The sequence below is a fragment of the Miniopterus natalensis genome, chromosome 7 (assembly GCF_054644295.1).
Source record: "Miniopterus natalensis isolate mMinNat1 chromosome 7, mMinNat1.hap1, whole genome shotgun sequence".
In the NCBI taxonomy this organism is placed as follows: Eukaryota; Metazoa; Chordata; class Mammalia; order Chiroptera; family Miniopteridae; genus Miniopterus; species Miniopterus natalensis.
The window spans coordinates 43,827,364-43,899,452 of NC_142087.1; positions in this window are offsets into that span (position 1 = coordinate 43,827,364).

Below are 72,089 nucleotides of genomic sequence, written 5' to 3' on the forward strand. Positions count from 1 at the left end.
ATTAACCTCTTATTGGATATTTTATTCCATTCCTTAGATTGCCTTTTCACTCTATTGATTGTTTCCTTTGCTGTACAAGATATTTTTAGTTTGATGTAATTCCAGTTGTTTATTTTTGCTTTTGTTTTCTATGCTTTTGGTGTTATATTCAAGAAATTGCCAAGACCATGCTCAGTGAAATAAATCAGTCAAAGAAAGACAAATACATATGATTTCACTTATATGTGGAATCTAAAAAACAATATAAATGAACAAGCAAAACAGAAACAGACTCATAGATACAGAGAAAAGATTGATGGTTGCCAGAGAGGAGGAGGGTGGGGAAATTGGGTGAAAAGGGTAAAGGGATTGAGAAGTACAGATTGGCAGTTATAAAATAGTCATGGGGTTGTAAAGTACAGCATAGGAAATATAGTCAACAATATTGTAATAACTATGTACGGTGCCAGTTGGGTACTAGAAATATCAGGGAGTACACTTTGTAAAGTATATAATTGTCTAACCACTATGATATACACCTAAAACTAATACAAAATAATATGGGATGTAAATTGAAATTTTAAAAAAGTGAAAAATTAAAAAAAGAAAAAGTGTTGCCAAGACAAATGCCATGAAGCTTTTCTTCTACTATGTTTTCTTCTAGAAGTCTCAGGTCTTATGTTTAAGTCTTTAATCCATTTTGAGCTGATTTTTTTGTATGGTGTAAGATAAGGATCCAATTTCATTGTTTTGCATGTGAATATCCAGTTTTTGCAGCACCATTTGTTGAAGAGATTGCCCTTTCCTTATTGTGTATCATTGGCACTGTTGTTAAGATCAGTTGAGCATATATGCATGGATATTTCTGGGCTCTCTATTCTGTTCCATTGGTCTGTTTGTCTGACTTTATGCTAGTACCATACCTCTTTGATTACTGTAGCTTTGTAATATGTTTTGAAATCAGGACATGTAATGCTTCCAGCTTTTTTCTTCTTTCTCAGGATTGATTTGACTATCTGTGGTCTTTTGTGGTTTCATATAACTTGTAGAATTGTTTTCTCTATTTCTGTAAAAATTATCAGAATTTTAACAGGGACTGTATTAAACCTGTAGATTGTTTTGAGTGATCTGAGCATTTTAACAATATTAAGCCTTCCAATCCATGAATGTGGGATGTATTTCCATTTGTTCATGTCTTTAACTTCATTAATGCTTTGTAGTTTTCACTATATACCATCATCTTTTTTTCTTGACATCACAATAGCCTTATCAGTAGTTCACCATATCTACTTATTCTCTCTGATTTCTTTCCCATCCTCCATTAAAGTAAACTTATTATATGAGCACCTGCTTAAGGTTTTTCAATGGTTTCCTATCATTTCTAGGTAAAAACACTCAAATCCTGAAAGGTACTACCAGATCATGTATAGTTAAGCCTTCCTTTCCAAGATCAACTTGCAACACACACTTTTGCATTCTCTGTACACCAGCTCCTAAACTTTCCCCTAGAAACTTGTACTGCTTTCCTACTCAAACTTTGCACATAATTCTTCCCTTTACCTGGAGGAAAGTTTCCTCTCTTTCTTGCAATCTGTTCTTTCAGATGTCAGTTGTCACTTTCTCATCTGATAATACTATGTACCTCTACTTTATAGCTCATATCACAGTTAAATTTTACACGAATTATGTAATATTTGATTAGAGTGTGTATCTTCCACTCAACTGCAAATGCTATGAGAGCAGATATCAAGTCTGTTTCTCTTTCCTATAGAATCATTAGTACCTAGCAGAGGGCCTGCCACCAACTAGAGTACTAAATATTTGTATTGTGAGTGTATGGCAACTAAAATACATAATATGCCTAAGAATAAACTTAAAGAAATGTGTCTATATGGGGAGAATTATAAAACTTTACTTTGAAAAATAAAAGAAGTACTTAGATATAAAGGTAACAAAATATATACAAGATCTATATGAGAAAAACTACAAAACTATGATGAAAGAAATAAAAAAGGAACTAAATAAATGGGGATATAGTCCATGTTCATGGACAACTCTTGATATGTTTTCTCTTACCAGCACCATTATATTTCAGGAGTAACTAATCTTCTCTTGAGTCATTTTACTATCTGTAAAATGGGAACCATGTGAAGAAGATATTTTGTAAATATTATAGAAATTAATACAATAACAATGAAAACAGAATCCCTTGTGTTTTCTTCTTTTTTTGGTATCCTTACAGAAACAAATACCCATCAAGTTAAAATCAGATGGCCTTAGATGGTCATTTGTTTTGTTATTTGTCTCATGTTTGTGTTAAAAATGAACTTTAATGAATATTCCAGAACTTTGTTGTTTCACCAAAACACAGAATCAGAATGTATTGCTGTGTCACGTTTTAAGATGATTCTGTATCTTCCTTATTGGAAGTTTACCTAAATTCCTAAATAGTGTTATAATAGCAATTGTCATGGCAAATCTGTGTCCTTATGACTAAAGCATATATAGAAGTCTGTAATTCTTTAAAATCATAAACTAATTTTAAGTACTTATATAAAAATAATTTGTAAGCTCATATGCCTTGGTACTGGAATGACCTGTGTTTAAATTTTGGTTCTGAAATACTGATGTGGGACCTTAAGGAAGAAGTAACTTTTAACTTTCTGAGGCTCAGTTAATTCAGCCAAAAAAATAGTGATAAAAATCTTTACTTACTGACTGTGAAGAATAAATGTGATACTGTTCGTGAAAATAGAAAGCTTCAATATGTATCTTTATTACATACTATGTATATTTGTGTGTGTGCATATATATATGTATATATGGTTAAAGAAATACATACATTTAATTTAATACCAATAAAAGCAGATTGAGATTTATGAAATTGCAGGAGGGACTTGAAAAACTCAATCTTTTCTTCTTTCTTAAATATGTTCTTATTGATTTCAGAGAGTGGAAGGGAGAAGGAGAGAGAGATACAAACATTGATGATGAGAGAGAGTCATTGATCGGCTGCCTTTTGCAAGCCTCCTACTGGGGATCGAGCCTGTAACCCAGGCATGTGCCCTGATTGGGAATCGAACGGTGACCTCCTGGTTCACAGGTCGATGCTCAACCACTGAGCAATAGCAGCTGGGCAAGAAAGTCAATCTTTAAAAACAAGGTGCAGCCCAGCCTGGCGTGGCTCAGCTGTTGAGCATCGACCTAGGATCCAGGCGATCAGGGTTCGATTCCTGGTCAGGGCATATGCCCGGGTTGTGGGCTTGATCCCCAATCGGGCGTGTGCAGGAGGTGGCTGATCAATGACTCTCTCATCATTGATGTTTCTCTCTCTCTCTTCTCCTCTCCTTTCTTCTCTCTGAAATCAATAAAGACATATTTTTTAAATAAATAAATAAATAAAAAATAAAAACAAGATGCAATAAGAAATCTAGATGCAATAAAAAATAATTTTTAAAAAGGTTAAAGTTAATCTTTAAAAACAATATACAATTTGAAGACTAAGTACTCAATAATGCTGAATATTAAAAATAATTATAAAGTATAACAATAGTATAGAGCAGAGTTTAAAACATATACACATACATATATATTTACTATATAATAAAGTTAGCATCATAAATCACTGGGAAAGGCATAGTTCATTCAATAAATTGTGTTGGGCTATTTGGCTATCCATTTGGCAGGAAATAGATTTAATCTCTCTCAAATCATATACCAAAATAAGTTCCAGATGAGTTAGCATTGAAATGTAAAAAAGTGAACCATAAAAATTCTAGAAGAAAATATAAACGAATGAGAAAGACATCAAAGGCAGAAAGCATACATTTTAAAAACGAAAATGCAAAAACAAATGCATTTCAAAGCGTCTATAAACAAAAATGAAAGGCCAACAAAAAAAAAACAAGAATAACTGCAACTTTCATAGTTGGAGAAGGGTCAATATTTTTAATATACAAAGAAATTTTATAAATATTATACTAGACAAATTTTCAATAGTAAATTGTGCAGAAGACATGAACAGTTTTATCACAAAAGAAAGATTACAAGTGGCAATGAAAATGTCCATTTCACGGGTAGATATAAAAATGCAAATTAAAATAAAATGAAAAGATAGCTTCTTCCCAAATGTGAGGAGGGGGAATTGGGGTTCATGGCAATTCAGCTGGGACCCGGGGGACATAAAAGCCAGTGGGTTGTAGATCTAGGCATAGGGAACTGCAGAGCAAAGGCAAACCATGCCAGACTTGACTGGGATATAAGACGTAGCACAGCAAGACGAGGTATTTGGTGGTAGAAGACACTAGAAAGTAATGGAGGATGTTTTCAATGGTGGATTTTATTACTTCCTTGAGATGACAGTTTTTCAGGGCTTGGCAAAGGGAAAACAAAAACCAAAACACCAACATACAATAGAAAAAATTATAACAGTAAAAAAAGTCAAATATGGAAATCCCATCATGAGAGGGGTTTTTGTTTTTGTAGAGTTGTTACTAAAACATGAAATGTCTCAATGGCTGGAAGGAATGATTTTGAAACCAAAAGGCAGTGGGTGGGCTAGACAAACCCCAGGTTGTGTTGGTTCTAACCCTAGAGCATCCGATGCCAGGATCCACTTGCAAAGAATTTTTAGGCCACATCACTCAATGGATCAATTTCTTTTATGGTCGTGTTTGGAAGCTATCACAGAGCTCAAAAGAATAAATGCCATTCATAAAAGAATGAAAGCCCTTTAAAGTTCTTTAAAAGTTCCTTTTCAACATATTATTTCAGAGGGCAACTTAAGTTTGCAGTAATCTATAAGGTAACCAGCAACTTCTAAAACTTCTGAGGGTGAGAAGTATGGGGAGGAGAGAGAGATAATGCGAATGAAGAAAATAAATGAAAACAACTGCAGAAATGTTAGCCCTGGGAAATTTCTCTTCCAGAAGGGCATCGCAGGACTCTGCTAGACATTTCTGGGTGGGTGTGCCCTCATGCTAGACATCCCAGGGTCTGAGGGGCAGTCAGTTCTCAGGCTAGGTTTCTGTGTGTGGCCACGGACAGGAGTGGCCCATCAATTTCCCAATCAATTGGACCCAATCAGTTTCCTTTCCAGCAGTAGTTTTTTGCTGCTTTTTCCCAAAAATGCTTTACAATAACTTAGCTCAATTAACCTCCTAGGTATTCATATCACTGAAGAAGTATCTCATCCAACTGTCTTACAAACTGGTCCTAAACTTAGAAATGAATCTTAGCTAACAGTTTACTAGGAATGTGCTAGTGACAATAAGATACTCACTCTGACCTCCATCCCAAAGGTTTATAATGAAATCCTAACAAGCCTCTGCCTCTCCAGACCCAGCAGAGCAATACTGGATGATTGCTGAAAGAACAATTTCAAAGGCACAGTCTTGCAGAAGCGTTCCTTTCACTGCTGTAGCATCTGCATATCCACCTTGAAGACTAGACAAACCTTGCTCTCTGTGGCTTTTTATTACTTGACAAGAAGGTTGGGATCCTTACTGATTTCCCAAATTAAAAAAAGACAAAACTCCAATACAGGGGTGCTTCTTCCCCTGGCCAGTTCTCAAGCTCTTAGACACTGCTTGATGAATTGGTAGAACATTTTTGCAATCTGGTATTGATTTACTATCTTCATCTTAAACTCTGCCAAATTATTATTTTATTGGGGAGGAAAATGTGGATACCACAAAGTGACACATATTCCTAAGAAACCTTGGCAGGCAGCCCTTTCCTACCAGGAGACTGCAGTGGCCCCCATCTGTCTCTCCCAGAGGGACAACATGTACCATGTTCCCTTGCAGGGATACATCTGGATCAAAGAAATGATTGTTCTTTTTCTGTGTTCTTTGAAAATAAAATTCGATACTCAGTTTTCCCAGTGACCTCGGCCCGAGTGTCTGTAGGGTTTCCCTGCCACCTACTCTACAATAGTGAATGGCAAGGGTCCCCCCAACATAGTGCATGATAACTGGCTGGGTGATTTATGGCAACAAGGCGAGGATGAACACTGAGGGACAGAGGGTGAAGCGGTGAGTGATTTGCAAAGCAGACAGGTTTACAGTAACTTCTATCAAGTTATTTGTTGCTGTTGACAAAATGAATGGTGGCCTTCAGATACTTGACGGGAGAGAGAACCAAGGCTGGTGATTATGCAAGAACTTCTTTTGAGACTCCCATTGGAGACACAAACTCCCCTGCAGGTGCGGGGGTCCTGCTGGCACGCGTGAGGGGCAGCATCTCAGGCAGTGAAGGACTGGCACCGCTAGCAGGCTCTGAAGGTACCGGCAAGTACCTCAGGAGGTTTCAGGGCAGAAGCCACTCTTTTGGTTGGCAAACAAAAGGGCTCTGAGAGTGAAAGACTTCAAAAGAAAAAGTCATCTTAAGATGGGAGGTAATAGGGATGCTGTGGAAAGGATTTTGAATTTGGATTAGGGATCTTGCTTGCATATCCCACTCTGCCCTGTGTGGGGGTTCTCTGGCTGTGCCTCATCTGCATTCTGAGCCCCAGTTTCAGCTTGAGGAAGACTGAATGCTATGGCCTCCTTCAGGAATGGTGATGGTATGATGTCGCCCGAACTGACCGGGAGCTCTTAGTGCAGGATGTGGCATTGATGGAGGTTCTGGTTGCCTGTAGAGTTTGCAAAGACCTTGTCTTCAATTGTGGGAATTAAAGCATTAGTCCTGTGCCTACCAAGTTAGTGGCCTAGTCATCTTTTTTCAGTATCTTAATGTATGCCAAACCCTCTCAGGGCCTTTGCTCCTACTAGTGTCCCCACCTGGAATGCTATTTCCCCAGAGTCTGAGGCTAATTAACCAATCCTCAGCTTAAATGTCAGTTTCTTAATTTAGATTTGGTGCCCTATCAAATGTTCCCAGAGCACCCAGCACTCTGCTTCACAGTGCTTATCACAATCTTAATTCCATCCTTATTTGTGTAATTATGTTGCTTTCTCCTTCCCAGAAGACTAAACTGGCCTAGAGCTCCATGAGGATGGGCAGCCATCTTCTGTCTTATTCAATATAATTTGCTTCCAAAGCCAACACCTGGGACAAGTGTGAAACAGACCTTTGTTATAGATTGAACCTGTGGGAGCCATAATCACTTGTCTTGAGTACCTGCATATTTCAGGCCAAGTGAAGTCTTAGATTTATCCAGTCTCTTCCAAAAGAAACAGCCACTGGTAAGCTCTCTGGATTAATCACATCATTTGATGTTTTAGTTTGCATAGCATTTCCACTCCATCGCTGTGCTCGGCACAAAAGCTCCTTATAATGCTTCCCAGAAGGCCAACATGTTTCAAACATAGAGGATTAAGTCTGATGGATTGTAAGCTACTCGTGAAGTACTAACAGCACTGAATTCATTTTCAGTCAACTTGAAAGGGCATCTCCTTCCTCTGAACAGCAAGCAACAGGTTATTCTTTAGGTTTGAAGTCATCTAATGAGTATGACATAGAAAGTAAGTATACAAAAGCAACATGGCTAATTGACAATGCCTATTTTATGAATAGTTGCAGGACTGGCATCTGAAGGTTTTTTTCCCCTACTGTAAAAAATACCTCTGAAGACAGCAAATACATCCTTTTGATTAATAAAGTAACGAGGCTCACAAATACCAGAGGCTTAGGATGACCGATAGGGCTGAAGGGCTTTTGGAGAAGCAGAACTTTTGGTGCTAAAACCTCAGGCATCCTCAGCAAATCAGGACACTTGATCACAGAGCACCAAATGGGATTGCACATCCTTGGGTTCTAGTCCCAGCCCTTTCTGTAGGTTAGTCATGCCCTGGGCAAGTTATTAGAATCCTCTTTCCTTATTCGCACAGGACTGATACTCCTGTCAGCTCTGAAATGAATGGTGTCCAGGATTCTATGAAATGAAGACAGTAGTGCAGCAGTAGTCATGGGGGAGAGACTAGGGGGAGGTGAGGAACTTAACACTAGCATTTGGAAGCCTTGGTAGTGTAAGGACTTCACACTGGAGCATAAAAAGTGTGGGGTATTCTGAAGAACTGACCACATTGGCTCATTTAATTAACTTACTCCTTATAAAAACTCAGTGGGTTAGGTGGTCATGATATTGCAACTTATAATAACAAATATGTATTTTGTCTTTGTCTATGTTCCTGGCACAGATCCCCTAAAACCCTTGGGATGTCCTAAGGGATGAAAGTGGAAAAGATGTCTTCTGTTATGTTAATGAAGTGACTTTTGGAAAGCCTCCTAGGTCACCTAAGAATGAGGTTCTGGTCATCAGAGGAACCAACCGTGTGATCAGAGGGTTGGAAATTTTAGTGCCACCAGCCTGACTTCTGAGGAGGGGAGAGAGGTTGGAAATTGAATTCAATCACTAATGGCCAAATGATTTAATCAAGCATGCCTATGTAATAAATCCTTCACTAACAAAACAAAAAAAACAACAAAACAAAACACCAACAACAATAAAGAATGGGGTTCAGAGAGCTTCTGGGTTGGTAAACAAGTGGAGATTCAGGGATGGTGGTTTCCTCAGAGAGCATGGAAGCTAGTGCTCTTTACCCATACCTTGCCTTACACATCTCTTCCATCTGGCTGTTTCTGAATTATATGCTTTTATAATAAACTGGTAAACATAAGTAAATGTTTCTCTGAGTTCTGTGAGCCACTCTAGCAAAATAACTGAAGCCAAGGAGGGTGTTGTAGGAACTGCCAGTCTATAGCCTGTTGGTCAGAAGCTCAGGTGACAACCTGGACTTGTGATTGGCATCTGAAGGGAGGGGGGCATTTTTGTGAGACTGAGCCCTTGAACTGAGTTAAATTGTAGTACACCCAGCTGGTGTCAAAGGATTGAGTGGTGGTATAAAACACACACACACAAACACACAGACACTGAAATTGGTGTCAGAATCGAAGTGGTAATCTCATGACAGCCGTTTTGCAGGTGAGGACATGAAGGAAAGAGAAGTTAAGTAAAAGCTTGTCTGGGAGGTCACCCAAAGGGCAAGCAGTGAGCTAATAGACCCCATTGGCACCACTCTTGGTTGGTTTTGCCTAAAACCCAGGGACTCCTTTAGAGAGCGTTGGGGGAGCAGAAGCCAGATCCCCTGAAGGTTCCCTTGGTGTCAGATGACCACAATCACCAGCCCACAAAGCAGTGAGGAGCTACCCGGTGGCACAGTCCTGCACTGGGTCTCAGATGAGAAGAGCCCACTGCAGGCTCTTCCTGGCAAGACTGTGGGTCTCAGCCTGTGCCCTGTAAAAAGGTAAGAGGGCAAAAGAAAATTTACGACGAGCATGAACATTTTCAATCCACAGTGTGATTTTGCCTCTACCATCGCCCAGGTCCTCACACAATGAGGAGGCCAGGTGCGGGTGCAATTTAATGGCCTTTGGAACCATCACTCAGAAACACCCCCAGGTGGAAGGCTCCCCCCAGGAAAATGCAGAGTGGGAGAGGGAAGCCCGAGGGAGAAAGGCACAAAGGTTAGTCCTGCTGGCAGGGAGGAGATAAGGTTGGGGTGGAGAAAGAGAAAGGTAATGTCAGCCAAAAGCAATAAACAGGCCTTCCACAAGTGCCGCAGAGCAACGCTGGGGAGTCAAAAGGAATAAGCCCATTAATAAATGAGAAGGGAAGGAAATGACCGCTTCAGGAATGTCTGGGGCACTCAACTATTTTTAAAATATCTTTAGCAAGAAAACTGAGAGGCTCTGCATAAAAAGCAGGGGATCAGCGTCAACCTGCCAGCCCTAAGAGCTAATGCTAAGTGAGGACAGCTGAGAAAGCTGAGCAGTCAGGAGCCGCCTGTCTGACAGGTGAGATACAGAAGGCTGTCTTCTGAAGGAAAAATCTGCCAAGCTGGTTATTTTCTCAGGGGGAAAACATCACAGTAGCAAGAGCACAGGCCTTGCGTTGGTTTAGATCCACCAGGTTTGAATCCCCTTGTAGCTCTGAGACCTCCAGCCAGTTTCCTAGACTCTCCACTCGAAGTTTCTTCATCTATAACCCAAAGCTAAGAACAGTACCTTTCTGGGCAGGTTCTTGTTGGGATTTACAAGGGAGCACAAGAATGCTCAATAAATGGCAGCTGTTTGCATTTACAGGCCTACATCTCTTCCTAAAACCCCAAATCCAAGAAGACCAAAAACGAAAATGCTAACTCATTTTGCAAGAAGTATTAGTCATTTTGCAGTCAAAGCTAACCTGAGCTGATACTAGACTATTTTTATTTTTTACTTACCCCACTTAATGTGAATATTCATATATTTAGCTACAAAAATATTAATGTGTTTGATTAAAGGGTGCCACTGAGACCCAAAGGGAGATGTGGATTATATGCAGTGTATGTACATTTCTTCTCTGAAATCTAAAAATCTCTGAATCATGTTGGTTCAAAGGGTTTTGAAGGACAGCTTATGAACCCATACCATGTGGCCCTTGGATTCACCGCCTTGTCAGGATCAGCACAGCTCTGGCATGGAATCCTGACCTTATAGCCCAAGTAGAGGATCAGTCTCAGAATGAGTTCCCCCCAAATTCCATGAAGCTTTGGCTCAGCCAGCTCTGCTCAAGAAAATGGCAAGAAGGAGCCTAATTTATTAGCTGCTAATGTTGTTACATAACAAACCTGATCTGTTGCAAAACACCCTTTAGAAGAGGTAGAAATGCAAAGTGATCACAATGACTGAAGTGTTAAGCTCAGAAAATATATGTTTCGTGGGAAGAAGTTTCTGGAAGTCAGAATGACACTAACGCTTATGAAGTTCTTTTAAAAAAGGAGTGCTATTTTTATTTGGTGTTAAGTTCTTTTCCTAGTGTGGTTTAATTTCAGTCCTATTAATTTCAACCAGAATTTTGAGCGTAGGATATACTAAGTAAGTAGCAAGCCTCTGTGTCTGCAGCTTTCAAAGAACAGGGAGAAATGAAGATCCAAGTCACAAACTGGAAACCGGGCTAGACAGGTAGTAGAAAGGAATATGCTCTAAATGGGTGGTCGGGGTTTGGGGGGTAACATGGGGGAGGATGTGGGAGGTGAGGGCAGCTGAGATTGAGAGAGGACAGAGGTATGTGTTAGAAGAGGCAGCGCCACTGCCAGCCTGCCTGGGGCTTCCTGCGGACGGGTGAGTGGGCGCCCGTGGGCTCACGTCAGTGTGTGCCGATACGAGCCCATATCGGGTCACATGCGCACCAGGCCACATCCCATCCTTCGCCAAGGCTCCTCTTCCCCACAAACATATTGGAAGACCCACACTGTCACCCGCCATGCTGGAGTAGGAGATGCACTCTTGGCAACCCTGTTGTATCTTGGCACTAGGACAGGGTGGGCGGGCATAGTAACTGGCCCAAGCTCACTGTCGCCAAGCTCTCTTTCTGAGTTTGCTAAGGAGGCTGGATTGCACAGTGGCTGAGAGCGTGGTCCCGGACACCCCGTGCTGGAGTGTGAATCTCAGTCTTTTATGAACTTGGCAAGTAATTTAATACCCCTACATTTAGTTTCCCCTTCTGTAAAATGTGCCTTACTCATGGGGCTTTGTGAGGATTAAATGAGACGGTTCCTGTAAAGCTAACCGTGGGGCCTGGCACATAATGGTTGCTCCATCCACAGGCCCAGTGCCCTCTACTTGCAGCAGCTCTGGGGCTCCGAGCCACACCAACACATCCCCAATTCCTGCTAAGACAATTGAACCCTAAATAAAAACAGCATTTTATTTTGAGATCTCCCTGGCCAATGGCTATTAATTGGGAGATTTATTATTTTCTTAATTGTATTAAACACTTAGTCCCTGAATTTCTGAGCTAAACTGCCCTGCTACTTCCTACTTTCCCACTCACAGCAAACTCACTCCTGGCTCCTTTTGCTACTCTTGACCCAATTGTCAGTTGTGATAGTGTCCAGGATAATCCCAGTTATATGGTTTTGCTTTGATGAGACTAAGAGGGTGGGGCCAGGACTGCATTTACAGGCAACATGGAGGCACCACATCTAAGATGCCTGCCCTGTTGGGGTTCTTGCAAAACTTCCAAGTTTTATTGGCAGAAAGGATTCCAAGAATCTTTTTGCAGCTTCAGATAAGAAATTCTGGAAGAGAGACCATTCAAATGATACCCTTTAGAATTCGAAAAATGCTCCCTTGCCTTTCTCCTACTTCTTATTTATATACTTATTATTTATGTTGAGAGATGTTTCTTTGATTGTTGGAGCACTCTCCTCTGTTTCATGCTCCCAGTGCAGTCATGTCATGAAAACCAGGGAAGGGTGGTGATAGAAGAGGACTCGGTGCTGTGGGGGATGGGCCCGTGCACCATCTCGGTCTTTGAAGCTGTCCTCCAAAGGCTTGTCAAGACACAGGAAAGGAATGACTTAACATGCCTTTATCAGCTCTGGGGAATGTGGAGTGTGGAATCGTAATTCCAAAAAAAGTCCTGGAATTACTTCAGTGAAATAAACATTAAGGATTAAAACATAGGAGATGAGAATTAGGAGCTGTGAGAGAATAGGTCCATGAAACACATATCATAGACTTAGCAAAAATAAGAAATGTCTTCACTGTAACACCTACTAGGATGTCATTCAGAGATAATTGCATTTGTCAAGCACCCCCTATACCAGGCACATGGCAAGCACTTGACAACATTATTCTATTTTGAATCCTGCAAGGTGTGTATTATGGCTATTTGGCCTTCCTCATACCAGAGAGAGAGACAGAGAGACAGAGAGAGAGAGACAGAGAGAGAGAGAGAGAGAGAGAGACAGAGAGATAGAGAGAGACAGAGAGAGACAGAGAGGGAGAATTGAGACTCAAAGAGACTTAGGAGCTGGGGAAGTGGGGGGGCTAGGATACAAATTTGGGACTGCCTGCTTCCAAAGCCGGTAGCTACGTGCCTTTCTTAGGCATTATGGTGCTTTAGTATTTGTCCTCATGCAACATCAATAGTAAAGCCTGAAAATGTAATAGATTTTCCTCCTTTTTGAAAATTTATACAATCTTCTACTTCCTGATGAGTCCATTTTGCAATTTCTATTCATTTATTAACTTATTTATTCATTCACTCGTACACCATTAATTACTTCTCTCTCTCTACCTCTCTCTGTCTCTGAGGAATTGCTGTTATAATCACTATCCTTGAAGAATTCATAGTGAAATCTGTTCAGAGTTTGCTCTAGTGAAGCTTGCTACAAAGCAGATTCATGCATTTTACCAGAAGATAAGAGCAAAAAGAAATATGGGAGGAAAAAGCAGTTTAGAGACAAGAGGAATAGAAGACATCTTATCAGCATAAAAGCCTGCTCAACAAAGTATTATTTACTGATCTCCATTTGATGGTGTCCTTGTTGCTTGTAGGCTGCACTGTGAATTCCTACAAAGAGGAGAGAAAAACTGTTCTGCAGGCCAGGCGGAGATTGAAGCACTTTTGTTTCTGATAACACAGGAATCAGAACCGGTTGGATGTCTTCAAAGATCTTCTGAAATGGCATGAACACTGCTCCACTTTTGTTTCTGATAACACGGGCGTCAGAACCGGTTGGGTGTCTTCAAAGATCTTCTGAAATAGCATGAACACTGCTCACACGCATTTTCTGAGAGAGGGCAGAACTGGGTTAGTGTGTTTCTGGACCAAGGGCCGTGATAACTGCCCACAAATATTTAAAGGGTGTAAATGAAGACTTTATTGCTTTAAAATGTCTTTGTACTAACTTAGTTTACTAAAGATGCAGAAGAAGAGTCTGGTGAGGCATTTCTGAGCCCCAGACCCCTCCCCCTGAAACTTTGTACTTGGGGATATGACAGAGCCAGAGGATGGGCCTTGGGCATGGAGTGAAGAGAGCCTTTGAAGATTGTATCAGCGAGCAGGAGACGAAACCACAGAAGATACTAGTCTAACTAGACCTCCACAAAGACTTCATGAGGGAGGGCGATTGCAGAATAGTGGAAAGTAGTCACTAATACTCCACTGAGGAGAGAGAAAAAACAGAAGTACCTCCAGTTTTAGGAGAATGTAGAGGGAGGGATTCAAGCTCAGGGAAGTGGAAGGTTGATTCTCTAGCTTGTAGATAACGAGAGAACTCATTTCGTTTGTTCTGTGACTGTCCACCCTTCCTCTATGTCTCCGTTCTTTGGAACTTCCCATGGAAGTGTGGGATGGGAACCCAGTAAAGACATCCCAAGTCGTTAAATAGTATTTCTTTTTGGCAACTCTAGTGAAAGGCTCTCTAGATTAATTTAGAACAATTAATTATTATAAAATTATTAAGGTTAAAGTTTCTTGGAACACAGATGAATTTTATTTATGCAGATAACAGGTTGCAAATTTTTGTGGATAATTGCATTTTGGAGATACAAATGCTAACTTGGGTGTGGGAAGAGGGTGTGTTGTATCAGAAAATGGAAACATGTAGACAGGACTCATGTTAAATGTTATCTATCATCCAAGATGAAGGCCGACTGTACAGAAATTAGATTTTTAATGACCTGTAAATGCCCTTGCAGAGATAGTGAATTGGTGAAGTCTTTTGACTGGAGTAAGTCACATTACTGAAAGATTTTTTAACAGACCCAGCCAACTACAGGGCATTCAGAGCATTAAAAAAATAAATAAATAAAACTCCAAAACAAGAAATCCCTCTGGAGCAGATGAAGATGAAGAGAATTTCCCTTATGTCTTATGTAAGATGTGGCTAATGATTTCTTTACAAATACTGAATAGTATATATCCTAAACAAAATTCAAAATGTCTTGTTTTCATCCAAATGCTATAAATGAAGTTAAATGGGAACATAAGGTTATTTAGCATTTCCATAGGACTGTCTGTTTGCCAAAAGATTTATAATCACTTGTTACTGAATATTCATAACATCCCTCTAAAGCACAATTTCCCATACTGGGACTGCGAGGCTGTGGGGTTGGTGGAAGAATTCCAAGAGGGTCATGGGGACTGGAGCTGTAGTATTTCAAACAGCTGTCTGGTGGTGAAGAAAAATTGTGGCCTGCAGGAGGAAGGTACGAAGCTCCCAGCACCCTGCGATCCCTGGGTAGGTCTCCTCCTGAGACTTGGGCCTTTTCTAAGGACCAGGCCTGCCTTCCTGCAGGATCTGAGGCTCCAGCCACTCTCCTGTGTTCCGTAGCACCAGCTCGTGCCTCTGAGGAAGATGGCATACAACTCAACACCAAAAAACAACAATTCAATTAAAAAATGGGCAAAGAGTCTGAATAGACACTTCTCCAAAGAGGACATACAGATGACCAAGAGACATATAAAAAGATGCTCAACGTCACTAATCATCAGAGAGCTACAAATTAAAACCACAATGAGATATCACCTCACCCCTGTCAGAATGGTTATCATCACCAATAATAAACAAACAGCAAGTGTTCGAGAAGATGTGGCGAAAAGGGAACCCTCATGCACTGTTAGTGGGAATATAAACTGGTGCAGCCACTATGGAAAACAGTATGAAGTTTCCTAAAAAAAGTTAAAAATGGAACTGCCTTATGATCCAGTGATTGCACTTCTGGGTATATATCCAAAGAAACCCAAAACACGAATATGAAAGAACATATGCACCCCTATGTTCATTGCAGCGTTATTTATAATAACCGAGACATGGAAGCAACACAAGTGTCCATCAATAGATGAATGGATAAAAAAGCAGTGGTACATATATACCATAGAATGTCATTCAGCCATGAAAAATAATAAAATCTTTTGCAACAGTATGGGTGGACCTAGAAGGTATTATGCTAAGCAAAATAAGTCAAACAGAGAAAGACAAACACCATATGATTTCACTTATATGTGGAATCTAAAGAACAAAATAAATGAATAAACAAAATAGAAACAGATCCATATATACAGAGAACAGACTGATGGTTGCCAGAGAGGAGGGTGGTTGGGGGACTGGGTAAAAAAGGTGAAGGGATTGAGAAATACAAAATAGTCATGGTGTTGTAAAGTACAGCATAGGAAATATAACTATGTACTGTGCCAGGTAGGTACTGGAAATATTGAGGGGGGGACACTTTATAAAGTATATGATTGTATAACCACTGTGCCATACACTTGAAACTAATACAAAATAATACTGAATGTAAATAAAATTGAAAAAAAATTTTTTAATTAAAAAAAGAGAAGAGGCTATGGGGGCCTGTGTTTGAACCCTAGCTTTGGTCATTGCTCCCTGGATGATTCTGGCATGTTTCTTACTCTCTCTGATCTCTAAAGAAATAGATACAGAGCTATAGAACCATGGAGCAGTAGGATAAATTTCAGAGAGAAGGAGGGGGTGGGAAGTGGGAGGGTGGAGAGAGAGTAATAAAGAACTTAGATGCATATATACATGACCTATGGACACAGACAATAGTGTGGATAAGACCTGGGAGGGGGGATGCTGGATGGAGGGGATCAACAGGGGCAAAATAGGGGACATCTGTAATACTTCCAACAATAAAAAAAATGACTACATCTGCAAAATGCTGGACAATCATATGTGCTGTGCAGAAGTGTTGCAATGAGTAAATAAGAGGAATCACGCAGCCTTTCTGTGTGAGTGGCTTATTTCAGTTAGCATGATGTCCTCAAGCTTCATCCATGCTGCTACATATCACAGAACTGTCTTCTTTTTTAAAGGCCGTATAGTATTCCCTTATATGTATATACCAAATTTTCTTTGTCCATTTGTCTGTCGATGGACATTTAGGTTGTTTCCATATCTTGGCTCTTGTGAATAGTGCTGTGATAAACATGGGAGTGCTGATATCTATTTGAGATCCTGATTTCAATTCTTTTAGGTAAATACCCAGAAGTGGAATTGCTGGATCACATGCTAGTACTATTTTTAATTTTTGAGGAACTTCCAGAGAGTTCCATGGTAGCTGTACCAGTTTACATTCCCACCAACAGTGTGCAAATTTCCTTCACATTCATTATCTTTTTGTTTGCTTGTTTGTTTTAAATAGCCATCCTGACAGGGGTGAGGTGATATCTCATTGTGGTTTTGATTTACATTTCCCCCTGTATTTTATTTTTTTCCATCACCATTTATCTCTCCTATACCCTCTTCCACCTCCACCCACTCCCCTACACCCCACAATCACCACACAGTTTTTTTCTTCTCTTTTGCTCAATCCCTCCACACACACGCCCCCCCCCATGTCAGTCTGCTCTCTATGAGTCTGTCTCTATTCTGCTTGTTAGTTCAGTTTATTAATTAGATTCTACATATGAATGAATTCATATGGTACTTGTCCTTCTCTGACTGACTTATTTCACTTAGCATAATGTTGTCCAGGTCCATCCATGCTGTCGCAAAGGGTAAAATTTTCTTCTTCCCTATGGCCAAGTAGCATTCCATTGTGTAAGTGTATCATAGATGTTTTATCCACTCATCTGCTGCTGGACACTTGGGCTGCTTCTAAATCTTGGCTATTGTAAATAACATTGCAATGAACATAGGGGTGCATGTATTCTCTCAAATTTGTGTTTTGAGTTTCTTCAGATAAATTCCCAGAAGTGGAATCTCTGGTTCATAAGCAGTTCCATTTCCCCTGATAATTAGTACCCATAGTCAACAGCAATGTATTTTACATTTAAAAATTTGTTAAGAGGGTAGATTTTATGAAAAATGCTCTAACCACAATAAAATAAAATAAAAATAAAGTTAAAGTGTTTACACAGATAAAAATAAAATGAAATATAAATTCATTTCAATGTATAAATGAAAAAAAGGATAAATGAGATATAATACCCTCATCATATGATAATTAGTTACTATGTGCCCATGGTCTCTCCAGGTCCTTCTTGTTTCAAGCCTCAGACTCTTCTCATTTGGAAGGCTGTCCTCTGAATCCCTCTAATAAAAACAAATATGGGGTACATACATATGTATGCATAAAAATAAACATACCATACAAATATTTAAACATATGACACAGATAGAATGAAGCTTAACAAACCTTACATAGTTCTTTTCATTATGATCTTTGGTTTATGAATTCTTTTTTATTATTATTAAATTTATTTGGGTGACGATGGTTAATATGAACATGTAAGTTTCAAGTGTGGGTTTCTACGTTATAAGATCTGTATATTGCACTGTGTGCCCATCACCCAAAGTCGTATCTTCTCCCATCACCATATATGAGGACTGACTTGCTGAGATAAGATGTTGGAAACCCTGTTTGACCTGTTCCCCAGCTTTAATTCCTGAAAACTCCAGCTTCACCACAGTATGGTAACTTTAATTTCCCAGGATGGTCTATCTTCCCAGGTGATATAATTGAAATAAGATAAGATTATTTTTAAGGACAATAGATGACTTCTTTACACTGGATTGAAGAAGGGGGTTGAAGCTGCAGAATTCAATGATAGTGGTGATAATGGTGGTGTTTGTAGATCAACTCTAGTCTTTTATTTTGGAGCATCACTATTCTAAAGGGAAGTGTTATCATCACAGTTCCAGAAACTGAGCAATGCAATGACTCAGATACTCAGTAACAATTAAAAAGTTCATGCTTTAGTGTGTTGGTGAGTCGGGGGGGGGGGGGGGGGAGAAGGGAGATTTCCTTGTGTGCAGCTCTGCAGCTGCCAGTCTCTGCAGGAGGAGAAACTACAGGATGACAACTAAAAGCTTGTCTCTCTCCTTTCCTACCTTATATTTAAAGAGCATTCCTGGTAGAATATACCACTGGCCCTCTTCCTCCATAAATTTCTTGCAAATAGCAGATTCCACAAGACCTCGCCTCATTTAAAGATGAGTAATCAAAAGGGAACCAGCACAGTATCTACACATGAAAATAAGCAAGAAAAACAAACTGGTCACAGTTGAAAAAGACTCACTAGAAGAATATTCCCACAAAACAGATGAAATTTGTGACCTAAGATACTGTCATAAATTTAAAAAGAAAGGGAAAACAAGTTAGTGAAGCAATCATCTTTTAAAAAGAACAGAACAGGATCTGAAAAAAACAAACCCAAAACAATAGTAGTTCAGGAAATACTTAGCAAGAAAAAATGAGGTAAAACAAGAACCAACAGAACTTAGCAAAGAAGGTAACCTGGAAATAAAGACCACAGTAGGGGCGGCAGAAAGGAGATGGATTCTGTTGGAAATGTGCCAAGTAGTCCCAGCATGGGAGGGAGGAAAGTGAATAAAAATTAAATAGTTAACCCTTCAACTAAAAACAATGAAAAACTGGATAAAATTTTAAGTAAAATTCTTCTTAAAAGCACTTTAAAACTGATAACAAGGAGCTATCAACTGATTAGCTTTTGCCATGAACACCTTTATTGATCAAGTTAAACTAAGCTGACTATGGTTCTAATAGTTTCAGGATGAATAAGGCAGAACCCAAGGACCAGGACTCACCCAGCACAGCAGGAGAGGCCTAATAGGAGGGAGGTCCCCCAGCGGGGAGGCCTTAAAGGAGACTCTCACTGCACATTAAGCCAGGACTCCCAAAGGTGAACTAGAGGTGAAGCTGTTCCCTTTAGCCCTCCTCAGGGGGCTATGGGGAGAGTTGCCTTAACACTAAACAAGGCAGGGAAAAGAAAAAGAAATCTGCCCTTGATAGAATTTCACCATGGAACCACTGGCCAGAATTTACACGCACTTGTACCCCAAATGTATATCATTACGGTGGGCCAAGAAACTTTAAGCTATGGGTTTAGTTTGACATGATGCCAAACCATAGCGCTCCCAAGTACCTGGCAGAAGGAAACTATAGTCATGTCTAGAGGCAGACACTTTCATCCTAGGCCTCAGGGATTGTATACAAATGACTTGTCACTGTCAACAATCAGTTCATTTGAAGACCACCAAACACATCAGAAAGGAAGGCACCATTAGTGACAGCTAAAATAGACAGCCGGAGGGAGTCACACAACTTCAGTGATCTGAATGTTTAGATACGAAGTATAAGCAACTATGCTAATTTTATTTAAATAAATAAAAAATAAGCTTTAAAATATTTGTAAGGACTACAAAATAAAAAGGACATGGTGGGTTTGAAAAAGACCAAATAGCAGTTTTAGAAATGAAAAATACAGTAACAAATTTTAAAGTCAATGTAAGAAAAATGTCAATTTTTGGTGTGGCATCAGATTAGACATAGTAGAAAAGAGAATTAGAGAACTGAAGATAATGCAAATAAATTTACAGAATTGTAGTGCAGAAAAGCAAAGAAATGGTAAATGTGGGAGGTTAAGAGACATGGACAATAGAGAAGGTCCCTCTTCTCAAAGAAATCTCTCTCAAAAGTGTAGAAGTATTTCAAAAGGTGAGAAGAAATAAGATGAGATGGACTGATGAAAGAATAATGACAAATCTTAAATTCAAATGAAAAGAAATTTACATCAAAACATATCACAAAGAAACTGTGGAATATTACAGACAAAGAGATCTTAAAAGCAGAGTTGAGTGGGGTGGGGTGTGCTGATTAATAAGTAAGACTAGCCCTCCCAGATGTCATAATATATTGTAATGTGCTATCAGTTAATACCACATGGTACTGCTACATAAGTAAGGAGATAGATCTGTGTAACAGAATAAGACATTCAGAAATAAATCAAAGCTAGTATATAAGAATTTAGCATATGACAAAGGCAGGCAGTTCAAATCAGTAGGGAACAGATGGTTATTCAATAACTGCTATAGAAATATATAAGCCTCTGGGAAGAAATATATACTTGGGTTCCAACCTCACACATTATTACAATTAAATTCTAGATGGATTCACAATTTAGAAGGAAAAAAACACCTGGAAATGTACTAGAAGAAAAAATAGAGTTACTTTAAAAATAAACTCAGAGTTGAGGCTTTTCTATGTATAACAAAAAAAATTGAGAAACCATAAAATAATATATTAGTAATTTTTACCACACAAAAAAATTTTGGAAGCGTGTCTTGCACAATGATATTACAAATGAATTAAAGATAATAAACAGGAAAAAACATGTCCAGGTCATATTACTGATTAAAGACAAATTTTCCTTAATGCATGGAGAACATACACAAATCACTGTGCAAATATTAATAAGATATAAAATGAACAAAAGCTGTAAAATATTCTGCCCAAACACGAAATAAAACTGGCTTCTAACCCTAAGAAAGTGTGCTTAACTTCTTTCATAAAAATAGAAATGAAAATTTAAACTAAAATGTGATACTGTGCTACTGCATCAGGTTGGCAAGGATGAAAACATTTGATAATACTTTGTGTAAGGACGTGGGCTCTCTCACACTTTGCTGGTGAGGGTGTAACTTGCCACTGCCTTCTTGGAGAGCATTTGGTTCTATGCATCATGATTTTAGATCACATGTTATCTGACCCAGCAACTTTACTTCTAGGAATTTATCTTACAGATATATTCACAGGAATATGCATTACAGCATTGTAAAAACAAAAGCTTGGAAACAGCTTCAATCCTTATCTTATCTGTGGGGAACTCATTAGCCTCCTGACAACTGTTTTTTGTTTGTTTTCTTTTTTCCCCCTCTCTTTCTTACCACTGCATGTCCACACTACCTGGCACACTTATACTACCTCTCAGGCCCCTTCCACATGGGGGGATCCTTTAGAGGATCCTGGTGGCCTCCAGGGCTCTGCCCTGCATTCTCTCTCTTCCTCCCATGGGCCCTCTCTCTGGCACTCTCACCCGCTCACAACCTCTCCCTATGAATTTGACCTCAATTAAAAAACTGTTTTTAGTGCCCTCAAGGTCTATCCATATTGTCACAAATGAAAGGATTCTCTGTTTTTCTTGTGGCTGAGTAATATTCTCTTCTGTATGTATAACACATGTTCTTTATGCTAAGTGAGATAAGTCAGACAGAGAAAGTCAAATACTGTATGAGCTCACCTATATGCGGAATTTTAAAAAGCCAACTCAGGAACAAAGAGTAGAAAGGTGGTTGCCAGGGGACAGGGGGTGAAGGAAATGGGGACATGTTGATCAAAAGGTACAACTTTCTAGTTACAAATTTCTAAGATAAGTTAGTTCCAGAGGTCTAATGTAGAGCCTGGTTATTATAGTTAATAATGCTGTATTATATACTTGAAAGTTGTTGAATAGATCTTACATGTTCTCACCACACACCAAAAAAAAAGGTAATTACGTAATTTGATGGAGGTGTTACCTAAAGCTATGATGGTAGTTAATTTGCAATATATAAATGTTTCAAATCAAGAGTTGTACACCTTAAACTGACATAATGTTATATGTCGGTTATCTTAACCCAATCTCCAAAGCCCACTGCAAATGCTCCTCTGCGGGAAGCCTTCCTTCCTCCCCGCGGGCAGCACAGGGCCAGCCCACCTCCCTCCCTCTCCTCCCAGGTATCCTCTCGGGTTCTTGGGGGCAAAAACTGCTACTCCTTTAAAGTCTAAAGCATAAAGCTAGGTACAGTATATAAACAGCTATACAGTATAGCTGCGGTATTAAAATTTCATGGAAGCAGTGTGATGAAGAACAAATATTTTAAAAGGCTTTTTAAGGGGTGAAAAGGAAAAAAAGGTTGAAAAACACTGGTCTTGACATCTCCTCCAATGTGAGAACGAGACATGCCAAACCCAGTTTGTCCCTCATCTTGCTCCCAAGTCCCCACCCTACTCCTCCCAAGTTCTTGTTACAATTACAACTGACAGTGTCATCGTCAGTGAGTCAGCACCCAAATGGGATCCTCAGTCACGTTTGGAGAACTCCTTGCCCTCACTCTCCACATCCACAGGCCTGCCTCGCTGTGCCCCCCCATCCCTCACGTCTGTCTCCTCTCACCGTTGCAACCGCCTGGCCCGGACCACAGCAACAGCCCCCTGAGTAGTTTCATCTACTCCCTACTCCAACCTACCTTTCACTCTGTCACTGGAGACAGTGTTCTAAAACACAAACTGTATTCATGGTTCTTTTTTTCTTACTTTATTTTTCATAGTTCCATTCCTGTTTGCTTAAAATAGAAAGTCTCTAGCAGAAAATACTAGTCCCCCACCGTGTCCCCCATTCCCCTGTGTTCTGCTCTAACACAACTGACTATGTGTTCTCCCCAGAAATCATCCTATACTCTCATCCCTCCCAGCCTTTTTTGTTTTAAATCTCTTGCTCAGAAAAATTCCTTTCCCCTCTCTTTTCACCCGAACTCCTAGTCCTACCTCAAGACCCAGCTCAAGTCTCTGCTGACATGATTCCTGGCAGAATCACTTGCTGCTTTTGCTGTGCATCTACGGTGTGATGTCCATGTTTACATAACAATGAACGTACCACGTGGGTTTTCAGCTGGACCCCTTACTAGACTGAATTTTGAGAGCAAGGACACTTGTTAAATTAACACAGTTATTGAGAAAAATATTCCTATTTGTGAGGCATTGTGCTGGGTGTCAGAGCTCGCTTGCCTCCTTGAAAATCTGGTGGGGAGGACCTAAGTTTAGCAAATTAATTTAACAAATAATCATTTAAATACAGTTGTGATAAGTGCAACACAGGAAGAATAGAGAATGGTATGAGAGTAAGGAGCAGGGAAATTCACTGTGCCTGACGGGGCTAAGAGCTTCTTTAGAGAAAAGACTTTTAAACAAAAAGGCAAAAGAGCTAGCTAGGTGGAAAATGGGGAGCAGAGATGTCCAGGCAGAGGGAATATCACATGAGGACGCGCTGTGGTAAGAAAGCCTGAGATCGTGGAGGGCCTGAAATAAAACAACAGACAAACAGACAAACACAACATGGGTCTGAGGCATGGTGACACAGGGGAAATGGGTGTGAGGTGACACTGGGAATACCCAATAAGTGACCGCTGAATGGATTTATGAAGGAAGGGGTTACTTCCTTAACGTGAAGGGAAATCCTCATACTGTTTGTTCCTCTACATACTTCTTGGTGCCACATAAACAGACCCAGAAATATTTTATTCTGTGACTTAAAAAATTGGGCAGGGGACAAAAATTCTGATAGAAATAGATGATTTGTATGCAGCACCTTCTAGGAATACTTGCATTTTATTATATATTACTTATTCAGCGTCTTGTCTAAATGACTAACTGCCTGCAAGGTATGATTTTTCAGGATGTAACCTGGATGCCTGGTGACTCAGTAAAATGGTCCCAAATTGAAAAGAGCACTTCCCTGTACCTCAGACTCTGGGATCAAGTGTCAGTCCCCTAGATATGAACACAGATCAAAGAAAATATGGAAACAATATGCTCAACTCCGTGACCCATTCACCGATGGGTAGCATCACTCTGCAGCTCCTCTGTGGGTAGTTGTCATTTTGTACAGCGTATGTTTGGGGGCACTGGAAGCCCACAGCTCTTCCCACACCAGAGTCTCCTGAGTGTGGCAGGTAGAGATGGAGTCTGGTGAATTGGTTTGTTAAAACAAGGCAGCTCCATGTTTAAAGAGTCACGTGTACATGGGCTATCGACATAAATGACTCACCCAGAGAGGTATGTAGATGGCTGTGGAAAGAGAGAGGAGACTAAAAATAACAGTTCCACTGAAGGGTGGAGCTAGAGGCTGGTGTTTTGTCACACTTGCCTGTTGTTTTTGAAAATGCCCCCAGTTCAAGTAGAAAGTTGGAATGATGGCTGCAGATACCCGGCCCTCAGAGAGAGATATAAACATAGAGACAGCTCTGGCCAGGCCCAGCTTCCAGAAGAGGTGTAGCAGGTGTCCTTGAAGACTTCCTTACCCCTTCTTCTTCCCTAAAGCCTTACAGTCCAGACTGAGCCCCACATCTTTAGCCAAAAAATCAGAAGGACACATTGGGTTGTTATTAGCAATGCATTCAAAGCTCGTTGGGGCTGCAAGGATGTTCAGACTTTGTTCCATATGTTTCAGGGAGGCAGGGACCTTGCTTGTCCTGTTTCCAGTTTCATCTTCAGTGTCTAACTCAGAGTAGGAGCTAAATAAATATTTTCCTAAGGAAAAATGGAAGGAATGTATCTAGCTCAGTCCTCTTGGTTTGTAGACAAGGAAACTGGGCAGGGAACAGAAACTTGCCCAGGTTCATTCAACCAGTGAACAGAAATGGGAGTGAAACCAGATCTTGGCTCCTTACCCAGTGCTCCCTCCACTGCAACAAACTATTACTAGGACTCAGTGTGGCTACAACTGCTTGGTTGAGGGCAAGGGAGACCAAACATGAGATCTCTGGCCACTAAACTGGGAAGATTATATAGAATAGTGTTCTGAGGGCGTCAAAAGCGAGTGAACTTAGATGGGGAGGAGGTGGCACTGAGAGATGCCCAACAGAGCCCCTAGAGTGAAGAGGAGCTCCTTTCTTAGATTTCTGACTTTCTGTATTTGCTTATATTTGTTTTTAATAAAACTTTGGAGAAAGTGAAAGTTCCTGGGGTGGCAGAGGCTGGTGGCTCATTTGTACCAGACCGCGGACTTGACTATATGCAAACAGTTCTACAGCCGTTAACACTGACGGTGTGTGTGTGCTGTGTGTGTGTGTGTCTGTGTTTTCCTTTAATAATCAGACAATAGTTTACATCTGTACATTGGCAAGGAGCCATAAAGAAGAGCATCCAAACAATGAGGAGAAAAGCCAGACTGGCGAGTGGGCTGGGAAAGAAAATCCAGATACTCTGCCTTCGGTCCCCACGGATGAAAGGACTTAAAGTTCACCATGGGGGAGGGGGTGGCAAGAGGAGGGGAGGGCCCTTTAAGGAATTACCAGTGAATACAAAAATGGTCATTTTTGAAGCTGGTTTGCATTTAATCTCACATTGTCTTGTCTTAAAAAAATCTCTAAAGTGAAAGGCTTCTGAGAGGTCAGGAGCAGTTGCAGGAGAGCCGGGAGACTCGGGGCTGGGGAGCGGAGTGGAGGGACAGGCCGGAGAGCCACTGCTGGGGCATCCCGGCCGGCGCACTCGCCCCTTCCACCCCGTCTCTGCCAGCCAGCTGGGGTGGGGGCAGTGCCCTACCTGGCTTGCTGTCCAAGTCCTAGAATAGAAGGAAGGATTCCATTTCTGGTCCCAGCCAATGGGATGGCAGGTTTTGACTTCGGGTCGTTAAAGACTGTACCCAGCTCACAAGTCTGGGGGCAGCTCTGGACTTTGCTTAGGCTGGGTATGCCACTGGGTGTGAGAACACCACCAGACATTTGATGACAGGTTTATGTTGAGTCGATTCCCTCCAGTCTGCATATTTGGGCATGGAATTAACAATTATTGAAAAATATCTGCTTCTTTGATCAAGCTATTGAAGGCAAAACCCACAGGGATTGACTTACCTGCAGGTTAAGGCCAGAGTACATTTTAAAAACTGGTGCTCAAGCAGCAGTAGGATTTCAATTTAAGGGCAGGGAAGCTCCATCAGCTGAAGTTGGGTGAGGCTGTTTAAGGGACAGCCATAAAACAGAAGTGGCTTAGATTATTACTGTTATTTAACTTTAATTTTAAAAATTAAGTTTTCTGATTGTCAGGGGCATACTTGAAGGGGGCTGAGAGAGATGTATTTTGAATCCAGGTTGTAAAGCATGGACATCCAAGCCAACAGAACTCCCACACGAACTTCAGGGAGGCAGAGGTTTTGGTTTTTCTGTTTGTTTGTTTTCAAAACATTTTTAGCATAAGAACACATTCTAAACATTTAACCAATAAAGATGTACCCCATAGCACCGGTAATGGCAATGACCCTAATGACTGAGAAAGCATAAAAGAGGCAGAAAAAAAATTAAGGCAATACTGACAGCCACTCAGATGGCAACCTACATAAATTAGTCAGTTTCCTTATCAGAGATTTACATGTTAAAACTGCTTGATATAACCCAGCAGGAAATTGAACAAGTGATTCTATGTCCAGACTTGGAAACAAAAATAACCGCTCAGGGTCGGCACACATTAGTTTGTTCAAACTTGCGCTGATAAAAGTCTTTTTGGCTGGAGCTGGAGCGTGTAGTTATGAGACTGGAGAGTTTGGTTGGTGGGTGATTGACACTAAAACAACTGCAAATGCTTCGTGCAGGAAAACATTTTTTGATGAAAGTTGAAGCTGGTCTGTGATGATGCGAAGTGTGAGATGCTGCATGTGATTTAGCACCTTCACGGTAAAGAAAAAAATAACCCCTCCACCCACTCTACAAAGCACGTTCACCTGTTAAATAGGTGCGTTGTCACCTTACAGCCAGCACACATAGTCCTGCTCACACTCACACACAGATAATTCACATATCCCCTAACATGTAAACCCATTCCAATGTTTCTTAGTATTTCTTAGTATTCCCAAGAACAAGAACAGTTTTGAAATTCCTGAACTTGTAATGTTAGGGACAAGCAGACATATGCCTGTGGAACCTTTGGGGCCAAGACCTCATGCTTCCCCCTGGCAGCCCCCAGACGCCTTTCCAAAAACACACTTTCTCTCTGGTCTCCAACAGTTCCCTTGCATACCATATGCACATTTCTATTTATATGTTTCTTTGTCCTGAACAAGATTTGGCCCCATTGTGTGGGAGCAACACCAGAAAAGAAAAACAAAATCCATCCACTGAGAGAAAATGGATATTGTGGGAGCTTGGAGAAATTTACATACTTTGCTCATTCCATTTTCTGGTGATGTCAGAGCCAAAGAATATGCCTTTTAAAAAAATCACACACACACATTAAAATGCTGGGGCTCACCAGCTCTGTCCTTCAATTGGACTCTCATGAAAAGGAGAAATGTAAATACTCCCTTGCCTGTGTGCCCCCCTTTCCTTTCCCTCATCAGCCCCCTAAAGAACCTAACAAATTAGTCCAGACTCCATTTGGATGGAATTAAGGACCTGTCTGCAAAAGGGTGAGGGGTATTAATAGAGATGGGGGGGGGATGGGAAGAGAAGTGGGAGGCGGGGTGTGGTGCCGAGTCTGGGGGACTGGCTCCTGCATTTTATGGAGGCAGAGAGGAGGGTCGGCTGACACTTTACAGATTGGGTGTAATGTTCAGGGAATTTGGCATTTCTGCCACAGGGCTCCGGCTGCCCTGCTAACTGCTTTCTTTCTCCCTGCTGGTAAAAGTGCAGGAGAAAAGGGTTAAATAAATGTTTGTGATATGATAAGGTGCTTGTTTATTCAAGGAATGACAGATTATTGGCTCCAAAGGCAGCCCTGAAAAATAGTACAAAGGAACTGGCTCTCCCCTCGTGGATGATGTGATTTCCTCCTAAGATCCTGGTCTTTCCTAGGAACAATTCGCTCTGGGAATGAAGGAGGATGACTTTCTTGCCGTCGGAGATGGACAGCATCGGCACAGAGGCCTGGGGCCTGGGAGCTGGCTGGGAGCGGGGCGGCTTGTCGTGGGGACCATTCTCTCACCGCCCTCGGGCCCGCTCACCGTCCCAGGACAGCTGCGAGGCAGGCGGCCTCCCTGAATGTCCCAGAACTTGGGAAAGGGCTTACTCGCTCAGGAGGGGAACGTCTTCCCCAGGAAATGCTGGGTGCCAGGTTTTCCTCCAGACACAGACAACTGCGCCCATCCCACAACCACCCCCACATTCTGTGAACACATGTGCTCATGTCGCATGCGCTTTTCGTGTTTATAAGCAAACATACTGTCCACCCATGAGCTTTCTCCTAATGGGCGCTAGTGATTTCATAGCTGGTCCTGGAGGAGAATTCAGCTCCACTTCCCCCAACAATGAGACCCTTACGTGACCTCCATGTGCTTTTCCTTGGGGAGAAAACACCAATGACTGCCAACCCTGAAAATCAGAGAGGTCTGTCCGGGGGGGACCTGGGGTGCCTGGAGGTAGAGACCCTGAGTGCTGCTTGTGCTGGGCAGGCCCACACTTGGCCGTGCCCTTGAAGTTGTTCAGTCCATGTCCTGCTTCGAGATGCCTGTCCGAGCTGGCTCCTGCCTGCAGAGAAAGGGTTCTAAGCCTGGCGTGCCTTCTACCAGAACTCTCCCTTGCCCCTCCTAACCCTCCCCCTGGCATGCTACAGAGAGGTTGTTCACATACTTGCCGAGTAAAAGGGTTTGGACAAGATGTTTGGCATAGTTCTCACTTGAAAAGAACTCGGTGCCAAAGTGAAACACCAAGGGGAAAAAAAGTTACGATTGAACTGTTTTTCCAGGATCCTGGGAACTACTGTGTGATTTTCACAATAGCCTGCTGCCTTATCAGCCAAGGTGCTTGTCTGTAAGACACAAGGCACCAGCCTGGGGAACCCAGTGCCCTCCGGACACGATGACAAAGCGGACTGCGAGGACGTTATCAAATATCCACATTTGGGCTATTTTTATGATTGCATTCGGTACTAATAGGGCTTGTTGAGTGTACACAGCCATGTGCTCATTCTTGAACTACACAAGATAAGATCCTTGTCCCTGGGAGCTTACTGCCTGACTTTTGTAAAAACCAGATGGCAGAAAATGGTTTCCCTCTGCCCATCAGCAATGATTGAGGGGGTGGAGATGAGAAGGGGTGCAGTCAATTCATAACTCTCCCGGGGTGGGACCTCTGCTTTGGCATTTATCCCATGTGACGTTTTAATCGTGGACTGTCTTTCCCCATCATCTGCTACTCCATAAGCTGTATCTCCTGGGGGCCCTGAGAATCCAAGCTAATTTGAATATCAACTTAATTAAAACATGATTAGATACATAGGGATGACTTCCACCATGTACAGACACACATTATGCACATACACACTCACAAATATACCATGGATTCCAAAACCAGTCATAAATGGTTTTCAGGCTGCCGGTAGGGACATCAGAATGAGTAGCTTTGACCTGTTGTTGGTCATGTCTAAGTTGTACGCTGTGAAGCTGGATTAGGAAAGACGAGCAGGATACCCCATCATGTCAATAGTGTCTCTAGGACAGCCTCTGCCAGAGTCTGCCCCTGGCTGTGAAAGTCAACAGAGCAGTGGGAAAAGGCCACCAGAGCAGTGCATACCAGCCCCACTGTCCCCAGAAGAGCCTCCCGGCGTGTGAGCATGTAAGTGACCTTATGCTTCAGGATAGTCCTAACTCTTTAAGGCATTTGCAACTGCATGAGTTTTCTTGAAAAACAAAAATCTACTTTTTATGTTGAGGCAGGAACAATCTTATAAAGGGTGCATGCCCTGGTTGAACCCCAGGAATGAGGCCAGCTGAAAGCCAACCCTGTGACTGGCACTTGGGTGGAAGGATTTGATTTGGGAGGTGATCCCAGGGAGCACCAGCAGGAAGTCGGGAAGAAAGCCAAACCAGGGTGTGTTGATGGGCAGTTACTGCTGTGAGCGGCTGGGGCTCAATCCTGCGGCAGATATCTGGGGGACAGTCTAGGGTGCACCCAGAGCTCTAGCTCTCTAGGAGCAACGTAGCTGGGATGTTGATCCAGCAACTCCTCTCTGCCTTTGGCTAAGGGCTATTTCAGCTCCCAGGCGCTTCCAGTCTTGCTCTGCATACAGACTCAGCAGACTCCCTTAGCCAGAAAAGTCTCTGAGGCTGAGAGTGGCTGGTGCTTGCAGAGTTGCTAGTGTGCAAAGCAACAGTGGCAGCCAAGGATTCAGGCAGGGACCCCACAGATTCTGGCATAAGTTTTCTTCCTCCCTTCCTTCCTTCCTTCCTTCCTTCCTTCCTTCCTTCCTTCCTTCCTTCCTTCCTTCCTTCCTTCCTCCCTTCCTCCCTTCCTCCCTTCCTCCCTTCCTCCCTTCCTCTTTTCCTCCCTTCTTTCCTTCTTTCCTTCTTTCTTTCCATTCTTTTAGTAAGGAACTCCTTTGAGAGAAGTTGTAGGTTTGTACAAATTTGCTTGAGGAAGGGAATCAATATTGAGAAGCCTAGTAAATAAATAAATAAGAAAAGAGGAGAAAAACACAGGGGTCAGCTCAGCCTTCACATTTTCTAGGAAACCTCCAAGGCCCCCTCCCCCTCCCTGCCCCTCAGCCTGAGTTGCTGTCCATTCTGTGGTTCCAGGAACCATAGAATGTAAGTGAGACACCCCCACCTACACCCATCACCCCGACTGGTAATTGTCCATACATCTGTCACTCTCCCAAATCAAGGCAATCTTTTGCTGTTTGTTTAATTTTTTTAACTCCCTGTATTAATTTACTTGGTAGTGATAGGTACTTAATCTCTAGGGGATGCTTTGGAATTATTCCACACTTATCTCTACTGACAGATTAAAGTTTAGCATCAAGAAGAGAATTTCCAACCAAGGTCCCAGGGAGGGTTGGTGATTGAGTTTGACAGACCTTTGAATGCCGGTCCTAAAACTCATTACCAAAGTTCAGGGATTTTCCAATATGAGAATTCTTCCTATGTGGGAAAAAAATGGACTTCCCATGGGGTCTGTGGGATCCAGGGAAGTGGAAAGCTCCTCTCTGCTTTTGGCTAAGGGTTACTCAGGCTGCAAATCCCACCCCTAGCTACGACATTATGCTACTAGCACAATGTAGTTGCTCATTAAATGTTCATTTCCATTCTTGCAAAAAGAAAAGCAGAGAACCTGGGAGAATGGTGCCTGTGGTCTTCTTTAATCGACCGTGTGAGAAAGGTTATGAAAAACCCCTGCGACATTCATCAAGGCTCATATCAGGGTAAGCAAAGGTGAGTGACACAACTGGCTCACTTGAGGGGAGACAGGCAGGTAGACAGAATTTAAATTCAACAAGATAGGGGTTATAAAAGTGTTGCACACAGACACTAACCTGGAGGGGTCCAAGAAGGCTTCCTAGAGATGGGGGGGGCCTCCAGGAAGCCGAACATGAAGGCATTAGCTCAGTGAGGTGTGCTTTCAGGGGCAGAAGAAAGGCCGAGAGCTACGGGGAGCCTGGCGTTGCCAGAAGGATGGCGAGAAGTGAGGAGTCGGAGAAGCAGACAAGGGTCTTAAGGGCCTTCACAATTCATGCTAAAGAGCCCGTCTTTTATCCCACAGGCGATTTTCAACCTTTCTCATCTCACAGCACACATAAACTAAGTACTAAAATTCTGCAGCACACTAAAAAATATATTTTTTGCCGATAGCTACAAAAAAAATAGCTATAATTTTGAGTCATTCACACCAACTGGCTATTGCGTTGGCTGTTGTCAGTTTTCTATTTGACAGTCTAGGGAAAAGAGGTCAGTGCCCTGACTAAACAGTCAGTAATTGCATGTTTGAAAAATTCTTGCTGCGTACCAGTGAAGACCGCTGCCATAGGCAATGGGAAATCACTGAGCGGATTTTATTTTTTTGAGGCATAACATGGTAAGTTTTGGATAAATCATTCTCCCCTATTATGTTAGCACAGTCCGAGAATTATCCGAGGGAAGTGATTTTCTCGTTCTTTTAAATGATCGAACTAACCCATGTGCGTTGTAGAAACTTCGGAAAGTGCACCAAAGCATAATCAACCATAAGAAGAAAAATACACATAAACTCTTCATGTGCAGGTAACCGTTAAACTTTTGGAACACATTTTTCTAGCCCTTTATCCATCTTTTAAAATAGCTGAGATTACAAGTATATGGCACTTTGTTGTCGTTGTTTTTTAAATTTATTTCATATCCATTTCCCATGGAATGGGCGCCAATAAGAAGCTTCCTAACTGGTTTCCTTCTTTCTGCCCTTCTCCCCTCCCTCATTCTATGCTCAACATAGAAGCCAAAGTAATTATGTTAAAATATACAGAAGACTATAAATAACAATAGGAAAAAAGTCACATACACACCTACCACCCAGACTCCTGCTATTAACATATTGGTGTATGTTTTTTTTAGTCACATTTTTTCTCTGAGTATTTTTTAAAAACTTAGGTTACATGGAATATAGTAATTTTTTTCTCATTTTTCTTTTAGTATAAGCTCAATACTAGTTGTACAAACTAATATTTATAAGTACTTCCTAAAGCATTTGCCTTTTATACCACCCTCCAAATAATCTAGATCCCCCCTCCCCCCCAGCCCTGGGTCAACAGAGGCTATCACAGAGTGGCAGGCTTGGTCTGAACTGCTTAAATCCATTGAAAATTTGTATTTAAATTTTTTAAATTGTATTTTGGTATCAATCTCTCAGCTTGTAAAAGGGATGGCATTTTTAATGTGAAATTTGCAATGTCTCCCTTACGAGGCCTCTAGAGAAACATTCTCCTTGTAGCTTATTGCTAAAAATGTTTTGCTTCTCCTTCACAGAGAGCATGAGTTTCTAGAATCTTATTGACAAGGCAAACCAGGTAACTCAAAGTATTTTCTTCTTTTTATTGACACTAGGAGATTAGAGCTGAGGTTTTGTATATGAACTAATATGTGTTATATGGAATTGTGTAGTGTACGCACCAATGTTGCCTGTTTTTAACCTAACATCTTTATTACAGGCAATATTGCTCCAATACAAACAGTACAAGTTTTATCTTTCAAAATCATCATTTAATAGCAAAATACTAAGAAATAAAAATTTCTTTAACATATACTAGTGCTTCATATACTGGTCGCAATGTAGAACTTTACAGCATACATTTGGGTCCTAAATTTTTATCTGGCCTTGTGTTACTCGATCTTTATGTTCTCTTTCCCCTGTATAATTTTATACATACACACACACAATATCCACATATATATAAAGAATATATATATGCATACATTTCTACGATGCACTATCTCTTATGGTTAGGTAATTTTTATAATACTTTGGAATGAGAAAAGGTCTCAATAAGAAAATTGTTGTGCAGATGATTGGGCAGGGCCCATCTGGAGGCAGGGAGACCAGTTAGAGAAGTACAGCAAAGTGGCAGGCAATGCCGGTTTGAGCTAGGGCTATAAATGTTCACAAGGGGAGAAGGAAATAGAAATGAGAAATATTTGTAAGGCAGGAACATCTCAACTTAATAACTGATTAGTTGGGATGAAAAGAGAAAGGACCTCTAGGTTTCTGGCTTAGACTAGTTACCGATTGGGGCAGGGAGTGGTTTGGGAGGAAATGAAGCATTCATTTTTGAACAGACTGATTTGAAAGAAACTGTCTAGGACAGCCAGATGGAGATGTTCAAGCTTTCTCTACCACTCCATTAATTTCCTTTTATGGTCATTTGCTCCCATTAATTTTCTCTGCCTGGAGTACAGCCACCTTGGCTTCTAATACTAACCAAACTCGAGCCATCTTTCTGGGCCCAGTTGAGTTCCTACATTCCAAGAAGCAACTTTGTTCACTTCTTTCTTCTGACCTCCAATAGCACTTACCCATCAGTGTTATATTTAGAGTAAATGCGTGAAGCTCCGTATGTTGCTATTCCACTTATGATATATCATAGGTGAAATTCATCTACTTATTAATTCTGTGAGTATTTAGTGTGAACCATCTACACATCCTAGGTGATGGGCACACAGATGACTCAGGCATGGTCCTGGCCCTCAGAGGGCTGGTTGTCCATTGGAAAAGGAGACGGCGCAGCATAAGCAATCACTGAGCTTCTTGAAGCACATGTGGTCCATTCTTCCTCATGGTTTCTCATGGTGGCTAGTTCAGATTACACACAGAGCCAAGCCTTGACAGATGATAGCATATCAACGGGCAGATTACTAATTTAAGCTTGCAGAAGAGAAACTCCATCATAAACCATGGTGGATGAAATCTGATGTTTCTCCAAACTACCAAAACTCTCTTTTTATACAGTGTGAGTTGTGACAGTAAATAATGCAAGCCCTGTCCCTAAAATGTGGCTTTCATCTGCTTGGCCATGTTAGGCCTGCTCCTGTTGTGCTCACGCCTTAAAAGAGGGAAAACCTTATCTGAAGCTCTTGACATGGCAGTTTTTTGTCTTTGGAGGATAGACTTAATTTTTTAATAGCAGGCAGGAAGAATTCCAGTCATGGCAGTAAAGGCCCTTTTAGAGGCAGGAGGGATGAGAAGTGACTTAGTAGCATTGCAGAAAGCAGTGAGTTGGGAGGTGGAGGGTTACCTTCAGGCTCTGGATCTGCTTGAAACTAATTGTTCTGACTTGGACAGGCTGCTCCCTTCAACGCCAAATTTATAAAAGAAGGTGGCTGGAAAGGTTATATTTCAGGACCTTGTGTTCTTCTTCTGTTTTCTTTTTGTGATTATAAAAAAGTCTGTAATTAGAGTTTTATAGAGCTTTACAGTTAGTTAGATTGAGTTCTCCTGTGTTCCAGTCATGTCAATGGGAAGATCTAGAAGATCTAGATGTAGAAACTACCAGCTTGAGAATTAGGCAATATTTGGGTGTGTTGTTGAAAGTTGTCTTGGAGAAATGTTTCCATTTCGTGAGAATGATTTATCAAGAAGGGCTTATGATGTGCCTGGGTTGAGGTGGTGTCTTGAAGTCTAGACACCTGCAGGTTGTTGACCTGGAGCACGAGGGTGTGACCAAGAGGCCTCAACAGGGCAGGATGGAGAAAGCGCCAGGAAGAGATCACTCCTGGCCTCACCACTTGCTATTTACTAATGGGCCTTGGGACAAAGTATGAGATTTCTCTAGGCCTCAGTCTCTTTACCTAAAAGATAAGGATGTCTCTTTTCAATTTATTATCCAGTTCTAACATTCTACAACTTCTTGTAAACTCTGTGTGTGCAAGTGTGGGTATGTGTGTGGTTTGTGGGGAATATGTTGTTTAAAATTGCATGCTCTTTTAGTTTTTATAATGTCTGAAAATTCCTAACATCATGAAAACAAACAGCTTCTCAGCTTTCTTTTTTTTATCTCAGTTTTCATTAGTGCACCAAAGAGTTGTGAAACACACACAGATTTTAAAGCTTAGAGACCTGGGTCCAAGTTCCACCAATGCCACCTCTTAATTGTGTGGTTCTAAGGAAGTCACTTCTAATTTACAAAGTTCATTTATCTTCTCATAAATAACAGGTTATAATATTGCTGCTGTATGCTTTTGTTGTGATAAGTGACTGTACAGATGTTGGCACAGTCCATCTTTAATAAATAATAACTCACAATGGCTATAGGTTTAATAAAGACATTTCAATCTACTAATCAAGTGACTAATGGATGACAGTGCTATTATTTTTTGGCTTATTCTACAAAGGACTGAGGTAACAATTTCTCGATGTAGGAGGAAAAAAATGCACAAACTCTATGGGTTGTTTCTTCACTTATAAAAATCAGGGTTGCACCAGATAATTTTTAAAGCCTCTCTATGCATCTATAATGTTAGCTCATGAACTAGATCTGGATGTAATTCCAAAGTAGTTCAAAGAAATGAATTCCAAAATGCGGTTTCAAGTAACAGCAACATCGTTGCAATAAATTAAAGTATGATTACTTTAGAGCAGCAGTTTCAACCTTTTTCATCTCATGGCACACATAAACTAATTACTAAAATTCTGCGACACACCAAAAAATATATTTTTTTGCCAATCTGACCAAAAAATAGGTATAATTTCGATTCATTCACATAGGACCGTTATTGCTGTGTTGGTAGTTGTCATTTTTTTGACAATCAAAGGGGAAAGAAGTCAGGTATTTCATGTTTTAAAAGTTCTTGTGGCTCACCAGTTGAAAATCACTGCTTTAGAAGACAGTATTCAAGTCAGGTTATTTTAATATGTATTGAATGCCTACTTTGCTACATTCCAGTGAGTTGGTTACATTTTATAGCCACACCTCAGACGTGTGGGAAGAACAGGAAAAGGTAGAGATAGTGTGAGGCAGAAGGTCAGGACAAGGTGAGGTGATCAAGGCAAGGCTGGTTCCATCACCTCGTGGCTGGACAATAACTTGCTTGTAGAGTGCATCTTACTTTTCATGATGGATATATTCCTAAAAGTAGTTTTGAAGCACTTGTAAATTGAATCATGTTTTAAATGAAACAGACGTGTTCTCTTGAAAACCCTTCTATGATAAAACTTTTATCATTTAAAAAGAGATGTTGTTCTCTAATTCTAAATCTGTATTGGATCTGCTTAAAGGAACGTTCAACTCCAGTTCTTTTCCTGGAGAGGAAAAGTGATGTCAAGTCACACTGATGAGAGCCCGGTGTGGGAACAGCTTGTCTGGCCTCCTGGGCTCTCTGGGGAAAGTAGATGGAGAGGAGGAATAGGCACATATTCCAGAGCTGGACTTTGAATGGGCCTTTGGCCAAACTTGGCCCAATTTCTTAACTGAGAGAAAGCACTGACCAAAGCTGAACGCTGACTCAGAGCCAGCTTGCCTTGAACATGTCATCCTCTGCCAGGCTCGCTCAGCACCCTCTCCCTAGGCACTTACCCTGCTAGGGGAAGGAAATGCCAGGAGGAGAAGCTTTGCTCTTCCCCCCCTTCTTCTGCCTTGTTCCAGCTTTTGCACAGCTCTCACGGTTAGGGGAGGGGGAGGAGAGGAGAGCAAGAGGCTGGCAAGTGGAAGGAGAGACGACGGGGCCACCCACGAAGACGCACCCATAGAGGAAGCCAGGAAAAGCCAGGAGGGAGTCATCGCCTAAGAAGAAAACAATTTGAACAAACTTGGGGACTAAGGGAAAAATGAGGAAGGGGTTCATAGGAACCTCATAACCACGATGGAAAAGAAGGAAGAAGGGAAGCGTCCCAGGATGGAGAGGGAGCTAGGAAGAGCTACATAGGAGCTTGGATCGAGCTCAGAGCTCCTCCAGCTCTAACCCGGACCCCAAGTTTAAGCCTTCTTGATTTAGAAAAATGTCCTGTGATTAACTCTCCAATGTGAAGCCCAGTGTGTAGAAATTTCCTCTAACTGTTGTTTCTTTACATACTTCTGGAATGACAAGGAATTTCGGCATGATTGCTCATTTTCCAGAAAGATTCATGGTGGCATTTCTAACTCTGCAGAGGCTGCATTTGCAGGAGAAGTTACAACAGAAATCGCGGGCTAAAATGTTGGTGGGCTGAAGAGGAGGGGGGCTTAATATTCAAAGTGAGGGTGGTGTTCAATTTTGAAGTCACTGCTTTAGTTTCAGTATACATGTAAAGAACATTAAGGACAGTATAGCTGGGATATCAGGGTTCCAGTATCCAAATGCCCTGCCCTGGAGAAACAGCACACACAGGACTCACAGATAATCCAACCGTCTGCCTCACAATTCCATTTGTCAAAGCAGCCATGCGGGCGGATGAGACTGGACACATTTTAGTTCTTCCAAAGTACCTGTCTTCCTGGAGGTAAAGTGCTCAAGCATGAGAAACAAAGGGAGCAGAATCAAATGTAGATAACCCACACATTATGGAAACACCCTCTGGGAGATAATCAAAGGTAAGAGTCAAAATATGTAAAGGTTAAGTCATGGGATTCACCAATTAGATTCCACCCTGGACATACACAGCCCTTGTCAGGCCTGAAGATAACACTCTCAGGGCAGCTGATTTTTCACAGAGGTGTTTGCCTACTTGCAACTATGTACCTAATCCCTTTGTATTATTTGTTTAACATCTGTCTTCTTCTTCAGACTGTAAGCCCATTGAAGGGCTTCCTGAGCACTCAACAAACGAGAGGTGCCCAATAAATCTGTTATCTGACAGCAAACACCACACCAGCGAACCATGTTGAAAATACCTCCTCTTGCTGTGTTGTGGCTAATTTAAAAAAGTGGCACAGAGAAATGGAAAACCCCTGGATCTCAGGACAGCAGCTCTTCTCATGCCCAGGCTCTGCTATTAACCTGTTGTGTGACTGGTCAAGTCACTTCCCTCCTCTCTATCTCCGGTGCCTTTGCTGTGAAATAACCAGAGTGGATTCAATGACACCTGAGGCCAATTTCCACTCTAATAGTTTGCGATTCAGCTTGCCTATAAAGTGAGCGGGGGGGGGGGGGGGGGGGGGGGGGGGGTATTTGTGACCAGAACAAAACATTAAGAACCAATAAAAACTGCCAAATATCACCTAGAGGAAAAATGGGAATACGATTTTGCATGAAATATGCTTGGGTTGCATGACACAAATGTTTCTTTTTTGAGAGAGGAAGGCCATAGGATATGATTACTTAATCCACCACCGAGCTTCCTGGGCAGCTCGAGCCAAGCTAAAGATACCTATCACTCTTGTTCAAGGTCCATTTCCTACTGAGTTGTCATACTGTTGAATTATTGTTGAGTTGAAGTCCAAAAGGGGAAATATTTTGCAATCTAGAGTTGGACCCTGGAGCTATACAGTCATGATTACTGAGACAGATTTCCCCAGAAGCACTCAGTGCACCAGGAACCCTCACATTTCTGAGTGCTTTTTCACGCACTGACTCTGCGAGTGGTGCTGTGGTTTCATGAACATTTTCTCAAATGAGCTAGTGAAGAGATTTCTTTTTGCCTCTTCTTGAACCATTTTAATTCTATGCAAAATGAACTTTTAAACCAGACATTTAAAAAACAACTCAGTTTAAAAAACACTTTCAGTATAAGGTCAGATTTGTCTTCACAAAAAGAGTAATCTGTGTCCTGAGCCAGAGGATAACAAACCCAGAGTTTCCTGAATCTTAACACAGATGCCGTTTTGACTGTTGTTGACTTTTAAAACTCCCACCATCCTCAGGGAGTTTTTCTTCATGGTGGTGTTTGCACACTTCAAATTATGTACCCAATCATTTATGATAATGGTGATAAAAAGAATTACAATATGATGTATTCAATGATCCCTGGATAGGCATCCGCAAGCCCCAGCTTTTCCACCAGTTAGTGTATGACCCTGAGAATAAGTCTTTGCTTCTCTGAGTTTCAGTTTGCTTCCCTGGGAAATATGCAGCTGGGGACCCAGAAGCACCGGGTTCTCTGGAGAGCCTTTAAGGTCCAGGTGAGAGGCAGCTGGAAAGGGTAGAAGAACCGAGAAGCAGGTGAGGCTGGGTTTCCATAGCCAGAGTGTTATTCTCATATTTTATATGTGTTCAGAGTTTGCGTAAAATTTCACTGAAGAAGGTATTCTGCTGGTTACAAAGAGTTTGATGATCTCCAAACAAACTCTCAATTCTAAAAAAATGTCTTTCGAGTTCATGTTCACATACATTTCTGAACTCAGGTATTCTCTTCCTCCACACACACTTTACATGGCACAAAAGACACAACTGGTTGACATTCCATGGATCATGTTGAAGAGGACTCCTGTTGTTATTGTTTTTTCAAACTCTATTGTCCCCCAAAAGCAGTCCACAGGTGCTGGTGGGAGTTGGAGAAGTAGTGCATTTAAGCCTTCATCTGAAAACTGAGTCAGTCAGAATTGGAGTTTTAACTTCTAGAAAGGAAGCTTAGAACTCACATAGCTACCCTTTACCCTTATACATGAGGAATCAAAGACCTGGAAAGGTGAGTGGCTTGCCCAAAGCCATGTAGCCAGCTGGCAACAGAGCCACTGTAAGAAGCCAGGTCTCTAAATCTCAGCCCAATGCCCTATCCAGCACAGTATACTCTTAGAAAATGATAGACCTACAAACAGGATGCCTGGATATCCTGTAGTGATGACCCCAAAATAAAAATATTCCCTATCCACCTCTGTAGTATGGGTTGATCTTTAGATCTAGCAAGACCTTAAAAAATTGCATGCACACACACAAAGACATACAGATACACACACGCACTGAGGCACTTTGCCAAGGGGATAAGGGGTAATGGAAAATCCTTAGCAAATGGATACTTCAAAGCTTCAGAGGGTTTATCTGAAGACTTTGAATAGAGTGCAACGTTTTATGGGTTCTCCTAATCCCTAATAAATGTGCTTTGCTGAATAAGCAGAAACATTTTTAATGACTGCTAGAGAGCTACAGACACAGATCTGTGACCCTGTGTTAGTGCTGGGTTTCCTGGGACCTTTAGTCTCCTATATACAAGCCCGGAGGTAGAATTTGTATCTATGCCACTGGTTCTGAGCTAATGAGTTTAGAGAGCACAAGGCTTTTCTCTCTGAAGGTTGGTGGCCAGTCACTATTTAGTCCTATCAACTGCTACTCCTACCACCACTATCTCTACCTCTACCTCCATCACTAAGAACATCTATTTAGCTCATTTTAGCTTCACAATACCCCTGGGAGATGTGTCACATATGAGTAGAGAGCCCCTCTCCTGGGTGAGAAGTGGGCAGTGGGTCAGCAGCCAACATGAATTCAGTAGTTTGTTGAGTTCAAGCTAGGAGGGGGATCCCACATCTAGGGAAGTCCAGGGGAGTGAGGTCATGGTGTGGGAGGCTAGAGGTCTAGAAAAGACAAAGGCCCAAGTCCTGTGGTTCAATATTAAGGGAAGCAGACTGAGAGCAGTGTGAGCTTCAGGAGGTGGAGGGGCCATGAGGGCAGCAGAGCCAAGGGGCTGACATTGAGTCTCTTGCTCTCTTGCTATCCCTGTCTCTCCTGCTTCAAGGGTTTCTGGGCAACTCCATTTCAGAAAGCAGTTTCAGTACAGTTGAAATTGGAAGAATTTGTCCAGTCATTTGGAGTTTACACTCCAGGGATGGAATGAGCAAAATGGGGCATTTTCTGGTCACAGCAAGACTTCAGGCTCTAAGCTACAAATTCAAGAACTTTGGCTTTCTGAAATAGCTTTCAGGGCTCACACCAAGTCTCTTAAACTTACCCTTTCTTTTGCAGCAGCTCCACGTGGAGGAGGTCATGCCATGAGCTCAGTCGCATCCCCTCTCTGGATCATTAAAACTGCTTTTCAGGAGATGGGAGATTAAATTGTTAAGCGGCCATTGTGTAGATTAATGTGACACACCAAAGCCAAGTCTAGCATGGTTTAATAAAACCTACCAAAGAGCACAGCATTAAAAAGTAGCAAGCACAAAGAGCAAAGTTATATGAAGCTGAATTGCTAATGCCTCTACTTTCTGCAACAAAGGAAGCAAAACAGGAATTGAGAAGAGTCAAGGTTAGGATGGGTATGGCCTCTCCCAAGGCTAAATCTGTAGAAAATTGCTAGATGGTGAAATGAATTCAGGAAGGAGACAGATAGACTTTAAAAATATAGTAAGTTCCAAAAATGATTCATGCAGGATATCTAATTTTCAGTGGAAATTTAAAAGGAAAAAGTCAGGAAAATGACAATCCCATTTACCATTGCAACAAAAAAATTTAGATATTTAGGAATAATCTTTAGCAAGAAGGTAAAAGACCTGTGCTTGGAAAACTATAGGAAGTTGGAAAGAGATAAAGGAAGATATAAACAAGTGTAAGAATATACTCTGTTCATGGATTGGAAGAATTAACATCATTAAAATGTCCATGCTACCCAAAGCAATTTATAAATTCAATGCAATCCCTATTAAAATACCAACAGCATATTTCACAGATCTAGAACAAACACTTTGAAAATTTATATGGAATCAAAAAAGACCCTGAATAGCCACGGCAATCTTGAGAAAGAAGAACAAAGTTGGAGGGATCATAGTACCAGATATCAAGTTATACTACAAAGCCACTGTAATCAAAACAGCTGGTACTGGCCCAAGAACAGACATACAGATTAGTGGAACAGAACAGAGAACCCAGAAATCGACTCACACTATTATGGTCAATTAATATTTGGCAAAGGAGGCAAGAACATACAATGGAGTAAAGACAGTCTCTTTAATAAATGGTATTGGGAAAATTGGACAGGTACATGCAAAAAAATGAAACTAGACCACCAACTTACAACATATACAAAAATAAACTCAAAATGAATAAAAGACTTAAATGTAAGATGTGAAACCATAAAAATCCTAGAAGAAAACATAGGCAGCAAAATCTCAGACATCTCTTGTACCAATATGTTTGCTGATACATCTCTTAGGGCAAGAGAAACAAAGGGGAAAATAAACAAATGGGACTGCATCAAAATAAAAAGCTTCTGCTCAGCAAAATAAACCATCAACAAAATGAAAAGGGAGCCCACTGTATGGGAGAACATATTTGCCAATGACACATCTGATAAAGGGTTAATGTCCAAAATATATAAGAAACTTATATAACTTAACAAAAAGAAGACAAACAATCCAATTAAAAAATGAGCCAGGGACCTAAGTGGACACTTCTCCAAAGAAGACATACAGATTGCTAAGACATATATGAAAAAGTTCTCTGAGTGACTAATCAGAGAGATGCAAATTAAAACCACAATGAGGTATCACTTCACACCTGTCAGAATGGCTCCATCAACAAATCAACAAACAAGTGCTGGCGAGGGCGTGGAGAGAAGGAAACCCTAGTGCACTGCTGGTGGGAATGCAGACTGGTGCAGCCACTATGAAAAGCAGTATAGAGTTTTCTCAAAAAATTAAAAATTGAACTGCCTGCCATTTGACTCAGTGATCCCACTTCTAGGAATGTATCTTAAGAAACTCAAAACACCAGTCACGAAGAACTTATGCACCCCTATGTTCATAGCAGTGCAATTTACAATAGCTAAAATCTGGAAACAGACCAAGTGCTCCATCAGTAGATGAGTGGATAAAAAAGCTGTGACACATTTACACCATGGAATACTACGCAGCTGTAAAAAGGAAGGATCTCTTATCCTTTGGGACAGTATGGAGGGAACTGGAGAGTATTATGCTAAGTGAGATAAGCCATTCAGAGAAAGACAAGTACCACATGATCTCACTTATATGTGGAATATAATAAACAAAGGAAACTGATGAGCAAAATAGATCCAGAGACATAGAAGCATGGAACAGACTGAGGGATCTCAGAGGGAAGGTGGAGATGGGGGAGTGGTGTGGGGAGAGATTAATCAAAGAAGTTATATGTTTATGAGCATAACCCATGGACACAGACATTGGTATGGGGAAGACCTGGGGGTGGGTTGGATGTGGGGTGGAGGGGATCAATGGGAGAAAAAGGGGGACATCTGTAATACTTTCAACAATAAAGGTAAAAAAAATAAAAAATAAAAACAGTAGTGAATTTACTAATAGGACTTTGCTATGTATTTTCTAAATCAACAAATCCCAAGGGTACAACTACTATAATGAGCTAGTCTAAGAAAAATTTCAGTGTTAAAAAAAAAAAAAGTTCTGTGTTCAGAAAGCCTGGTGGGTTCTGGTGTTGGATAAACCTTTATCTGAACTGTCACTATCAATGATTAGTTGTGTTTAGTCCTGAACAAGTCTGAGTTTGTTTCTTCATCTCTGCAGTCTGAATTAGAAAATCAACCTTGCTTGCTTTAAGGATTAGAGAAATGCATGCCACATTTTAGGTGTTCAGCAAAAGCCAAGTATTATGAAATGAAAAGTTGAGGTCAAATCAGAGTCCACCTTGAATACCAAGCTAAGGCATTGGTACTTTTTCTTTGGGTGCTATTAAAAAAAAAAAGAAAGAAAAGAAAGAAAAATGACAATACCTTTCTACCTGGAGTGAAAACAACTAGTGTCCTTTTTCCAACCTCAAGCCTGGTAAGTCTTTATAACTTAAAATGGGGTAGAAAAAAAATGGCTGTAGCTCATATCTTATGCTGCAAGCTTGAAGACAAACCTATAACAAGACAGAAAGAAAAAAGTTTGAAGATTTCAAAACAAGAAAAGGCTGTGGGAAGACCTATAGCACAGGAATAAAAGTCAAAGACTTTGGGAGTGAAAAGAGAAGCAGGGATTCCCAAAGGGCAGAGAGAAAAGAAAGTATTGAGAAAAAGTGAAGATCAACACAGAACACTTTTTGTCGTCCAAGGAGCATTCACATGAGGATACCCTTAAAGGCAGTAAGGCTCCACATTTGCATACAAAGCAAGAAGGGTAATGAATTAGACAGAGACTGTTTCCAACTCTGCACCCCTTAATACAACCCTCTAAAGTCTAGCATGGAAAACTTCCTTGAAGTTCTGGATGCATGCCCCCTTGGACCAGCCACCCACATTATATAACTAGGTTATACCTAAGACATTTTCAGTGTGGATGTTAGGGATGCCTTGGGAGGGTACCTCTTTTGTTAAGAGGAATCCAGAGAGATTTGGCAGATGCACTGAGCCTATGCTCCAAGGTCACCTACTTGTTCTGTAGACTCATGTGGCTTTATTTTGGGTTTGGAAGGTAGAAATACTGATATGTCAATTGTATTAGGAATCTATTGCTGTGTAACAAATTTTAAAATGTGACCCAAGTTTATGCTGTCTATAAGAAGTTCACTTCAAATACAATGATACAGTCAGGTTGAAAGTAAAGGAATGGAGTAAAATATATCAGGCAAAGATATATCAGAGAAAAGCAGGAGTGGCTATATTAACATCAGCTAAAATAGACTTCAGAACAAAGACAATTACCAGAGACAGAGAGGGGCATTATGTAATGATCAAAGGGTCAATTGACCAAGAAGACATAAAAATCCTAAATGTGTATGCACCAAACAACGGAGCTGCAAAATATGTGAAGCAAAGACCAATAAAACAAAGGAGAAATAGACAAATTCATAAATATACTTTAAGACTTTAACATATCTCTCTGTCTCAATAGCTGATAGAACAACTAGACAGAAAATCATCATGGATCTAAAAGAACTCTAAGATCCCACCTCAAAACTCAAGAAAATAAGAGAAAAATAAATTCAAAGCAAACAACAGAAAGAAAAAAAAGATAAAAGCACAATAGAGAAAATCCACAAAACAAAGAGCTGGTTCTTTGAAAGATCAATAAAATTGACAAACCTATAACAAGACAGAAAGAAAAAAGAGTGACAATACAAATTACCAATATTGGGAGTAAAACAGAGGATATCACTACAGACTCTATGACATCAAATAGATAAGACAATACCACACACAACTCTAAACACGTAAATTTGAAAACAGACAAAATGGACCATTTTCTCAAAGAACACAAACTACCACGTTCATTCAATATGAAATATGCACCAGATAACTTGAATAGCACTATTAGTATTAAGAAATTTAATTAATAATTTATAAACTGCCAAGAGGTAATCTCCATGCCCAGATGGCTTCACTGAGGAATTCAACTAAATGTTTAAAGTAAAATTAATACCCATTCTACACAATCTTTTCCATAAGAGAAAAAAAAGAACACTTTCCAATTCGTTTTATGAAGCTAGTATTACCTTGATAACAAAAACGAGATAAAGACAGTGCAAAAGAAAAAGAAAGACAGAAAACTGAAGAATAACATCCCTCATGAAGGATGTAAAAAATTCTTAATAAAATATAAACAGAATCCAGCAACATATAAAACATACATATATACACATACATGTAAATCATATGTATTATGACAGGAATGCAAGCATGATTCAATATTTAAACAGTGAATCAATCGATTGAATCCACCATATTAATAGGCTAAAGAAAAAAATCCCATGATTATATCATTTCATGAAGAATAGCATTTGACCAAATTCAATACCCATTTATCATAAAAACTCTCAGAAACTTCCTCAAAGTTATAGAGAGGCTCTATAGAAAGCCTACAGTTAACATTATGCTTAATGTGAAAGACCGAATACTCTTTTAAGACTGGGAAAATAGCAGACATCCACTCTCTTTACTCTTACTCAATGTCATGCTGCAAGGTGTAACCAGTGCAGTGAGGCAAGAAAATGAAAGAAAGGGCACTTTGTACTACAGTTGTGCAAGACATTACCATTAAAAGAACTTAGGTAAAGGGTACATGAAATCTCTCCATTATTTTTTACTGTTACATGCGATTTTAGACTTATCTTAAAGTAAAATGTTTAATTAGAACAAATTAATTCCATTTACAATAGTATCAGAAAAGTTAAATGCTTAAGAACAAATTTTAGGAGTTACTAAATTGCCCAGCATCAGGACGAGAGCTGGAAGGCAGCTTTCTCCTAGACAGAAGTGCTGGCAGAAGCCATTGTTCCATTGATGAGCCCTTCCCCACAGAGCCCACAGCCTGGCTCACACTGTCTGCCCCATCCTGGTGACTCCCTGAGGCTCTGCCCCAACAAACTTTTGCACCCACCCAAGCTGTTTCCAGTGGCTTTTCCTGACAAATGGCCTGTCTTGGCTCCTGCTTCAGATTTTCCTAAAATCCCTCAAACAAGAAGCATCTGGCCTCAATGAGTCTTATACCTCTCTCTAAATGACCCCAGGCCTGGCATTGGCAGCTGCTGGCTTTGGTCCACAGCTTGGCCTCACCTGGGCACCTACAAGCCCAGCACAAGTAGTAGCCATCTGCAGATCACTTTGTAGCTCATGCCGGGTGGCCCTGAACAGAACACAGGTGGTGGCTGACCTTGGTCGGCACTTCCTGGGAAGCCCAAAAACCCACATAACCCAGCATACAGCTTCAGACCACATCAAAGCATTACCACCCAACCACCTCCACAAGTGACACACTCCTGGGGCAGACTCACCAGGCACCAGAGCACTGCTGAAGTAAGTCTTGCTCTGTGGGGTGGGCCCCTACACAGCTGATGCTCCACGGTGGTTGGAGGTCAGTGGTTGGTAGTGTCAGCCAGTCCTTGCAGCTGATTGGCCTGGGGTAAATCCCTCTCACTGATTTGCCAATAGCAATCAAAGCTCAACTACAAGAAGAGGTGTACATGGCCCACATGGGGGTACACCTTGAATGCTCAGCTTGTGTGTTAACTGTAATTGAAAAATAAACATGATTTTAAAATGGGAAAAAAAGAATAAATTTAATGAAAGATAGGAAAGACTTTTACATTAAAAACTACCAAATGTTACCTAAAGAATTTAAAGAAAACCTAAATAAATAGAGAAATATATCATGTTGATAGATAGGAAGATTTAATATTGTTAATGTATCAATTCTTCTGAAACTGATTCATAACTTCAATACAACCCCAATCAAAATACAAGCTGATTCTAAAATGCATGTAGAAATTCAAAGAAACAAAACAGTGAAAACAATTTAGAAAAGACACCCTGGCATTCAAGGATTGATTTCAAGTCTTACTATAAAGCTCCTATAAGTAAGACAAGGTAGCATTAGCATTAAAATGGACATATAGATTAATGGAATGTAGTAGCATGTCCAGAAATGGATCCACACACAAATGGTCAATTGACCTCTGAAAAATGTGCCTACATAATTCAATGGAAAGAGTATTTTGGTGATGGAAATGTTAAACACCTTAATTGTGGTGGTGGTTACATGGATACAAAATCTGTCAAAACGCTTTGAACTCTGTACTTAAGGTGAATGCATCTGATTGCATGTAAATCATTGTATGTAAAAGAGCCTGGGCCCCTACCTCACACCATACACAAAAATTAATTCGAAATGGATTGTAGGCCTAAATGTAAATGCCAAACTATAGAGATTCTAGAAAAAAAATAACTGGAAAATATAAGTTTAGGCAGATATTTTAAGACACAAAAGCCACTAAAGATAAATTTGTCTTTCCTAAAGTAAACCTTACTCTTCTTAAACCAGTGGTTTATAATGCTGGTAACACATTTCAATCACCTAGAGGGTGTAAAAATGAAACAGAACAAAAACCTATTCCAAATTAATTAAATCATAATATCTTCTTGAGAAACACTGATCTATGTCTGCTCTATTTTCAAAACACAAACATGTTTCTCATACAGTTTATGTATCCTTATGTCTCTGACATATGATATATTTTTCTAGTTATATATGAATACATAAATGGAGAAAGTAAATTGCAAAATACATAAATTCATTCAATTTGTATCCTTTATTATGTATCAGGGACTGTGTGATATGCTTGGCTACACAAAGAACTCAATAAATCATTGACCAGAATTATATAAGTAGTCACAGTTCTAGGTGGGATAAAAGTTGTCTGAATATATGGAGTAAAGTGAGGACACAAAGAGATAGATTCCACCTGCTGTGGGTGCCGGGGAGAGAAGTCAGCAAAGGCCTCAGAAGAGAAGAAGGGGTTTCATTTGAGTCACTTATTGAAAGATGATTAGGTGTGATCTAGCTGTTCTGAGACAACTGGAGTGTCCACACCCCTCACACACACTTTTGAGCACATATAGGCAGCACATATATATATGCACAACCCAAGTAGCCATGCTTACCTTATAGTTGGGGAGTTTCAGGGAAAAAAACTCACTGCACCTTCAGATCTCTTATCTCAGGAGGGCCAGGGAGGTAGGAAGAACCTTTTCCAACTGGCTTCCTCATCTCATTCCTGTTCTTTCCAGCTGGTGAGCCCCAATAACCACTGATCTTCCAAAGCTAGTGAAATCAGGACAGAATTTCTGATAAATGGCCATTAAGTCCTTTATTAATCTTTTCCTCTCAGTTCTAGCTCTTATCCTCTTGTGTCATTTTTCTTTCAGAGAATAAGGATCTATTCATAACTGCTCCATCTCTGCAGAAATACAGGGAGAAAAAGGGGGCTCACTTGCTTTTTGTGTTGCTATCAGCATCACTGGGAACATAGTCCAAGGTAAACTGATTTCAAGACACTGGGGCATTTGATGGAAAGAAACTGTCTATACGAAGAGTTGATTTTGTACAAATAACTATGAAGGGAAAAAGGGTCGTATCCATGGATACTCATTCATACCCTGAGGGTAATATATGTATCTGTTTATCCATTGAATCAAACAAACACACATATATTTCCGTCCCTGTGCTTGAGGAGAAAAGAGCCTGCGGTTCATTTGTGCAGACTCCCAGTCAGTCACTCCTGAGAAGCACTCCCATCATGTTTACATATCACAGCCTTCCCACTCCTTCACCAAACGCCTCCTGGCCTTTTCTCAGTGAGCCAGTCGGGCTCCCAGAAAATCCTTCATTCTTTCCCAACTGTGCCTCGTAAGACAGATGTTCTATATCAAGAACACCAAGTTCTGCCCTGAGGTCTTAGCCAGCAAAAACTCACCAGTGGCCCTTGCCTTTGGGAGATGATGTAATGCATTGTGGACATGTGTGCTACAATCTCCCCTCAAAGGCAGAAGACAGCATAAACTCACATGGGGCCTGGGGTGGGGGCATTGGGTGGGCCATCCCACCTCTTATGATGTGTGACTTCAGTGTAAGCCAGCCTGGAAGAACGTCTCTCGTCCCAGACATCTCCAGGAGTGAATTCCACAGCCTCTTGGCTTACAATCTAGTTCTCAACACCCTCTGCATGCAGGACATTCTTAGGGTAATGCTGTGGCATAAGCCAGTGTTCTCTGCTGTGTTTGGCAGAGCTCCTAGCATGGCCCCACCATGGCAAGGTCTCGTGTGTCTACAGGGTCCACCAGTAAGTGGGAAGACATAGAAGAACCCAACAATCTGGGGCAAGTGCTCTCAGCAGCATAAAGGGCAATCCCAAAGCCAAGCCGTCTATGTGATCTGGCATGCCTCGAGGGCCTCACTTACTTTATTTATACTAGCAACACATTTATGGACATTAACATGTTTAGCGCTCTGATTTCTGAGCCCACAGCCAATAGAAGTAGTCAGTTCTTCAGGGGAGGCTGGAGCTGGTAGACACAGGCCTAGCGACATTGTCTAGCACATAGTAGATACTCAATGCACATTTGTTGAACAAATGAATGATCAAAAGGCACCCAAGGCCCTTCCTCAGCTGGCCCCAATTTGCCCTTCCAGTGTCATCTCTGCCACTACTCCTGCACTGTTCACACCCTGGCACACTCCCAATCCTCTAAATACACTTTATGCTTTGTTCATGCCACTTTATCGGCTGAGAAGCTTCTACCTCTCCACCTGAGAAACAGCACCCTGCCATCCACCACCACACTGCCACCAACACCACCTTTCTCCCCCTACCACCCAGGTCGACTTCCACCGTCATCCTATCTGAGATGCTCTCCTGGACTTCATGCAATAGCCTGTGCACTGAATTCTCACAACACAGCACATTTATTGGGCATCATTGGACTTAGTTGTTTAGGCATGTTTTTTTCCTTCTAAACATAAAATTTCTGTCTGTTAGGGATTTTGCTTAGTTTATCCCTAGTTGCTAGCATAGGGCCAGATACATAAACAATTAACAATGACCAACAAATGATATAAAACAGTCAATGCTTGTAGACTGAGTGATCACATTAAATGCTGGGTAGAAGCACTGTTTAAGAATGCAGAGAGCTGCAATTTATTTTAAGTTATTTATGTTTGTGAACATTTGCATTCATAAAAAGTGGTGTGCTTAAAGAGGTAAATTTCAACTATGTGGAAATATATTTCTGTAGAACACTTCATTCCCTCTCAGTTCCAGATAAATGAAGACAACATTTTAAACACTGTTGTGCAATTTAAATAAACTCCAGGCCTTAGTCCACAGCATTAGTTAGTTCATAGGTGATCTCTAAATTACAAGAAAGAGTTTACATAAACATATAAATTTATATATAAATCTTTTATATATGCTATGTACCATGTACATCTTGGGTGGTCATCTCAACCAGCAATCTGAACTTACTGGGATGATCCCACAGTGGAGTCAGACAGGCTGAGAGACATGTGTGACTTGGGCTGATGGGTTTTTTCATGTACCACCTGCGTGTTGTGGCTTATGGCGCAGTTTCCTCAGCTATGGAAAGGACACAACATTGCTTGTCAAACAGGAAGGTTTTAAAGCAGCACAATGAAACCCTTTGGATTAGGATTCCATTAAATTTGAATGAGGATAGGATCTAGGGGGAAGTTTACCTTGGTACTATTTATAAAAGAAAAGGTTTAGAAAACCAAGGACCATTTAAACCACATTGCTGGGTGCGGGGACGTGAAACTATCTAAGCAAATAAACTGTCTTTAAGCAACTTTGAACATTAGAAAAGCATTTATTTGCATATAGATGAATGATATGACTGCCTCTGCCTGGAACCATTTTTCACTTTCTCCTTTTTTGTAACTAACTTTTACTTACCCTTCAAGTCGTGCCGTAACTGTCACTCCCCACGGGGAGCCTCTCCTGACCCCGAGACGAAGTGATTCACTCCTATTATATACTCTTAGGCTACCCATGTCCTCCATTATTTTAATTACTTCTTATTATCTGTCTTCCTTGTCAGGCTGCAGATTCCACAGGAACAGAAGCGACGATGTCCTTAGCACTTACCACTGTCCCTGGCACACTGCCAAAAACCACTTGTTTAGTGAATGTATGAATGAATAAGGTTTTTTTCTTTTTTAAAAATTTTTGTTGACTCTATTGGTGTGGTGTTGGCTAATAAAATTATATAGGACTCAAGTGTGCAATTCTGTAATACATCAGGGATAATGGTAGCCCTCCCGAAGTCAGAGTAGTTATTTGGGTTAATTCTTCTTTTCTTCTGAATATTTTTATTATAAAATTGATATAATCAGGTTCATTTTTTTCTCTTTGTATTCAGTTTACCTATTTTCCCTTGTTCTCATGCTATTTCTTGTCCCTTCCATCCCATTCCCTCTTACTACCTTACAATTTCATTAGTTTCTGGTTTATTTTTGTGTGTGTGTTTCACTTTGCAAAAAAGCATATTTATATATTTTAATACCATACATAACTTTATTGATATATGTTTCATACCATAAATTTTACCCTTTAAATATATATAATTCAGTGGTTTTTACTATAATCACAGAGCTGTTCAACTCTCATCATTATCTAACTTGAGAACATTTCCATCATGTCAAAAGGAAACCCATATCGTTTTCACTCATTTCTCTCTATGCCCATCCCTTGGGAACCACTAATATAAAGTTCTGTGTTTGATATAAATGAAATCACACAATGTATTGTCTTTTGTCACATGCTTGTCTCACTTAACATGATGTTTTTAAGGCTCATCCATGTTGTAGCCTGTATCAATACTTCATTCCTTTTTATTGCCAAATAATATTCCACTGTATGGATATAGCACATTGTGTTTATCTAGTCATAAGTTGTTGGACATTTCAGAAGCTTCAACTTTTTGGCTATTAGAAATAATGCTATATGAACATTCATGCATAGGTTTCTGGGCAAGTCTACTTTCAATTCTCTGGATGTATATTTAGGATTGGAATTATCATATGGTAACTATATGTCTAACATTTTGAAGAAATATTTTTCCAAAATGGCTGCACCATTTTATATTAACACGAGCGAAGACTAAGTCTCCAATTTTTCCACATCCTAATGAACATTCATTACTGTCTGTAATTTATTGCAGCTATCTTAGTGGCTGTGAAGCAGTAAGTATTTCATTGTGGTTTTAGTTTTTATTTCCCTAATTGCTAATGATGCTGAGCATCTTTCCGTGGAATTATGGTCATTTGTATATATTTTTTGGAGAAATGCCTACCTTTAAATTTGGGTTATTTGCATTTTTACTGTTGTTATTCATTATTTATTCTGGGTAAAGTTTCTTACTGTATATATAATATGCAATATTTCCTCTCAATCTATGGATAGTTTTTCACTTTGTGCTATATTTTGGAGTACGATTTTTTATTTTGATGAAATCCAATTTATCTGTATCTTTTTCTTTTTTCACTTGTGATTGGTGTCATAATCCAAGGTCAGAAGATTTACTCCTATGTGTTATTCTAAGAAGTTTGTAGCTCTAGCTCTCACATTTAAGTCTGTATTTCATTTTAAGTTCATTTTTGTGAGGCAGTGACCCAACTTCGTTCTTTTTCATATAGCTATCTATTTGTTCCAGTACCACTTGTTGAAAAAGACAATTCTTTCTCTATGGAATGTTCTTCCAATGTTTTTAAGAGAGATTAGAGATTATTCAATAACAGTTCAGGACAAGACCAAAAAAGGACAGTAATTTACTGCTAATGTAGTAGTTATATTTAGAAAATAAAAATGTAAGACATCCAATTAAATTTTAATTTTAGATAAACAATCATTAATTTTTTAGCATCAGTATGTCCCAAATATTGCATGAGATGTACTTACATTAAAAAAATTATTTTGTTGTTTATCTGAAATTCAAATATAACTGGATGTTCTGTAGTTTATCTCGCAACACTATGTAATGTGTCTCCATTTTATGTACCAGCGTGCTGAGGCCCAAAGAAACCAGTTATACATTATGCAGAGATAACTAAAGATGTCACTATCATTAGAATGCTACCCCAGCATCTTGCGTCATTCATCCAGCGCTACATGGCCTTGAATGTGTTTGTCTCTCGATACTTGAGTTTCTTCTATTGCAAAATAGAATTCCTACCAGAGATAAGAAGAGCCAGGAACTGTATATAGGGCCTCTTTACACAGTGTCATATGCTTGCTCATTAAACACACACACACACACACACACACACACACACACACACACACACACACACACACACAAACTATACTGTGATTTTGAAGTTTCTTTATACTTCCTTGACAGTTTTAGAGTCAGCCCTCTCCTTTATTCTCCATTCCATTTTGTCTCTTTAAAGGGTAGGAAATTGAAAACTAACAAGCAGGCTTAGATGTAGTGCTGGTATTTTCTAGAATTGACATATACTCTGTTCAGGAGGAAACTCTCTCCTTGACCTTCAAATTTGGCAATATTTTTTTTGACAAGTTGACCAACATTTTCCCTTCTCCCCTAAGAAAGGACAGAATATCCACCAGCCTCCAAGTAGACCTGCATCCATGCCCCTCAGATCTGGAGTGGGCAAGTTATTGAAACATAGCGCGTGAACCAGGTAGCTGAGGTTGAGGTAGACCAGGCAGCCATACTGAAGCAAGCTGTGAACACTGCTCTTGGTATATCAGGTTCTATGTCAGAATTCTGGTGGAGACCTTGACCTCTACCAGTTGAAACCAGAAAGGGTCCTGTACCTCCTTTGAAAAATCCATTCATTTAATATATAGCACCAGTGTGCATCCACAAATGGTCTGCTATTTTCTCCATTAAACACACATGTTCAAAGATTCATAAATGGCTGCATGACTCTTTGTAACAGGTATGCTTGATTCTTTTGGAGGGCAAAACTTAAGTGCTACAGAAATGAGATGTCTATGATTTTCTTATAGTTTCTTTAAATAACAATAGCCCAAAATTTTCTTTTTCTGGACTGTTTCTCAAGATTTCAGAGCAAACCCCTTGTACAGAAAAGGTCTGAACAGCTTCTTCCTTTGTAGCTGTTACCACTGGAAAAGTTGCAAGAAAAAGTGGTTTCTTTATGGGTTTTTACCTATGTATTCATGTAGCATATAAGTATAAATGTGAGATATTTGCAAGGTCTCAGATGCCCCTGGAAAACCCTGATAATGATTAGTAAATTTTAATGAAAGGTGCCAACGTAAAAATAATCCCAAGAATTTAGAATACTCAAGATTGGGATTATTTGAAATTTTTTACACAGACACCTATTTAGACACTTAAATAATAAACATATTATTTGTTTTGATAATCTCAAAAGCGTATGAGAATGGTTAGACTTTTAAAACTCCTTTGGAGTCTGAGATTTTTTTTTTTTACAAAAAATTCTGATTTTCTTCTGATTACAAACTATAATTTTAAATATGAATAAAGCACAAGTTTTTCAAACACCTATTTCCAGTTTAAACTTTGAAATTACTTGTAAGTTTAATTGCCATAGCACATACTGGAGATGCTTCCACTTCTTAAAACATAATGTACATTGCTCTACAAAAGTTGTTTCCTACAATGAACACACTCTCTGTGGAGTCATTTGAAGCAAACCCCTCACAGAATAGGTGCTATTATTCTCCTTTTACAATGAAACTCTGAAAATTGTGTCATTTGAAAGGTACACAGCTGATATTTTAACGAAGGTCTTCGGCTTCAAATGCAGCTACACACAACATTAGATGAAACATTATTTGTAACCAATATTGGCTTAATGAGAGTATATGACTTAACATTACTAAGATTAACAACTTTGGCAATGATAGCTTTGGTGCCGTTGAGATTAACGTCAATAATAAATAAGGAGAATGTTGATTTTGAAGGAAGCCTTAGACTTGGGAAAGCAGTAGACTTTGGCAGGCAGGAGGACTCCTTTCCAAAGGACACATTTACAAGAGGCATGGCAGTTGGTTGATATTCTGAATCGTTACCAGAAGGATCATATACTTGGGTTGGGGGTGGGATGATGATCTATTTCTCCCAGCAGCCAAGGCTCAGACTCCCCAGACTATGGTTATCTCTGTCCTTGATATTACAGCCTCTGGGGTCAAAAGTCCAGCTTGGAAACAGCTCCTCAATTACCCATTTATAGGAGGCTCTCAGTGTAGCACCTTTGACATGTCCAGATTCATGTTATCTTTCCTTTGATCTACAACAGTGTTTGAGCTTTGTCAAAACACAGGAGTCAGTGGGGATCTCTTCAGGCTACTATAAAAAAACCAAGCTAATTAAGTCATTCAACCCTTCATAAAAATCACCCATGATGGTAATTTGGTCTTCATTTAGCTGAATAAAATCAAGAGGAATTCTGGTATGAGTAGGAAACTATATCCAACATCTAAATTAACCACTTATTATTTCTCTCTTTTTAGTTCTACTTTTAAAATATGCCTTAGACATCAAGAAGCTTTCAGATCTAAGTATACAAAAAACCATAAACTATTTATCACTGTGGATTCTGCTCCACAAGCCTGTAAATGTGTAGTAAAATCCAGAGGAGGGGTAGGCTCCTGCAGGCTTTGTCTGGAGAGTTCTGACTTGTTGTTCAGGATTCTGTTCTTAGTTTTACCTCATCATTTAGCCACTCTAGGCTCCATTTTCTTTTCCTGTAAAATGAAGGAGTTGGATGAAATAATAGAACTAGCTATAGATCAATTCCCACTTTCAAACTATATGATTTCCAAGCGACTACTGGGAAAATACCTTCCCACTTTTACTGGAGCTCTCCCGTGATGCCCCAGTGGAAGTTGGGTGTGTTTGAATACGGGGGAGTGGAAGGTGAGGGAGGGAGCCAGGAAGGAGAGAATAAAGCTCAAGGTCAATCAAATCCCAGGCTGTGGTTTCCTGTCTGTCCTGAAAATGGGGATTTCCCAAGTTTCAGAGCCAGAGTTTTACTTATCACTTGTTACTCTGTTATGGGTAACAATCAGCACGATTAACAATGGTGTGCACCATACAATCAAAAATACCCAGTGTTATCTGACTAAAAACAGTTTCACAAAGAAACTGTTGGATCTCTTTTTGTCTGTGGTTAGATCCAGATGAAAAATTAAACAAGTCAATTCAAATTATCCTAGAAACTCTCCATTACTTTTTTTTTTTTAAGTGAAAATAACCCCAAACTATATAATAATTTCAGGACATTAACTAGTGCCTATTAGTATTTGCAGTATGTACTGAACCCTGTGAGATGAGATGGTTGTTTATAAAATTTCCTCATTCTAGAGAATGTTATAACTACCAAAGCAACTTCGCGATTCCTACGTGCGAAGGACCTGTTTTTTTGAGCACACAAAACAGAAGGCCCTCCAGTGTCTCCCATGAAGTACTGTGTGGGAGGAAAGCTCAGTCTTAGCCAAATTGCTGTCCCACAGTGTAGCGCCTTACAAGACCCAGAGGAAAATGAGTCAAGTAGCACCAAATCCATGAGAACAGCTGTATTTACAGCAGAACTCAGAGGATTGAAAAAGAAGGCCTGGATCAGGATCCAGGACACCATGTATTAATGCCAAGTGCCTACCCTGTGCCAGAACTGTTCTAGGCCCCAGGGAATCAATGGGAAGACAAGGCCAATATGGTTCCAGGCCTTAACAGAGTTTATAGTTTAGCGAAAGAGGCAGAATTTAAAGGGATAAATCCAAGCTATGATTTTCTGGCTATGTAGGTATTGGGATTTCCCAAACTTCAGAGATAATTAGTTTTAAAAGTATGACCAGTATAATAAGGGAAAAGTACAGATGCAGAGAAGATATGTTGTTCACTTTTCAGTGGCATGAGCCCTCACACAACATCTTCAGGACCTCAAAGGGATTCATAGAACCCCCAGGGTAATAATAGAAATGTGTGCTGCCATCTTCTGCATCTCAATAATATACTAGTGACCAGGTAATTCCCATATATTATCTCATTTAAAAGGAGTCAGAAACTGGAATCTTCACTTTTGAAAGGTTGATGATCCATCAACTAGAGTGTGGGATGGGTTTCTATTTAGAGTTTGGATACAGAACATGCTTCCATTTTCAAGAAAAGAATGAGACTCAGGATTTCAAGGTTGCTAATGCCTTATAAAGTTGTGATAATATGTTATTGTTCACATGCAAAGGTGTGGTCATCGATGGAGCTTCAGTGCCATACAATAGTAGGGATTTTTTTACTAGTAGTGAGAATAAGTCTGGGCTCTTACAGTGTTTCAGGTAGGTGGACGGCTGGAGGCATCCAGAGGCAGCATGGTGTCATGGAGCACAAAATTATGGCCTGTGTGCCCCCCCCCCATACTGCCCCACTACCTCTGCCCACACCCCAGGATTGGGGGGGGAGTGTAACCAATTTGCCTTAGTATTAAGATCAGAGTGCGACTTCATTCTCTCTTCCCTCAGTGCAGCTCCTTAAGACCAACATCATATCACAGGCTTGAGTATGGGGATTTTGTAATTTTTCTAATGTCAAGATAGGTTTATAAGCCACTATGTAAAAAGTAAATGCAGCCCGGCCGGGCGTGGCTCAGCAGTTGAGCATCTGCCTAGGATCCAGATCAGGGTTCGATTCCCGGTCAGGGCACATGCCCGGGCTGCGGGCTAGGCACCCAATCAATGACTCTCTCATCATTGATGTTTCTATCTCTCTCTCTTCCTCCCCCTTTCCTCTCTCTGAAATCAATAAAGATACTTAAAAAAAAAAAAAAAGTAAATGTAAGTATTCAAATTCCCACTAAATATGGATTTTCCTGGACGATTAGCAAAGCAGCTCAGTAGACTAAGAAAAGATTTCGTTTTAGAGGTTTAAAAATAGGTTATGCCACTGTCATCTTTGCTTAATAACACTGATGATTAATAAAAATTAAAAGAAGAAACTTATTTGTGGAGTACTTATTAGTACCCATGCATTGCTATTAATCAGAATCAATCCTTATTTCCCATTTTTCTTTCTTTAACATATTTTAATAACAGGAATAATGTAAAATTAGAAATATACAAATATGTCTTGCACACTCACATTTAACACTTGACCAGAATAAAAAAGAATAGGGAAACTATGTAATATTCCAACTGTATAAACAGGTAAGGTAGGTAGTGGGAGACAGGTAGGATAAATGGTAAGAGAGAATGTATGATTCATGTTGTCAATAAAAATAATTGCCCTTTAGGCCTGGTTGGTGTGGCTCAGTTGGTTGAAGCATCATCTCGTACACCAGAGGCTGGTGGGCTCAATTCCCAGTCAGGATACATATTCAGGTTGGGGGTTCAATTCCCATTTGGGGCAACCAATCGATGTTTCTCTCTCACATTGATGCTTCTCTCTCTCTCTCTCTCTCTCTCTCTCATCAATAAAAAAAAATAGTTGCTCTTCAAACCATAATTTTTCAATAATGCTTAAAGTAAGTCATTATCTAAGGAACTTTAATAGGGTCAAAATATTTGCTGTACCTTTTAAACTGCCAGCATATATTTTGAAATTCTTATGGAGTAGGGTTTAATACACACACACACACACACACACACACACACACACACACACACACACATATATATATATGTTAGAGAGGGAGGAAGGGGCAGAGAGAGAGAAAGACAGAGAGAGAAACATCAATGTGAGAGAGACACGTCAATCTGTTGCCTCCCACACTCGCCTGGACAGGGGACAGAACTCGAAACCTGGGTATGTGCCCTAAGAATCGAACCTGCAACATTCTGGTGCCCAGGAGGTCCAGCCAGAGCTATTTGGGTTTTTTTTGTTTGGGTGGGTGGTTTTTTTTAATGGTTTAAAGGTTTCATTGAATCTTTCCCACATAACACCTAATTTTTTTGACATGTGGTCATTTAAAGGTATTCTGGATTTTACTAAATATTGGCAATGATTAGGTGGGTAATGGAAAGAATAAAGGTGTGTGTGTGGGGGGGGGGGGGCGGTTATTTCCTCTGTGCCCTGAAGTCTATGGGCAGGTCCCTCTGAGATCCATGAGGATGCTGATCCATTAGAGTCCCACAGTCTTGGCCATCCTGGCACCCTTGTTATTAATCAGGTTTCCCTCCCACTTTTTACAAAGGAAATGAGAGAGAAACACCAATATTTCATATGTGCTTAATTAGGGGTAGGGTTCTGATAGATAGGGGTTGGGGGAGGAGAAATGTGCATTTTAGGAAGGAAACAATGTGAAAACTGTGGGCATGGGGTCAGGAGGAAGGAGCTGCTTATGTAGCCCAATTGGGCTTCTGCAAAGACGTAAAGTGGTGCAAATAAAGGAAAGAGAAAGTAGGTTAAGGCAAATTGCTAAGATCTCCATCACGATGAAGTGATCTGACCTCAAACACGTGTATTGGATTTGGCTAATTCGTCTATAAAACTGTGAATCTGGAGTCTACCTCTAATATTAGTTTTGAAGTCTCACATTTTTAAATACCACACTATGGACTTGGATGTTGTTACCATGAAGAGCCTGTGGGACTTGAGATAAAAATTCAAGAGTCATTCACATAGTGGTGACATTTAGAGTAGCAGTTGATGAATTTATCAAAGGATAAGGTGCAGGGAGAGAAACAAGAGGACCAAGAGTAAAATTTAAGGTCATACTTATGGTCGGAGAAGAAAGACGAGGGGTCACCAAGGAGATGAAAGCATTCTATCGACAGGAAGGAGGAGAGTCAGAATAGGGCCCTCCCAACAGGGACATTTACCACAAGAAATCAAGGAATATGGGAAACAGAGGAAATCAGATCTGGCACTTAAGACACGACTGCTGATTTTTAAGAGACAGTTAATAACAAGCATGACTAAGGAAAAACAGCCCACACATCCGAGCCGCACTGAAAAGGACAAGGTAAGATGAACTTCAGGACTCCTGGCTCTCACGTGTAGCATTCCAGGCAACAGGCCTGATGTCTTGAGGTAGGTAAGTTTGGCTAGATCGAGAAATCTGGGTGAAATGGACTAAAGCTCCTCAGAGGAACGGAGTCAGCTTGCTCACCATTTAGGCTCACTTCATACCACTAGAGCAAGATGGACCAAGAAGGCATCAGCCATCCATTTCTTGCCTCTAATGGAGAAGAGAGTTCACATTGATGAGGCCCTGTTTTACCCAGTGCTTCCCGGGTCAGTCCTTTCTTCAGAACCAAGGAAAACAAAACAAAAAAAATAATTAGGAATAAATATGGAGGTGTCGGCAAGGAAGAAGGAGGAACTGAGGAAGAAAGAGGGTAGAATCGGGTTCTTTGCCATGAACCTGAATCCCCACAGAGATGAAGTGATAGAGTTGTCATTGGGGAGCAAAGGCCCCTGGAAGGGACCGGTGCTTTCCTCCCCACGTCGTTCATACCCAATAATAAACACATACCAGATAACACACTCGTTGAAGGCTGTGGGCTGTTGGAAGCAGACCCAGGCCTTTGGGAATCCCCTGAACCAAGGCATGAAAAACATTCTCTTCCTTAGCACCTGTAACAATCTCCCAGTATGACTATTTCTCTTAAAGCCATAGGCGTCTGTTTTCGAGTTTACTCCTTGGAGACAGAAACAGGGTTACAATATATGGTATTTTTTTCTCATTTCCTGCTATGTGCTGTTTTAAGTTTCTGTGACAGCTTTTCCATTCTTTCCTCCAAATGGTGAGTATATGTATGGCCATCCCCCACCACCCACCCCAAGTTGATGGCTGGGGCATAGATGTACAAGGGAATGTTTAGGAAATGGAATATTCTGTAACCAGTGTTGTTTCATCTGCTATTTTTGAGAGAGAGGGAAAAAAATCTTTCTACAGATTTCAAGCCCACTCTCCTGGTGCAACTTGATGATCAAATAGAATCTCTCTTTGAAGATCTAAAGTCACATTCAGCCTCAGAGTGACCATTTAAGGCATTACTGAGTCATCACTGACCTCAGTGCCATGAGCCGTGGGACAAGCATCGAGAGCTGGAGCCAGAAGACGTGGGTTTGAAGATTGGCTCTACTTAGGATCTCTGACATTCAGGGCACATCATAAAAGAAAAAAAAAAAAATCAACAACAAAAAACTTAAGTCTCAGTTTCCTTCTCTCTGTAAAGTGGGGATAAAAAGCAAATCTACCTACTTCACAGGATTTGTGAAGATTACAGGAATCCTCTGTGAAAACATTTGCATTAACCGAAAACACTCGACAACTTTAAGTATTTTATAGAACTGGAGATGTCACACTAGGGGGCATACGAGATCAGGCTAACTCTTGAAAAAAACAGGACAGGTGAGTTGAAAATGTGGGCTTATAGAAGAAACCCTCTAATTGAGTTTCACTTTTTGTTATTCATCTCTTTGGGATGCTCGCAAAAAATAAATTAAAGTTCTCACTCAAGTTGCTTGTCAGTTAACTGTCTGTGTCCCCATATTAACACATAAGGAAACCAAAACTTAGAAAGTTGTTGTTTGTTAATCTCTTTGTTTTTAAGTGACTTGTCCCAAATCTCACAGCTAGCAAATGTAAGCATCAGGTTTCACACCTAAGTCAGGGCTGCAGGGGGTTGTGTTTTCATAAAGACCTAGCAAGCACGCACAGAAAGACAGGAGCAGGAGCCTCAGAACATTGCCCCCAAGCAGGGCCTAGAGTCTGAGGTGAGGGCCACCACAAACTCCTGGCTGGGCTGCCTTCAGGAGGGCGCTCATTCTGGTGGGAGAAACTGGAACTGAGACATGGGTAGGTGGGTGTTGTGGATGCCACATTGGGTGGGCGCCCTCTTCTAACTCAACACCTCCAGTGGCCTGCGCCAAGTCCCTGAGAAGAGGAAGACTGTAACAACTCAATTCATGAGTCCACAGAGTGATAACATGGAGCTCTGTGAGAAACAGACCGGGCAAGTCCGTAAAATATTCCTCCTCCTACTCAGCCAGCCCTGTTTCTGGGGAGACAGGCATCAAGACCACGCTGGTGCCCAAATCAGTGCTAGCGATGCCTGGAAGAGCAACATCCCAAGACACTGCCCAGTGTGCTGGGCGTCCATGGATGACGTGGCCCATTACAACTCCTGTTATTGCACACACCCTCTGATTAAAGGAAGGAAATGGGCTACACAGCATTATTGGTATTATTATTGCACACTGATTTTTCTCTCTCTCTTTATCTCATTCCTTGGCTTCCACCAGTGCCTGTGTTTGAGTCACAGGTTTACAATCTAAACTTTGGATCTAAATTTTCCTCATTTTTGGCCCTTTATAAACTCGATCAATGTTTTCCCTCTAGCTACGCCCCACCTGCTCTGGAGCGTGCAGCATAATGCAGTGGGTGTGAGCAGAGGCTTTGCCAGCAGGCAGAGTGGGCCTGACTATTACCACCCCTGTGACTTAAGGAAGTCATTCAGCACCCGGTTCTTCTAGTGAGATGAGAAGAACAAGAATGAAGATGCCATCAAGTCTTTGAAAGGACTACACACAATAAAGTTGACTGACAATTTATAAGCACCCAATATGCTTCCATTAAAGACAGGGCTGCAGATGACTATTCAACCAACTCTCAAGGGACCATAACATTTCTGTGTAACAAATGCTCAACTGCATAAGAATTGTCATATAGCCCGGCCAGGTGTGGATCAGTGGTTGAGCATCCACCTAGGATCCAGGAGATCGAGGTTCAATTCCTGGTCAGGGCACATGCCTGGGTTGTGGACTCAATCTCCAGTCAGGCACATGCAGGAGGCAGCCAATCAATGACTCTCTCATCACTGATGTTTCTATCTCTCTCTTCCTAAGCCCTTCCTCTCTCTGAAATCACTAAAGATATTTTTTTAAAAAAATGCTATGATGCTGTAAAGAATTGTCATATAGAGTTGCCCATTTCCCTCCCCCACCTCTCTTTTGATCAAAGCACCCAAGATTTCTGCTACATCCACAGTAAGGCTCTCTGTTAGCTCTCCCCAAATTTTTGTTCTTCTAAGTTGAATTTCACATCATTTTTTAGTACCCCACCACTTTCTAATGTCTGCCAAAGCCTCCTTAAATGTCCCTACCTTTACAATATAGTGTTTTTTGTTTTGTTTTTCAGGAAAATTCACATTTTTCTTTTAGGAAATCATGAACTTTGCCAGACACACATGAACAAATCAGTTTCCCATTGATGTTCTACTTTTTAGGGATGCTGTGAGAATTAGTTAGATGAAGTCTGCAAGATACAGCCTGCTCTTGGAGAAATATGATATATTAATATCACATTTAACAGAATACTGTTTTCCCATCAGGCAAGTGATTGTGGCCATCCATCTATTTCAAATTGGCCCAATTCTGCTATGGGGACAACTCTTATGAACTCGGTCACCTGCAGAGACTTAATTATTCTTTAGGCACACTCATTTCCACTAAACAGTAGTCAAGTTTCTGACTAGCAAAATTAGTATTCTTTCCTCAAATGTGAATCTAATAGGTTGCTAAGAAACTCAAATTTTCTTTTCCAACTTTGTTCCTACTCTGTCTTCTCCCACCATTGTGCATCAGGCAAAGATTTCTTTCTTCTGAGTAAAAATACTAGTTACTCGGCAAAAATTAGAGCATTCTTGAACTTTTACCCAGCTCTTGTAGTATTTTCTTAGACCTAATCACTAATTTCTGCTAAAGAATCAAATAACCTTAGTTCTAAATCTATTCCATAAAAGTGGAATTTTGCTGTAATGAGAAACTGGCTCACTTAGTGTTAGTGTCAGTGGCAACTATTAATACCTGTGAAGGCTTAAAAATAAATTCAATATTTGGACACAACTAGTCTTTTACTATTCAATCAATGACGTTTATAGAAAGTGACATAGCATTGACCACAGTTATATAGTGTGATGTTTTTACTCCTGTCTTCTCTTCTGTCTGCTATCATACCTGCACCTCCAGGCTAAGAGGAAACACCTTCTAGAAATTGGTAGTGCTCAGAATAGAGGCAAGCAGGTCAACATAGGCAGTCAAAAAAACATCTTCCTGGTAAAATGCTGCATTTTCCTTCTAACTTAAGAAATGAAAAAGGCATACTTAGCTTAGTCAAGACTATTGGATAGAAAGCATCATTAACTCTCAAAAGGAAGGTTCTGAGAAGCTACTGCCAAACCCAAACTTGGCAGCCCAGAGGTTTGGGGCTGGGAAGAGTCTTCCCCTCCCAGAAAACAAAGTTTCTGTTTAGGCCCTTGAATGTTATATCAGTTAGTCTTTCCTTCTTTTATCCTGCTCTTTTCCTCTCTTTTCTGACATGGAAAATAATATCAATATATCTTTTTTTTTTTTTTTTTTTTTAATGTCAGTTTTATTCTTTTGGAAGAACATGAGAAGGATAGGAGGGGGAACATGAATGATGTCCTCATTTCGTGCATTCTCGTAGCCGACAGTTCACACAACTCTTAGGACGCCAGACATTCTCTGAATTGTTCCCGGGGAGCTTTGCTTTATTCTGTTTCCCCCATAAGAATCCCTGACTTATTTTGCTGTTGGGAAATTCAAACTCTTGCTTTGTTTTATTTTGTTTGCTTGTTTTTATTCTGGGTCTGCTGTAGAATCTCTTAGCAGATCATTGTGTTTTCATAAGGAAAACCCAAGCTTTACTGTAATTATCCTTCTCTTTGTTCCCATTACAGGAAGGAGGGTCTGGGAAGGTTTCTTTGTACCACAAGAGGACATCAGTGACCTAGCAACAGGTCGCTCTGGTGAGCACATGACAGAAGAAAGCCTGCGAGTAGAACGAGGCCGCCAAGGTAACTATTTGGGCAAGACCTCAAGAAAGAATTCCAATAGGACCCTTTATCTCCAAAACAGATTAAGGTGCTGATTCTGTTGACTTCAAAGCATGACGATTCTGGCGAAGCTTTTTCCAGGAAAGCCGTTAGAGCAGGCAGAAGGAATCCCATTCTCTTGATACAACTGGAAATGTGATTCTCAATGCCTTGGGGTGGGAGGAGGTACTTTTTAAAATTACATGCATGTAGTGCCACCCACCCAGAATCCCTGCCCTTGATGAAAATGTCATTGATGGGAATGTGCTACATACATGATGATGAAGAGTCAAAACAAAACAAGAAAACTGTTGGGAGCCATTAGAATCTGCGTGTGTGTGTGTGTGTGTGTGTGTGTATGTGTGGCCCGTGAGAAAAATTATTCCCAGCCCTCAGACTTTCCTAAAGTATGAACAATGTGAAGAGATCCAACTTTTGATTTGGACTTGAGATTTTAAATTTAATGTGACATATTAATGAAAGCAATGTGTGGTATTTACTCAAATCATAGTTTTCTTCAGAGTAGTGCAAGATTCAGTCATGGGTAAATCAGGAGAGTCTTCAGGATTCTAAAGAAAAGAGAACCAAAAAATCAAAATAGGAGGAAAAACAAAAGGACATGACTCAAAAAAAGAGTTCTATGGGTTGTGAGGCAAAAGATACTATTTGGGGAAGTAGAAAAAACCCTGAAGAGTCATAAACTTTATGAAGGCAAATGGTTGCGCATACTCTGATCACCTTCGTGGCCCTGGAGTGTATGTCACTGGAGCTAGAGGCCAGGACCAGCATGCTGGGGCCTGTGCTCTTGGTCGCTGAGCACACTTCTCTCCTGAGTGGCGAGCCATTCGATGGCAGTGGCACTTCATATGTATTTGAATGTAGCTAAGTTGCATTTTTCATTAGTGTTAATTCAAGTGACTTAAGAAACATGACTGTGCCTAATATTTTAGTGAGTTTCAATAGTATTGGCTTGATTTTAGAAGGACTTACATTCTTCTATTTAAAAATTTTCTCTGAGGGCTGTAAAGGGTCAAGGTCATTTTTATAAAGGTAAAAACACATTCCTGAGCAAAATGAAAAAGGTTGGGGTCAAATTTTCCTTGAAACCCAGGTACATGAATTATGAGGATTCCCAAGGAACTTTTTGGGAACTACTGTTTATTGAGTGCTTGCTATATGCCAGACCAACTGTTTTGCAAATATTACTGGATGAATGGATGAATGAATGAATAAATAAATTGGCGAATGAACAATCCTATAGAATAGTTACTAATATTTCCGTTTTATCAATGAGGAAACTGAGGCCCAGGAAGGTTCTAAGAAGTCATCCATCTGATAAATGTTGGAAATAGACTTCACACCCAAATCTTCCTGACTCTAATTTATGTGACATGGAAGTTTAAAAACAGAGTGCTGGGAACAGTCATATATCATAAAAACTCCTCCACCTTAAGCTGGCTGATGCAAATAGCCTTCATTTTTCCTCTTATAGTCCTAGCTTCCCCTAATGAGTACCAATCTCTTCATTCATTTTCTCACTTTACTCATCTCTTTTACCCACAAAACTCTGGTTGAAATTAGTGGAATCTTCATACTTAAGAGCTTCTAATGACAGAGAGAGCTGGGAATACTAACTCAATGTTCTGATCCTTTAAAAAAGGCCAGACAGAAAAGAATATTGGCCCCAGTGGTCAAAACCCAGACAACTCCAGTTTTGATGGGACAGCTCCCAAAAAGTTCAGATACTTCCCTGAACTTATCCAATCCTTGGGCGGTCTCCTGCTTTTCCGGAGGGAACATGCTTGGTGGATGATGCACCAAGTTTGAAACACATGGAGAATGCCCTCCGTGGAGACTCTTGGGTCTTGTGTGAGGTTAAGTCCCAATTGCACACTAAGCCGCTGTGGTATTTCTCCTTTGGAAATATAGGCTGGCTGTGTTGTGTTGAAAATGGAATCTCAACCACACAGAAAGCACTGGAAATTATATTGGTTGAAATCATCAAACTTCTGTTTATGGTCTTCAGTTATTAAGCACCTACCACGTGCCAGATACTTTTTTAGATGCTTCACCTATGTTATCTAATCTTTTCAACAAACTTCAAGGTAGTTATCTCAACTTAACAAATGAGGAAACTGAGGCCCAGGCTAATTTAAAAATATGTGCTTAGTCATATGACTTGTAAGTGGCAGCTGAGATTTGGACTATCTCCAAAACTTGTGCACTTAACCATGCCTCGATGTCCCCTCACCAGCCCAGAAGAACATAAGCAAAGATCATAGTTGTAGGAGGATTTGTAGCCTAGCTTTATTTCTATTTGTCTGCAGACTCCCCTGGGCCATTCCGGAAGCAGGCGGAGCTGGCAGGACCTCTGGTTCTCATGTAGCAAACATGGGCGACGTGGCTGGCTGCTGGGCAGAGGTCACCGGCTTTGGGCCAAGTGACAGGAGTTAATGAACTCCAAGGAAAACCAAACCGTCAACTGGCTGGAACCTTTGAGAAGCCATCAGCAAGAGTTTAACAAGATAGACTAAGGAATTCACAAGTGACTTTAGAAATCAGAAATAAATCAGGAAGGAAAAAAATTAATGTGCAAGCCAATTCCATAAATATAGAACCTCATAGAATCATTAAAAGTCCCTATAACTTGGGCCTAACTGAAACTGTGGCTCCTTCACTGTAGTAATTTAAACTTAACTATTTATTTTGGCTTCTGTTCTCAATGACTTGTTCTAATCGAAATGCTTTGATGAGATGTACAAAAGGAATAAAAATATCATTGAGAAGCTAGAGGGTAATATCTTGTTCTAAAACAATTATGAACATAAACTTTAACCTTTGGCCATGTTATAAGGGCTCTCTTTGACTAACGAGGGAAAAGACTTTTAAGATCTTATTTGGAAAAGCATTTTTGGTTTTAGAGTGGGTGTTAATGTACCCTAACACCTTACTGAACCAAAATGCCTGTCCACCAAAATGCCTTTTAGTCTGCCTATAAATCAATACACATTTGACATCTAAAACTCCATTTCTTGTAAGCTTCTATAACAATCTATAGCTTATAATAAGCTAACGCCAACTTTATGCTGAGTTCAAACAGTATTTGTGGGACTTAGGCTCCTGTTTTTCCCACAATCAAGCCAATATGTTTCCCTCCTGCTTTATTTGAAGTACCTCCACTGATAGACATAAATTCATCTCTTGGTGGTGTGCCTACCTACCTGAATTGAATATTATCTTTTGGAAGCCAATAGCAACAATAAATGATGTGTTAATATTCATTAAAATATTACCATATGTCAGGTATTCTCCAGAAGAACTGGGTTCAAAGCTTGGCCAAGTACATGACCACCTGTGAGACCACAGACAAGTTTTTTATCTCTCAGGTCACCAGTTTGCTCATTTACAAATTAGAGATAATAACGCATTCATTTGTGCAAGGGAGTCAGTGAGAGAACATATTGTATTAGTTTTCTACTGGTGCCATACTAAATTCTATAGACCAGGTGGATTAAACCACAAAAATTTATTTTCTCACAATTAAGAAGCTAGAAGTCCTAAATTAATGTGTCAGCAGGGTTGACTTGTGTATGGCTATCTTCCCCCCAAATTTTCATGTGGTCCTACCGGTGTGTCTGCGTTCTAACCTCTTCTCCTTATAAAGAGACCAGTCAGATTATATTAGAGCCATACTAATGACCTTAGTTTAACCTTAATTATCTTTTTAGAGACCCTATCTCTAAACACAGAGGGTAGGATTTCAACATATAAATTTTCAGGAGGAAACAATTTAGCCTATAACATGTGAAATGCCTAGAACATAGCACACTTTCAATAAATGCTGGTTCCCCTCTCCTCCCCACTTCCACGATTTGGCATAAAGAAGATGCAGAGCATGAAGTTAGACTCTGAGTGGATTGTTCAGGTTCCTTGACAAAGATACTAAAATGCAGGATAAAACTAGGATGTCCTTTGCTGCTCACCTGCTGGCCTTCAGTTTAAAAGAAGAGGCAAGCTAAACCTCACTTTACACCTCAAGATGCATATGTCAAGGCACAAAGAAGAGCTTTTTAACTCAGAGCTCTCAGCTCCCATTGATTTAACTTCTGGTCAAAGGCAAACAAAAAACTGCAATGATGATGACGATGATGTTGTGATAGGGTGATAATAACAGCTAACATTTACTGAGGACATACACATAAGAAGCCCTTCAAATGCATTCTCCCATCTGATCTAGCACAGCAACTTCTACAAATGTGTGTGGTCTTTCAAATAAACTAAATTTTTTTTTTTTTTTTTTAAAGGAGACCACATTGGGAATTTCTAGATGTAAGGATAAAATTGGTGTTGATTTTGTAAAAAGACTCACCAGCCCAGATGATCATTGTCACTCTAATTATAGCTTTGCTGATATTTAAGGAAAAAATATATTTTGTTTGTATTGACTAGAGAATGGGGACATCCACTTTCAGAACCGCAGTGCCTTCTGGAGCACAGATATTCTTTGATCGGTGCTGACTGACCTGGAGAGCTGGAGACCACTTGCCTGGGAGTCCTTCTCTCCCTAGTACATGGCTCGGTATGCCATGACAATAAATAAATGTTTGTGGGTTGAATGATGTGCCACCCCACAGCACTCCAAGTTACCCTCTCCTTCCAGGGCCAGCATGGCTAATGACTCTGATGGACTCTTTGATCAAGTAGCTCTGTCTGTACCTCTCTTAAGGACACTCAAGAGACCCCCAAGAAGGCACTGCTGTAGAATGGGGGGGACCACCTCTTGGCCCCTTTGTAATTTACTCTCAAGTGCTTTGGGGGTTTTGAACAAGAATCTTAGCCATGTGGACATATCTGTAAAACAGTTGTTGGGAAAGCAGAAAAACAAAATGTTGAAATTCCAAAGTTTTTACTCAGTGGCACTTCTACATACACATCCCAAGAGAGACATTTGTGGCAGCTGCCACTGACAGTGATGGAAACACCCATTTTGAAGTGTTACAAGTCATAGAAATGTCTAGGCCATGGTGATGTCTTTTGGATTTTGTTCTGCCAACTTCTATAGGAAGATGCAGGCTGTCTCCTTCTCATTTAGCTCAATACAACCACCCATCAGCAAGAGTCAGTGGCCATTGCTTCTGATAACTCTTCTGGCTTTGAACGTTTACAGGGTGCACACAGAGAACTACTTTCCATCAGCGGACACTCTGGACGTGTGCAGGCCTGTGGGCAGGGCTTTGAGTTTCTGGCTTGTTGTCAACCCCATTGAGCAGCAGCCTTGGCTGGGTCATACACAGCATTTTTTTTCTGTCTGAAGAATGACCTGGTTAGTGAAAGACAAATAGTAGAGCTCCCAAAAAAATAATTAAATCTCTGGACCCCTCTCTGCAGACACAAATCTGTGTGAGGTTTTCTGGAGTGAATGCTGTAGACAGCATTCCAAAGGCCAAGGGGCCAAACACCATGCTGGTCAGTCACCCATGTTCTCCCCAAAAATAGCACCATGTCTTTCTGAAGCAATGAGACAGTGCTGGGCAATCTGTTCATGGTACCAGCTGGATGGCAGCTTTAACTAATGGACAAGAGTTTGACAAAGACAACAACAGGACTGGACTGGATGAAGGGTGAATTCAATTAAACCCACAATATATTGGACAGGTCACTTAACTATTCCCTCAGTTTCCTCAGCTCTAAAGTTAGGTTAATAACTCCGTTCCATAATGTTATCCATTTAACCAGAACACATTCATTGAGAACCTACCACGTGCATAGTACCATGCTAAAGGCTGGTGGTGAAGATTAAATAAAATTATGTACTCAAGAGCCCAGCCAAGCAGCTGCCTCATAAAAGGTTCTCCATAAATGTTGATTGACTATAGGGAGGGATTAGGAAGGGAGAAAGCCTTGGCCTGAGTTCTTTGAAAATGTAGATATTTACTCAGATTCCTGAATTATTGATTAAAAAATTAAAAACTGCTTCCTTCTATGAGAGTAATGATTAAGCACCAGAAAAAGAAAAACCAAGATCCTGGGAACAGAGAATTAAGACAGGAACAATCCGCTCTATTCCAGCTTAGGGAGACCTTGATTGAGGCTTGACACATGTGAATGGACTCCCCGGATAATCCATGGCTTTGAATCCACGTTCAGCTGGGTAAAGTGGAGGGGAAAGGTGCCAGTGGGTCTGGGAGAAAGTGGTAAAAGGGCAAATTAATTTATTACAAGGGAAAGTATAGAAGAATTCCTGGGAACAAACTAACAGACATGTTTACCCTGAGAGAAGCCTTAGTGATTTCAGTGGTTGGCTGGAGGGAGGGGAAAATTGAGCTCACATTAATCATGCTCCCAAGTTCAACTCCAGCTTCTAACAAAATAGACAATAACTGGTAACGCCACTCCTGGTCCTCACAACCCTGGGGTCAAGGTCTGGCTGGAATTACCCAACAGGATTTCAGATCAGGCCTGGAAACTTGTGCACTTATGCTTATTCTGGAATGCATGCTCCATGTGGAAATAGATTTTTTTCAATCTAATTGTAAGAGAATCTGAACTTAATAGAGTAGGTTGGAGTTTTAGATAATCCCCAACTTTTTTTCTGACAAAAAGCATTTTGTGACACAGACCTGCCCAAAACGCTAATCAC